Raw genomic sequence first — 72,089 nt, forward strand, 5'->3', positions numbered from 1 at the left:
CCAAGGTCTGGCTAGTACACCGTTGGGTCCTACCATTAGAGAATACGAAAGGATCCCTAAAATAAAGAATACGAAAGGAATCTTTTAAATTCGAATGAATCTATGTGTATTACAATGCCCGTATTTTCCTTGCAAATAGTAATCTCAATGTGGTAATTGAATTATGACGAGTTCTTGAATTAGAGTGAGTTTGTGATATAGTGATCTCAACGTGTATTTCACATTTCATGGTATCCCTAGTAAGTTTTTCATTGCAAATTTAAATTTAAAAGATGAACCGTATGGTGGTGAGAAAACTTTGTATGTATCAAGCATACACCACACACACACACACACGAACACACACGAACACAACAGCAATCCAATAAGTATAGTGCATCTATTTTTCCAAACCATGCATGTATGACACGAATTCAGAAATACTCCTTCTGTTCCTAAATATTAGTCTTTTAGAGATTTCAACAAGTGACTACATACGGAGCAAAATGAGTGAATCTACACTCTAAAATATGTCTATATATATCCGTATGTGGCAGTCCATTTGAAATCTCTAAAAAGACTAATATTTAGGAATGAAGAGAGTAAAATGTAAGACATGCATGGTCCTCAATTCAATATTTAAAATGAACAGGAAACTGAAACATGAATAATAAGTCTAGTATTAAAGTACATGCAAATGTTGTGCTTAGGCGGAGCTATGTAGATTGTCGGGAGTTAACCCCTCGACCATAGATAAAATTGTGAAGCTCTGTTTAGGATTGTTTAGATTATATTTTTCCCCACCCTACCAAACACCGATTGGTTGTGCACCCCCTCCTCCCCGGTCGAATATCATGTGCCCCCACACCTTAGATGCTATATGTTGATACGAGTTGCTTGGAGCTTGTTGATCTGAAATATAGCAACTCACATGATGTCTTAATATTTTTACAGGAAACCTTAATGAGTTTGAGAATTGCACACAATTTGTACAAAAACTACTCAGATGCCCTTGGATCCCATATCCAACAACCTCGAAGCTCGTATCACCGTAGCATCTAAGATGAAGGAGAACATCATATTCTCCTATATGTAAGAATATCATGTGCTACCACACCTTAGAAGCTTTGGTGATACAAGCTCTTCAGAGTCGTTGGATTTGTGACCCAACAACTCCTCGGTGGTTCGAATATTTTTTTGCAGAAAAGCACCCAAAGAGTTCGGCCACTGCTTACAAGCACAAAGACTGCTCATATGCCATTGGATCTCAGATCAAACGACCTCGAAGCTCGTATCACCGTACCATCCAAGCTGCGGAGCACCTGATGTTTTCTCACACGGGAGAATATGAGGTGCTCCTACATCGTAGATTCTATGGTGATACGAGTTCACGGAGATCTGACGGCTCACAGTAGGAGGTTTGAATGTTTTTGCAATATACGCCTGAGAGAGTTTGGGAATTGCGCAGAAAGTACAAGTACTACGCATGTGGCATCTGATCACAGATCATACGACCTAGATGCTCGTATCACCGTAGCGGCTAATTAAGCTACGGGGAGCACCTAATATGAGCAACGGGGAGCCGTTGGATCCAAGATGCAGCGGCACACACGAGGCCTGAATGTTTTATTTGCAAAGAAACCTTGGAGAGTTTGGAAATTGCACATAATTACAAAGACTACTCCCAAGCCATTGGATCTCAGTTCCAACAATGTAAAAACTCGTATCACCATAGCATCTAAGCTGCGGGGTGGATGTGATATTCTATGTCGCTGTCATTTTTGTTCGTAAACTTGCCAAATACGTGTAACTCGTGCCGTTACTTGTCTAACTGCGCAAAGTGTTTATTCAAAAAAACATCTTACACTGAAATATCGGAACAACACACGGGGGTCCCACTTGTCATTGATCAAATTTGAACCTAAAACTAACAAATATGAAAGATGAGAGTCGAGCTGGCAACCTGGACTACAAAGCGTAAGTAGATAGCCTAAAACAATAACGGTTGTTGGCTTTGTCCCATAACTTGATTTTATACAGTATTACGTTGAGTAGAGTAGAGGGACTGCCTCGTCAACACGTGCATGACCATTGACTCACTTACTGGTGGGTCCCAGGTCTGTGATCTCTCTCTCCTCTCCATCGTCTAACCTTTAGACGCACGGGCACACACGAGGAGCGGCGCTAGCTTGCTGTGATGTTATTATAACTAAAAAAATCTTGGAAAATAGAAGAATCGCCTAGAACAAGAGACGTTGTGGCTGGTCGAGACGGAGCTAACCACACCTATCCTCTATGCCACGTTGGCATGATGAAGCTGTGTGGCTAGTGGGGTGTTTTCGACCGACTGGCTGGGTCCCGAGGTCAAACCGTAGGTACTACTACATCTAATACACTATATTTTTACACGCACATTTTTCCTCCGTGCCGAGACGTGGCACACCCTACCGCGCGGTTTCGGGGTCCTCCCTGGTGGTGCACGCATATATTCTTCCTTGCCGAGACGTGGAACGCCCTATCGTGCGTTTTTTGGCTCCTCCTCGGTCGTAGCGCTGAAGCAAGTAAATGAGTCGTCAAATCATGAAACACCACCTTTCCCGTCGAGTACATCAGTGAAGCACGGTGGCTAGCTTGTTGGGCTAGTGCGACCGATTAGCTAGGCTGCTGCCACATTTGTTTTTTCACCCCTTTTTTATCTCCTTGCCGGCAGGTAAATTTAAATATCCACCGCGGTGTTGCTCTAGTCTTTGGGTGCGGCAGGCGCGATAGGATTTTTAATTTTTGATTGACGGGAGCAGGCACGGCAGTAATTAGTCACTATGACTCCGCCTGTAAAACCCACTGCTCCCTGATGTGAGAAGTCATCGACTGGTGTTTTCCCATGGTGAAAACCAAAAGATTCCCCGCTCCTCGGCTGGCTCCCTCCGCCTTCCCGTAGATTGCATTGCCTTTCAGCCGTTTCGCCCCCTTTGCTTCCTCTCCCAATTGCTTCTACCTGGTGCCATGGCGGCGCAGAAGATTGCATGGGCGTTTAGTGACGAAGAGACAAAAAAGCATTTCGTCGATAAAGATGAGTGCTTTCGATCGGCTTGTTGCACTAAAGCTGCGAGGTTCTTTTTTGAAACCCGAAAATAGATGCACGTGGGCTCTTGACTGAGGCAGCATGAGGTTGGAGGCTCATGTACTTTCCTTTTTGACAGAGTAGAATGACGTGGCACATAGGTTTCCTAATATAGAGGGTATGCTCGAGCACTGCATCTTGCGTCTGGGCGCTGCCTATCCAAGTCCATAAATAATTGCAAGAAAAAATTCCTAAGGGGGAATAGGGTGCGTTTTGCAAATCTATGTATCAAAAGAAGAAAATAAGGTCGCATAGTTGAATAGTCACAAAATAAAAAGGCATTATAATAATTTATTATACCTTCTCCAAATGGGCAAGATGCAGCAAGAAGGAAAAAATATGTACAAATGATAAACTTGCGGCAATTAGCATCAATATGTCAAACTTAACAGAGAAAAAGAAACACATATATGTACTGCATGAGATAACTTACTTGGCCACATCGGTGAAGAAAATGTGAGGTAAAAATCCTAACACGTGTAGATATTGAATTCCGATGCTTCTATATTTATCATAAACTTTGCATAGGCATATCAATCGATGCATTGGTGTTGCAGCTCTTACATGATAATTAGTTGGGAAGAACACCTGTATATTGACCTGTTCAATGAAGCAGTTTACAAACTTGTATACTATTATAGAAACTGATCGAAATATGCCCTAGAGGCAATAATAGAGTTGTTATTATTAGATTTCCTTATTCATGATAAGGTTTATTATTCATGCTAGAATTGTATCGAACAGAAACTTAAATACATGTGTGGATATATAAACAAATACTATGTCCCTAGTGAGCCACTTCTAGACTAGCTCGTTGATCAAAAGATGGTTAAGGTTTCCTAACCATAGACATGAGTTGTCATTTGATAACGGGATCTCATCATTAGGACAATGATGTATGGACAAGACCCAACTGTTAGCATAGCATATGATCGTTCAGTTTATTGCTACTGCTTCTTAATGTCAAATACATATTCCTTCGACCATGAGATCATGCAACTCCCGGATACCGGAGGAATACCTTGTGTGTTATCAAACATCATAACGTAACTGGGTGATCATAAAGATGCTCTACAGGTATCTCCGAAGGTGTCTGTTGAGTCGGCATTGATCGAGACTGGGATTTGTCACTTCGTATGACGGAGAGGTATCTCTGGGCCCTCTCGGTAATAAAACATCACAAGAAGCTTGCAAGCAAAGTGACTAAGGAGTTAGTTACATGATGATATATTACGGAATGATATGTCTCCAACATATCTATAATATTTGATTATTCCATGGTATTATATTATCTATCTTGGATGTTTCATATGCCTTTCTATGCTATTTTATATGATTTTTGGGACTAACCTATTAACCTAGAGTCGAGTGCTAGTTTCTGTTTTTCCTTATTTTTGAGTTTCAAAGAAAAGGAATATCAAACGGAGTCCAAATGAGCTGAAAATTTACAGTGATTTTTATGGACCAGAAGAAGCCCCCGAAGCAAAAGAGTTGGGCTAGAAGAGCCACGGGGCCTCCACAAGGGTGGAGGGTGCCCCCCTAGGGTGTGCCCCCTAACTTGTCGTCACCTCGTGGACCCCCTGACTTGTTCCCGATGCCAAAAATTCCTATAAATATAGGAACCCCCAGAAATAAACCTATACCGGGGGTTCCACGCCACAAGCCTCTATAGCCACGAAAAACCAATTGAGATCCCGTTCCGGCACCCCGCCTGTCGGTGGAAACGACACCTATGGGATCACGAGGAATCCCTTCTACGGTTGGCGGGCGCGGGGCTGTGGAAAGAGCGGGTTTGAGGGATCAACACGAGAGATTTATCCAGGTTCGGGCCGCAAGCGATGCGTAATACCCTACTCCTGCTAGCTTGTGTTTATCTGGTGTTCTTGGACTAGCTACAAAGCGTGCCGGGTCCAAAAAGTCTGAATCCTCTCTTAGTACACCGCGAGCCTCCTTTTATAGTCAAAAGGGGCTGCCACAGTGGCACACAGGAGGTGGAAAGTTGTACAGTGGTCGAGTTTATCGCCTGACATCACAGGACAAAACGCATTAAATGCGCTACTTAGGTGTCCTCTTGCTTTATCGGGGGCGGTAACGAAGCCAGTCCCGTCCGTCGCCGCCTCGCCTCGCTCCGACGCGCGTCCAGGCTGACAGGCGCGCAGCGCCATGCTGGCTGACTGGCTGCTGAGTTGGCGCGGTGGCAGAGTCTTCACGAAGATCTACATGCCACCACGCACGTGCTTGCTGAGTTGGCCTGGAAGCTGCACGTCGCCACGTAGGCGCTTGCCTTGTTGGCAGGTTGATCGCTATGTTGGAATGGCGGTGGAGCCTTGGCAGGTGGGGGCCTGGCTGCAGCCCCGCAGATGTCCCTGGCAAGGGCCTTGCCGAGGCCTCGTAGGTGTCCCCGACAAGGTTCTTGCCGGGGGTCTCCGTCTTCTGGTCCTCATCTAGCATCGTATGTTGGTCTTCACAAAGATCTGCATGCCACCATGGAGGTGCCTCCTGAGCCTTGGTTACAATGTGGTTGAGGACGTTGGAACTCTCAGGCTCAAGGGTGGCGGCTCCGCTAGTGTTGGGCAGGTTGCCCCGGCAAGAGGCCGCCCTGGCAAGGACCTTGACGGGGGAGTTTCACCTCGCCCCTCAGCTCTTCATGCTTCTGGTCTTGAGTATGGCTCTGGTAATCTTTGCTTCTTCTGCCCCGCCAAGCATGGCCACGGGCGTGGGGCTGCGACTGCCCACGCACGAGTAAAGGGGTACAAAAAGGGGCCCCTACTTTTGTACACCGACAGGAGCCCCCGGGCCTGGTCCACATATAAGCGTGGGGCGTTATTGGGCCAGGCCCAGAACAGTGCGCGGGCGCGCGCGCGGCAGAGTTTTTACTGTAGTAACTCCCTCGCTCGTTGCGCTTCCCCATGACCCGCGTTGAATGCGTGACGTGGGGGTCGTGCATGGGGCGGTTGCTGCACGCATGCGTCACATCGTGGTAAAGAGGCGGCTCGCGCCTTCCCCATAAAAAGGAAAAACCGCAGGCGCGCTACCATTTACCCTCTGTGCCTTTTTCAATCTCGGAACTGCCGTTCCCCTCTTCTTCCTCGGGCGAAAGATTCAAAGCTCTCGCCTCTGCTCGCCGCCGCTGCGCCCCCATTGCTCTTGATCCTTCGCCCTCTCCCAGCCGCCATGGCACCCAAAACCAGCAAGGGCAAGGGAGCGGCCAAGGACGCCGGGGAGAAGGAGGCGCTGGAGTGCGAGTTGGCGGTGCGGCGGATGTAGCTCGCCTACTTCCCTTCGACGGTCGATGTGGTCCACCTCAGGAACTACTTCTTGCCCCTGTGGGGGAGGAAGACGACGGGGCACTCTGCCTCGCGCGTCGTCCCCGCCGATTTCACCAAGGCCGGCCCAAATCAGTACCCCTTCTTCGTCGATTTCTTCTCCTGCGGGCTCTGCCCCCTTTCTCTGACTTCTTCAACGACGTCATGCACACCTACAGCTTCCATCTTATGGATCTTACGCCGAATGCCCTGACGTGCATGGCTTTCTTTGCCCATCTCTGCGAGGGCTTTGCCGGGGTGCTCCCTAGCACGACGCTCTTTCGCCACTACTTCTCCCCTCGCCTCCAGCCAGGGGGCGCCATCTCCGGCTGCATCACCTGGATCCCGAGGACCCAGGAGAAGGGCATGTATCCGGAGGGTGCCCAGAAGGAGAGGTGGGAGGAGTGGCGGAGCCAGTGGTGCTGGATCGAGGAAAAAGATCCGCAGGAGTTCTGCTGAGTTCGTCAGAGCCCGCCAACCCGCCGCAGGGACTGGAGCGACCTCGATGCCAACGACGAGAAACTCGGTCGCCACCACCAGGATCCATCGCCTCACCACGGTCGGGCTCACCCTCGAGATGATCGGGGCCGACTTCATCCGTTGCCGAATCGCCCCGCTGCACAACAAGGGGAGGCCGGCCTAGGATTTCAGGAACGCGGCCGACATCATGAGGCTCCGCCCTGGCCTGAAGCACAACTTCACGGTGATGGGGCACGCCCATTTCTGTCAAAGGCTCTTTCAGCTCGACTGGACGGCGACGGCAGGGCTGAGAGGACTGGCAGGGCCGCGAATGCCGGCAAGGCCGTCAAGGGGCCCCTGTTTGGGTTGCTGGCGGGAGTGGTCCCGCTGAGAACAACTCTCGCCAGTCCACCATCATCGCCATGATGCCGGACTTCAATGCGCATGGCCTTGACCCGGCCTGGGCCGAGCCGCCAGTGGAGAAAGTGCAGGAATTTTTCGACACTTAGTCAGAGAGCTATGTCCGTGACGAGCCGTTGCTCATCCAGGACACCACCAAGGCGGAGCTGGACTACATCGCCACCAGGGCGGCGGAGGCGGCGCTCGCCAGGGAGGCCGGCAGCGTTGGTGCCGTGGAGGACGAGGCTGACGCGGCCGTGGAGGAGAAGCCCCCCTTGTTGAAGACGCGGGCGACGAGTCGTCCGAAGAGGAGGTCGAGGCAAACGACCCCCCGGCCGTGGGGAGGCAGCGCGTCCTGCGGCGGGCCAGCTCTGGCGAGCCGGTTTGGCCCGGCAGGACCACGCTGTGGCAGCCGGCCCAGGAGCAGCTCGTGTGCCAGACGAGGGCGATGAAGGCCGTGGCAGCGAAGAAGGCGGTGAAGGCCGCGGTGGTGAAGAGGACAGCGACTCCTTCCTCCTCGTACAAGCGGCACCGAACCCCATCCCCTTCTCCTCCTCCTTCAGACAGCACCTTGGAGGCCGAGTTTGACCTCAGATCTTTTAGCCCGGCGAGGAAGGCGAAGCTAGTGGAGGACGAGTAAGTATTTTGCCCCCCACATCATCTCCTGACCTTACTCTTGTGTTATCTTGCTTTGATTTGATGTTATCTTCACAGGGACACGGAGACGCTGGCCCAGAGGGTGGTGAAGAGGGCCAAGGCCTCAACGGGCGACAAGCCCCCGTCGGGTACTTCGCGTACGCCGTTGCTGGTGGAGTGCAGCCCGGAAAACAGCCCCCGACGTAGCCCCCGCTTCAGCCCCCAGTGTGAGTCCATCACTCACTCCTTCACTGATGAGCATTGGGGTGTCAATTCTTGATGCTGACCTTGCTGGGTTTGCAGGAGGAGAACGGCAGCAGGAGGATCCGCCAAGGGCCACTCCCAACACGCCGCCCCGTCAACCACACCGCCCTGAGGGGCGTCCCCGGCAAGGGCATCCACCACCAAGCCCACACATATGGAGGAGGAGGAGGCGAGCTTGGGTGCCGGTGGCTCTGCCCTGGCAACGAATGCTGGCGGGGAGGGCGCCACTTCTTCCCAGCCTGGTGCGGGTAGGTTATTCACTTCTCGTCCCTGTTCTTTTCTCTTCTTTTTAAACCTTGATCGTGGCCCCGGCTCATTCCTCTTCTTGGTATCCAGACCCTTCCTCGGGGGACCGGGAGGACATTGACACCGTCATCGAGGAGGGCGCCAGGGACTCCGAGGCCGAGGCCGACAAGATCACCGCCGAGGAAGCCGCCAAGGCCGCCGCTGAGGATGCCGCCTAGGGGCCTACCGGGGAGGCCGACAAGGCCGCTGCAGAGGAGGGGGTGGTTGACAACCAGCCTTCCTCCTTTGTTGCCTCTGGCTCGGGCAAGTACTTGAAGGTGAGCGACGACCTTTTCGTCCACCTCCCAGGAATGGTGAGCACCAGGGTGCCAACCGAGGGGGAGGTGTTTGACGACTAGGCGCTCGCCTCCGCCGGGCTTCAGGTTGTTGACGAATCGAGCGTCGGCGGTGGCAGTTCCCAAGAGGAGCAGCTTCTTCGGGCCATGAGCGTCAACTTCCAGAAGCTCCAGGCGCTCCACCGTGCCCGCCTGGACTAGGCAAAATCCAGGATGGCGGTGGCGGACAAGGCGGAGGCGGATCTTGAGGAGCGCGTCGCCGAGACGCAGGCCTGGTTCCGCAAGGCCCACGAAGAACTGAAGGTTGCCCAGGATTTGCTGGCTGAGCGTAAACAGGAGCTTATCCTGAAGTAGGCTGACGTCGAGAAGGCCCAGGAGGCGGCAAAGGAACAGGCCGCCAAGGACGAGGCTGCTCGGTACCAGCACCAGGCTCAGCTGAACTCCCAGGAGGAGGACCTTTCTGCCCATGAGGAGGCGCTCGCCGCCACACTCTGCGGCAAGGATGAGGAGGTCGAGAAGCTCGTCGCGCAGCGGACCCAGGAGCTGGAGCAGAGGCACAAGGAGGCACTCAATACTTAAGCCCTGGTCCATGCCGACAAGGTGAAGGAGCTGGAGGTGGAGCGGGATGGGCTGAAGAAACAGGTCTTGGAGCTGACGGAGGAGAAGGACGTGGCCAACGTCGCTTTGGCGGAGGCGCATGCCACAGTCCTCGGCAAGGCCGGGCTACTCTCCAAGGCCAACGACTCCATCAATGACCTGAGGCTGAAGCTGGAGGGCTTGGAGGGGAAGCTTTCGGAGGCCAGGGCCCGCGAGGAGACCCTGAACAAGGACCTGGAGGAGGAGAAATGGCTGCGGGGGGACGGCGCCGCTGAGTACGAGGAGTACGCGAAGGGCATGAACCTCTGGATCAGCCACCTCGTCGTCATCGCAGGGAAGCTCACCGCCCAGCTAGCCGTCATGGGCATGCCGGACGTCAGGCTCTCCGAGGATAGGAACACAAGCCCCAAGACAGGTTAACCTTGTTCTTCGAGCGCATCCTCGATGCCCTGGAACAGCTCTGCTCCAACCGGGTCGCTTATCTGGCCAACGAGTCCTGGAGGCTCTGCCGGGGTGCCCTGACCAAATTGCTCACCAAGGTGGCGTTCTGGAACCCCACCGTAAACTTTGCCGATGCATCGGAGAGCTTGCCGGAGGAAGCGGACCTCGCGGCGCTCAAGGAGCGTATCAAGCCTATCATCGACTGCGTCGTCGGAGTCCAGAGGGTGTGGAGGGCCAGCGCCGGGACTAGGCACCCCGTTTCTCGTCGCCGCTGCGAGTTCAAGACCAAGACAATTTTATCTTAAGTTAGAACCGCGGCGATTACTTGATGTAATATAACTTTGCAGTACTTTAAGATCAAGCATGCTATCTTCCTGTTAGATCTTTCTTTGTATGTTCGCACCCTACGCTTGGTTGGATAAGGCTGCCGATGCGTAAACCCATGCCGGGGTGCTTTGAGGACAGATCCTTAGCAGCCTGTCGGGGGGCTCTTGCTGCCGGGCAAGCCACCTTGCCGCTCCCAGCGCGGTTGCTTGAACTGTCGAGCGGACTCGAAACAGGACAAGAGCGCTGCTAGTAGTGGGTAGGCCACCTTGCCGTTCTCAACGCGGCCGCTTGAACTGTTGAGCGGACTCGAAACAGAGCAAGGGCGTTGCCAATAGAGGAAGGGTCCCATTGCGTGCATGTTTCCCATACAAGGGACGAGATCTTTCGAGGAAGACTGACTTATATAAACGAAATTACTCAAAATTTTGCGCGACTTAGCTTTTCATGGCCCGGATAGCTGTTGCGGCTGCGGATGGCACCAGAGGGCGGCTGAGCCACGCCGCCTTCTCCTCTCGAGCCATCCCCATGAAGAAGTCGATGCGCTGACCATCAAACCGGATTTTCACAGCTTGCGCCCCCTACCTGGCGCGCCAAAGATGTCGGTGGAAACGACACCTATGGGATCACGGGGAATCCCTTCTACGGTCGGCGGGCGCGGGGCTGTGGAAAGAGCGGGTTTGAGGGATCAACACGGGAGATTTATCCAGGTTCGGGTCGCAAGCGATGCGTAAAACCCTACTCCTGCTAGCTTGTGTTTATCTGGTGTTCTTGGACTAGCTACAAAGCGTGTCGGGTCCAAAAAGTCTGAATCCTCTCTCAGTACGCCGCGGGCCTCCTTTTATAGTCAAAAGGGGCTACCACAGTGGCACACAGGAGATGGAAAGTTGTACAGTGGTCGAGTTTATCGCCTGACATCACAGGACAAAACGCATTAAATGCGCTACTTAGGTGTCCTCTTGCTTTATCAGGGGCGGTAACGAAGCCCGTCCCATCCGTCGCTGCTTCGCCTCACTCCGACGCGTGTCCAGGCTGACTAGGCGCGCAGCGCCACGCTGGCTGGCTGGCTGCTGAGTTGGCGCGGTGGCAGAGTCTTCATGAAGATCTGCATGCCACCACGCAGGTGCTTGCTGAGTTGGCCTGGAAGCTCCACGTCACCATGTAGGCGCTTGCCTTGTTGGAGGGTTGATCGTTGTGTTGGAACGGCGGTGGAGCCTTGGCAGGTGGGGGCCTGGCTACGGCCCCGCAGATGTCCCCGGCAAGGGTCTTGCCGTGGCCTCCTAGGTGTCCCCGGCAAGGATCTTGCCGGGGGTCTCCGTCTTCTGGTCCTCATCTAGCATCGTATGTTCTTGGTCTTCACAAAGATCTGCATGCCACCATGGTGGCGCCTCCCGAGCCTTGGTTCCAATGTGGTTGAGGACGTCGGAACTCTCAGGCTCAAGGGTGGCGGCTCCGCTGGTGTTGGGCAAGTTGCCCCGGCAAGGCTCTTGCCGGGGCCGTGAAGGCCGCCCCGGCAAGGACCTTGCCGGGGGAGTTTCACCTCGCCCCTCAGCTCTTCATGCTTCTGGTCTTGAGCACGGCTCTGGTAATCTTTGCTTCTTCTGCCCCGCCAAGCGTGGCCACGGGCGTGGAGCTGCGACTGCCCGCGCACGAGTAAAGGGGTACAAAAAGGGGGCCCTACTTTTGCACACCGACACTGTCGGAGGGGGAAACCATCACCAGTGGCCATCTTCATCATCCCGGCTGTCTCCATGATGAGGAGGGAGTAGTTCACCCTCGGGCTGAGGGTATGTACTAGTAGATATGTGTTTGATCTCTCTCTCTCTCATGTTCTTGATTTGGCACGATCTTGATGTACCGCGAGCTTTGTTATTATATGTTAATCATATGGTGTTTCTCCCCCTCTACCTTCTTGTGATGAATTGAGTCTTGCTCTTTGAGGTTCCTTTATGTTGGATTGAGTATTGGATTTGAGAACATTTGATATATGTCTTGCGATGGGATATCTGTGGTGACAATGGGATGTTCTGTTGATTCACCTGATGTATGTTTTGGCACTCAACTCGCGGATTCCCGAGGTGACATTGGGGTAACCTATGCATAGGGGTTGATGCACGTTTTCGTCCTACATTCTCCGATAGAAACTTTGTAGTGACTTTTGTTGCACGTTGAGGGATTGCCATATGGTCTATGTTATCATTGTTGAGAGAACTTGCACTAGTGAAAGTATGAACCCTAGGCCTTGTTTCCAAGCATTGCAATACCATTTTTGCTCACTTTTGTTACTTGCTACCTTGCTGTTTTTATATTTTCATATTACAAAAACCTATATGTATCATCCATATTGCACTAGTATCACCATCTCTTCGCCGAACTAGTGCACCTATACAATTTACCATTGTATTGGGTGTGTTGGGGACACAAGAGACTCTTTGTTATTTGGTTGCAGGGTTGTTTGAGAGAGACCATCTTCATCCTATGCCTCCCACGGATTGATAAACCTTAGGTCATCCACTTGAGGGAAATTTGCTACTGTCCTACAAAACTCTGCGCTTGGAGGCCCAACACGAGTCTACAAGAAGAAGGTTGCATAGTAGACATCACAGAATGAGTAAAATGACTTGTCGGTAATTAGATTTAACTAGGTATGAAGATACTGACAATCGAATCTCGGGCAAGTAACATACCGACAGACAAAGGGAATTATGTATGTTGTCATAATTGTTCGACCGATAAAGATCTTTGTAGAATATGTAGGGATCAATATGGGCACCCAGGTCCCGCTATTGGTTATTGACCGGAGAGGCGTCTCTGTCTTGTATACATCATTCCCGAACCCGTAGGGTCCGCACGCTTAACGTTCATTGACGATATAGTATTATATGAGTTATGTAAGTTGATGACCGAATATTGTTCGGAGTCCCAGATGAGATCAAGTACATGACGAGGAGCTCCAGAATGGTCCAGAGTTAAATATTGATATATAGGACGATGATATTTGGTCACCGGAAAGGTTTCAGAATGTATCGGGTAGTCATCGGATCACCGGAAGGGGTTCCGGGAGACCCCGGGAGGTTATTGGGCCATATGGGCCAAACAAGGGGAGCACACCAGCCCACAAGGGGATGACGCGCCCCACCTCTAGGCCACCGGCCCTAAGGTAGGAGAGGGGAAGGGCTAGCCCCTCCTGCCTTCCCCTCCTCATGAGAGAACCCCGCGCGCCCAAGAAGGGAGGGGCGTGGCCAACGGCCCCTTGGGTGAGCCCTAGGCTGCCTCCCCTCCCCCACCTATATATATGTGAGGAGGGAGAGGGGCAACAGACACCACGATCCCCAAGTCGTGTGTGGCACCCCTCTCCGTCTAGTTCACCCTCGGTCAAATTTTCGTAGTGCTCGGTGAAGCCCTGTGGAGTTGTTCCATTACCACCGTCACCACACCGTCATGCTGCCGGAACTCATCTACTACTTCACCCATCTTGCTGGATCAAGAAGGTGAGGACGTCATTGAGCTGAACGTGTGTTGAACTCGGAGGTGCCGTACGTTCGGTACTTGATCGGGCTGATTGTGAAGGTGTATGACTACATCAACCACGTTGATAAACGCTTCTGCTTAACGGTCTACGAGGGTACGTAGACACACTCTCCTCTCTAGTAGCTATGCATCTCCATGGGTAGATCTTGCATGTGCATAGATTTTTTTTGTATTCCATGCAACGTTCCCCAACGGTGTCATCATGAGCCAGGTCTATGCGTAGATGATATGCACGAGTAGAACACAAAATAGTTGTGGGCGGTGATGGTCATACTGCTTACCACCAACGTCTTATATTGATTCGGTGGTATTGTGCGATGAAGCAGCCCGGACCAACCTTACATGTCCACGCACATGAGACCAGTTCCACCGACTAACATGCAACTTGTTTTGCATAAAGGTGGATGGCAGGTGTTTGTTTCTCTTACTTTAGTTGGATCGAATTTGGCTACAGCCGGTCCTTGAAGAAGGTTAAAACATCAAACTTGATAATCACCTTCTGGTTTTGCGTAGTTAAGAACGGTTGTTGCTAGTTGCCCGTAGCGGCCATGTAAAACTTGCAACAACAAAGTTGAGGACATCTAACTTGTTTTTTGCAGGGCATGTTGTGATGTGATATAGTCAACATATGATATGTTTTGTAATAAGTTCATGACTTGCATGTTGATGAGTACGACAACTGGTAGGACCCTTAGGGTTGTCTTTAATTATTGTATGACCTGCGTGTCAATCATTAAGCACCATGTAATTGCTTTTACTTTATCGCTATGCGTTAGCAATAGTTGTAGAAGCAATAGTTGGCGAGACGACCCCGACGCTACGGTGGAGAGCAAGGTGTCGAGCCGGTGATGATGGAGATCATGACGATGCTTTGGAGATGGAGATCAAAAGCACAAGATGATGGTGGCCATATCATGTCACATATTTTGATTGCACGTGATGTTTATCCTTTATGCATCTTATTTTGCTTAGAACGATGATAGCATTATAAGATGATCCCTTCACTTAATTTCAAGATAAAAGTGTTCTCCCTGAGTATGCACCGTTGCCAAAGTTCATCGTTTCGAAGCACCTCGTGATAATCAGGTGTGATAAACTCTACGTTCACATACAACGGGTGTAAGATAGTTTTGCACATGCAGAATACTTGGGTTAAACTTGACGAGCCTAGCATATACAGACATGGTCTCGGAACACTGGAGAAGGTCGAACGTGAGTCATATAGTAGATATGATCAACATAGAGATGTTCACCATTGATGACTACCCCATCTCACGTGATGATCGGACATGGGTTAGTTGATTTGGATCATGTATCACTTAGATAACTTGAGGGATGTTAATTTAAGTGGGAGTTCATTAGTAATTTGATTAATTCAACTTAATTTATCATGAACTTAGTCTTAATAGTTTTTGCATATCTATGTTGTAGATCAATGGCCCGTGCTACCTTTCCCTTGAATTTTAATGTGTTCCTAGAGAAAGCTAAGTTGAAAGATGATGGTAGCAACTACACGGACTGGGTCCGTAACTTGAGGATTATCCTCATTGCTGCGCAGAAGAATTATGTCCTTGATGCACCGCTAGGTGACAAACCCGCTCCCGCTAATCTAGACATTGTGAACGCCTGGCAGACGCGGAATGATGACTACTCAGTAGTTCAGTGTGCCATGCTTTACGTCTTAGAAACGGGGCTCCAAAAGCGTTTTGAACACCATGGAGCATATGAGATGTTCCAAGAGCTGAAAATGATATTTCAAGCAAATGTCCGGGTTGAGAGAAATGAAGTGTCCAACAAGTTCTATAGTTGTAAGATGGAGGAGAATAGTTCTGTCAGTGAACACATACTCAGAATGTCTGGGTACCATAACCACTTGACTCGGCTGGGAATTGAGCTCCCAGATGAGCGTGTTATTGATAGAATTCTTCAATCACTGCCACCAAGCTATAAAGGCTTCATGATGAACTATAATATGCAAGGGATGATGAAAACGATTCCCGAGCTCTTCGCGATGCTGAAACCGGTGGAGGTAGGAATCAAGAAGGAGCATCAATTGTTGATGGTTAACAAGACCACCAGTTTTAAGAAAAAGGGCAAGGGAAAGAAATGGAACTTCAAGAAGAATGACAAGCAAGTTGCCGCTCCCGTGGAGAAGCCTAAAATTGGACCCAAGCCTGAGACTGGGTGCTTCTACTGCAAGGGTAATGGTCACTGGAAGCGGAACTGCCCCAAATATTTGTGGATAAGAAGGATGGCAAAGTGAACAAAGGTATATTTGATATACATGTTATTTTTGTGTTCCTTACTAATGCTTGTAGCAACGCCTGGGTATTTAATACTGGTTCGGCTGCTCATATTTGTAACTCAAAACAGGAGCTGCGGAATAAACGAAGATTGGCTAAGGACGAGGTGACGATGCGCGTCGGGAATGGTTCCAATGTCGATGTGATCTTCATCAGCATGCTACCTCTACATCTACCTTCAGGATTAGTTTTAGACCTCGATAATTGTTATTTGGTGCCAGCGTTGAGCATGAACATTATATATGGATCTTGTTTATTGTGAGACGGTTATTCATTTAAGTCAGAGAATAATGGTTGTTCTATTTATATGAGTAATATCTTTTATGGTCATGCACCTTTGATGAATGGTCTATTCTTGTTGAATCTCAATCGTAGTGATACATATATTCATAATATTGATGCCAAAAGATGCAAAGTTGGTGATGATAGTGCAACATACTTGTGGCACTGCCGTTTAGGTTATATTGGTGTAAAGCCCATGAAGAAACTCCATGCGGATGTACTTTTGGAATCACTTGATTATGAATCATTTGATAGTTGCGAACCATGCCTCATGGGTAAGATGACTAAAACTCCGTTCTCCAGAACAATGGAGCGAGCTAATGACTTATTGGAAATAATACATACCGATGTATGCGGTTTGATGAGTGTTGAGGCATGCGGCGTGTATCGTTATTTTCTGACCTTCACAGATGATTTGAATAGGTATGGTTATATCTATTTGATGGAACACAGGTCTAAAACATTTGAAAAGTTCAAACAATTTCGAGTGAAGTGGAGAATCATCGTAACAAGAAATTAAACTTTCTATGATCTGATCGTGGAGACGAATATTTGAGTTACGAGTTTGGCCTTCATTTAAAACAATGTGGAATTGTTTCACAACTCACGCCACCTGGAACACCACAGCGTAACGGTGTGTCCGAACGTCGTAACCGTACTTTATTAGATATGGTGCGTTCTATGATGTCTCTTACCGATTTGCCTTTATCGTTTTGGGGTTATGCATTAGAGACAACCGCAATCACGTTAAATAGGGCACCATCTAAATCCGTTGAGACGACACCGTATGGACTGTGGTTTGGCAAGAAACCTAAGCTGTCATTTCTTAAAGTTTGGGGATGCGATGCTTATGTCAAAAGGCTTCAGCCTGATAAGGTCGAACCCAAAGCGGAGAAGTGCGTCTTCATAGGATACCCGAAAAAAACTATTGGGTATACCTTCTACCATAGATCTGAAGGCAAAATCGTTGTTGCTAAGAATGGGTCCTTTCTAGAGAAAAAGTTTCTCTCGAAAGAAGTCAGTGGGAGGAAAGTAGAACTTGATGAGGTAGTTGTACCTTCTCTCGTGTTGGAAAGTAGCACATCAGAGAAAATTGTTCCCCTGATGTCTACACCAACCAGAGAGGAAGCAAATGATAATGATCATGAAACTTCAGATCAAGTTACTACTTAACTTCGTAGGTCAACCAGAACATGTTCCTCACCAGAGTGGTACGGTAATCCTGTCTTGGAAGTCATGTTGTTGGACAACGGCGATCCTACGAACTATGAAGAAGCTATGATGAGCCCAGATTCCGACAAATGGCTTGAGACCATGAAATCTGAGATAGGATCCATGTATGAGAATAAAGTGTGAAATTTGGTGGACTTGCCCGATGATCGGCAAGCCATTGAGAATAACTGGATCTTCAAGAAGAAGACAGACGCTGATGGTAATATCATTGTCTACAAAGCTTGACTTGTCGCAAAAGGTTTTCGACAAGTTCAAGGGGTTGACTACGATGAGACTTTCTCACCCGTAACGATGCTGAAGTCCGTCTGAATCATGTTAGCAATTGTTGCATTTTATGATTATGAAATTTGGCAAATGGACATCAAAACTGCTTTCCTTAATGGGTTTCTTAAAGAAGAGTTGTATATGATGCAACCAGAAGTTTTTGTCGATCCTAAAGGTGCTAACAAAGTGTGCAAGCTCCAGCGATCCATCTATGGACTGGTGCAAGCATCTCGGAGTTGGAATAAATGCTTTGATGAGGTGATCAAAGCATTTGGTTTTATACTGACTTATGGTGAAGCCTGTATTTACAAAAAAAAGTGAGTGGGAGCTCTGTGGAATTTCTAATATTATATGTGGATGACATATTGCTGATTGGAAATGATATAGAATTTCTCGATAGCATAAAAGAATTTTTGAATAAGAATGTTTCAATGAAAGACCTTGGTGAAGCTGCTTACATATTGGGTATCAAGGATCTATAGGGATAGATTGAGACGCTTAATAGGAATTTCACAAAGCACATATCTTTACAAAGTTCTGAAGAAGTTCAAGATGGACTAATCAAAGAAAGGGTTCTTGCCTATGTTGCAAGGTGTGAAATTGAGTAAGACTCAAAGCCCGACCACGACAGAAGATAGAGAGAGAATGAAAGGCATTCCCTATGCCTCAGCCATAGGTTCTATAATGTATGCCATGTTGTACGTGTACCAGACCTGATGTGTGCCTTGCCATAAGTTTGGCAGGGAGGTACCAAAGTAATCCAGGAGTGGATCAGTGGACAGCGGTCAAGAATATTCTGCGGTACCTGAAAAGAACCAAGGATATGTTTCTCGTTTATGGAGGTGACGAGGAGCTCGTCGTAAAGGGTTACGTCGATGCTAGCTTCAACACAGATCCAGATAACTCTAAGTCACAAACTGCATAGGTGTTTATATTAAATGGTGGAGTTGTCAGCTGGTGCAGTTCTAAGCAGAGCGTCGTGGCGGGATCTACGTGTGAAGCTGATACGTCTCCAACGTATCTATAATTTTTTATTGTTCCATGCTGTTTTAGTATCAATCTTGGATGTTTTATAATCATTTATAGTCATTTTATATCATTTTTTGGTACTAACCTATTGACATAGTGCCCAGTGCCAGTTGTTGTTTTTTCCATGTTTTTTACATCGCAGAAAATCAATATCAAACGGAGTCCAAATGCCACGAAACTCCATGGAGATTTTTTATGAACCAGAAGGAAGCTATTGGGCCCTGGTTGCACCTGGGGGGAGTCCCGAGGAGGGGACAACCCACCAGGGCGCGCCAGGAGGCCCAGACGCGCCCTGGTGGGTTGTGCCCACCCCAGGTGCCCCCCGGACCGCCTCTTTGCTCTATAAATACCCAAATATTCTAGAAACCCTAGGGGAGTTGACGAAATATTCATCCAGCCGCCGCAGAGTCCAGAACCACCAGATCCAATCTAGACACCATCTCGGATGGGGTTCACCACCTCCATTGGTGCCTCTCCGATGATGCGTGAGTAGTTCTTTGTAGACCTTCGGGTCCGTAGTTAGTAGCTAGATGGCTTCATCTCTCTCTCTGAATTCTCAATACAATGGTCTCTTGGAGATCCATATGATGTAACTCTTTTGTGGTGTGTTTGTTAGGTTCTGATGAACTTCGAGTTTATGATCAGTTATATCTTTTTATATCCATGAAAGTTATTTGAGTTTCTTTGATCTCTTATATGCACGATCTCTTATAGCCTCGTATTTCTTCTCCGATATTTGGGTTTTGTTTGGCCAACTTGATCTATTTATCTTGCAATGGGAAGAGGTGCTTTGTAGTGGGTTCAATCTTATGATGCTTGATCCCAGTGACAGAAAGGGAAACGACACGTATGTATCGTTGCTACTAAGGATAAAACGATGGGGTCTATCTCTACATAGATAGATCTTGTCTACATCATGTCATCATTCTTATTGCATTACTCCATTTTTCCAAGAACTTAATACACTAGATGCATGCTGGATAGCGGTCGATGTGTGGAGTAATAGTAGTAGATGTAGGCAGGAGTCGGTCTACTAATCTTGGACGTGATGCCTATATAATAATCATTGCCTGGATATCTACATGAGTATTTGAAGTTCTATCAATTTCCCGACAGTAATTTGTTTACCCACCGTTTGCTATTTTTCTCGAGAGAAGCCACTAGTGAAACCTACGGCCCCGGGTCTCTTTCTTATATATTTGCCTTTGCGATCTACTTTTTCCTAGCATTTTTATTCAGATCTATTAAACCAAAAATAGAAAAATACCTTGCTGCGTTTTATTTCTATTTATTTTATTTGGCGTTGGATCTATCAATCTACTACAGTTTATTCCCGTCTGCACGCCATTTCTGGCACCGTTACCCGAAAGGGATTGACAACCCCTTTAACACGTCGGGTTGCGAGTGGTTGTTATTTGTGTGCAGGGGCTGATTAGGTTGTGTTGCTTGGTTCTCCTACTGGTTCGATAACCTTGGTTTCATATCTGGGGGAAATACCTACCGCCGCTGTGCTGCATCATCCCTTCCTCTTTGGGGAAATACCGACGTAGCTTCAAGCGACATCAGAAGCGGAGTACATAGCTGCTTCGGAAGCAGTGCATGAAGGAGTTCGTATCCGATCTAGGGGTAATACCCAGTGCATCGGGTCCAATGACAATCTTTTGTGACAGCACTGGAGCAATTGCCTTAGCGAAGGAATACAAGTTTCACAAGAGAACCAAACACATCAAGCGACGCTTCAACTCCATTCACGAATATGTTGAGGATGGAGACATAGAAATTTGTAAAGTGCATATGGATATGAATGTAGCAGACCCGTTAACTGAGCCTCTTCCACGAGCAAAACATGATCAACGCCAAGACTCCATGGGTGTTACATTCATTACAATGTAATCCAGATTATTGACTATAGTGCAAGTGGGAGACTGATGGAAATATGCCCTAGAGGCGATAATAAAGTTGTTATTATTATATTTCCTTATTCATTATAAAGGTTTATTATTCATGCTAGGATTGTATGGAGCAGAAACTTAAATACATGTGTGGATACATAAACAAATATGTGTCCCTAGTGAGCCTCTACTAGACTAGCTCATTGATCTAAAGATGGTTAAGGTTTCCTAACCATAGACATGAGTTTTCATTTTAACGGGATATCATCATTAGGAGAATGATGTGATGGACAAGACCCAACCGTTAGCATAGCATATGATCGTTCAATTTATTGCTATTGCTTTCTTAATGTCAAATACATATTCCTTCGACCATGAGATCATGCAACTCCCGGATACCGGAGGAATATCTTGTGTGCTATCAAACGTCACAACATAACCGGGTGATCATAAAGATGCTCTAACGGTATCTCCGAAGGTGTGTGTTGAGTTGGCATTGATCGAGACTGGGATTTGCCACTCCGTATGACGGAGAGGTATCTCTGGGCCCTCTCGGTAATACAACATCACAAGAAGCTCGCAAGCAAAGTGACTAAGGAGTTAGTTACAAGATTATGTATTACGGAACAAGTAAAGAGACTTGTCGGTAACGAGATTGAACTAGGTATGAAGATACCGACGATCGAATCTCGGGCAAGTAACATATCGACAGACAAAGGGAATTACGTATGTTGTCATAAAGGTTTGAACGATAAAGATCTTCGTGGAATATGTAGGAATCAATATGGGCATCCAGGTCCTGCTATTGGTTATTGAACGGAGAGGCATCTCGGTCATGTCTACATCATCCTCGAACCCGTAGGGTCTGCACGCTTAACGTTCGTTGACGATGTAGTATTATATGAGTTATGTGAGTTTATGACCAAATGTTGTTCGGAGTCCTAGATTAGATCACGGACATGACGAGGAGCTCCAGAATGGTCTGGAGGTAAAGATTGATATATAGGACAATGCTATTTGGTCACCGGAAAGGTTTCAGAATGTACCGGGTAGTCATCGGATCACCGGAAGGGGTTCCGGGAGGCCCCGGGAGGTTATTGGGCCATATGGGCCAAACGAGGGGAGCACACCAGCCACAAGGGGTTGGCGCGCCCCACCTATAGGCCGCTGGCCCTAACGGAGGAATGGGGGGAGGGCTAGCCCCTCCCTCCTTCCCCTCCTCATGAGAGAAAGGAAAGGGGGGCACACCCTCCTGCCTCCCCCCTCCCCCCCGCGCGCGCCCAAGAAGGAAGGGGCGGCCAAGGGCAGGAGCCCAAGGCGGCCGCCGGCCCCTTGGGGGAGCCCTAGGCTGCCTCCCCACCTCCCCCACCTATATATATGTGAGGAGGGAGAGGGGCAACAGACACCATGATCCCCAGGCCGTGTGCGGCGCCCCTCTCCCTCTAGTTCATCCTCGGTCATTTTTTTGTAGTGCTCGGCGAAGCCCTGCGGAGATAGTTGCATCACCACCATCACCACACCGTCGTGCTGCCAGAACTCATCTACTACTTCACCCGTCTTGTTGGATCAAGAAGGCGAGGACGTCATCGAGCTAAACGTGTGCTGAACGCGGAGGTGTCGTACATTCGGTATTTGATCGAGCGGATCGTGAAGGTGTATGACTATATCAACCACGTTGATAAACGCTTTCGCTTAACGGTCTATGAGGGTACGTAGACACACTCCCCTGTCTCGTAGCTATGCATTTCCATACATAGATCTTGCGTCTGCGTAGATTTTTTTTTTGTTTTCCATGTAACGTTCCCCAACAGAAACATTATAGTTCTAAATTAAGAGGAAATGACTTCTATACACCAAGATTCTTCCAGGCCCAAAATTAACTCCATGCCATGGTTGAGGCCCTGCCCAGCATCTTATCAATGCATTTCTTCCAGGATGAAAAGGAAATACATTGAAAATTAAATGGCATGGTCATCCGATGGACTCCTTCGAGGCAAAAAAAAATCCCCTCCACGCCATGGTTGATGCCGTGCCAGGCGGATGCGTTTCTTTTAGGAGGAAAAGAAAGCCAACTTTGGAATAGAAATTCATCAATTGGTTCTACTGGAACCGGCCGGAACCGATCTCCCAGCGGCACCGTAGTTACCTTATTCGGAACGGAGACAGGTACGGGAAGGGAGAACCAGGGTACGCATGGCACTAAACCGGTAAGCTAACATAACCTAGAGAATCCAAGAGAGCTACAGAGGCGAGCAACACCGACGATCAAGCCGGAGGAGCGCCCTGAAGCAGAGATCGGCTCCCAGACGCCGTAGCCACTGAGAAAACTGGTGTTATTTTCGGGGAGAGAGAGTCGATCGTTTTGTGATTTTTCCCCTAGGGAGAGAGAGGCGCTGTGGATTACGATTGGAACTGAAAACGGAGAGACAAAGGCTCGAAAGATAATGCCTCAGGAATTTTGTTTGTAGCAAAAGATTAATTGAAGAGATTAGCAGTGATCTAAACATTTTTATATTTCTTTAAGGAGGGAGTATGTAATAAGGTGGAACCACGTGTAAGGCTACCAACGGAACCGTGCATGAAGGGGCCTCACATGCCCTCATCGTCAGTTACAAAGTACTCCCTTCGTCCCATAATATAAAAACGTTTCTTACACTATACGGAGGGAGTAGTTTTCTTTTCTGTAGATTGTCCAGCTGTCTTGACATGGGAATCAAAAAAAATCCACCACCGTGGATGTAGGTCACACCGATTGGCTGCTCATTGCAAACTGAATAATGACGTGTCATGGTGCTGATGTGGACAGTGTGCATGTTAAAAGAATTGATAGTAGTGGAGATGAACTTCTTAAGAATGTATAAAAAATAGACATCAATAACATATATTAGGAAAAAATTTAATCATGTATTTTAATGTTTTTACACATGTATAAAAAATATGTTTGAAATGTGTACAAATAATGTAAAATGCCTATAAATATTAGGCATAAAACATATACATGAGAAAAAATGTTCATTATGTAAAAGATGTTAAACATGTATACAAAAGTGTTCCTTATGTATACAAAAAATGTACAATGTAGATGTAAAAAAAGCAAACATCAAAACTATATATTTGGCGAAAATATTAACCATGTATCCGAAAAATATTCAACATGTATAAAAAAATTAAACTTATACAATAAACATGTATAAAATTGTACATGTTCTAAAGAGATAAAAAATAAACAAAGAAAGACAAAGTAAAACAATGTAAATCAAGAAAGAAACAAAGAAAGCCAAGAAAGAAAAAGTGAAAATGAAAGAAAACCAATGTAAAAAGTGTTAAAACAGTGTAACTGACAAAGAAACAAATAAAACCAAGAACCATTGAAAACCAAAAAAGGAACAAAGAAACTGGAGAACAAGAAAAGAAAATCAGTGCAAAAATGAAAACAATGAAACGTAGAGATAAAAAGTGAAAATAGAAGATCGATGAAAACCAAGAAAGAAACAAAGAAAATAAAGAAAAACAAATAAAAAGGCAAAAAAATGAAGACTGACAAAGAAACAAAGAAAACAGATAAGAAAAATAAAGAAGCGGAAAACCAGAAAAAACAAAAGGCAAAGGAAAATGAATAAATAACCTAAAGGAAACTGGGCCAAAGTAGTACAGCGGCCGATACCTCGACCAAGTGAGCGCGCCAACGAGAGAACAAATGGACCGACCCAGTTATAACGCACGGGAGAAAATCCCTGAGGTTATAAACAAGAAATAACAGTTTCTCAAAAAGAAAATGAGAAATAACATTTAGAGTGCTTATTCGTGTAATATTAACACTCGCTTGAAATCTTATCGATAACTGAGATACCCGTCGACTGAGAGAGCAATTAATTGAGAAGTGCTCTTTCTAGAGCCTTCCCAAGGGTCACTTGGGGTGGGCTGAGAGCACGTCACGTGTCGCGCTCTGGGCACTCCCCTTATTTTTTTATTTTTTCGCACGTTTTTTTTCTTTTTATTTGGATTTTCGGCTTTTAGATTTTTCACTGATCTTTCTTAGCTTTTCGGAAAAAAATTGATTTTTTGTTGGAAAAATACCTGTTTTTTGCTTCTGCGAGGGGCACTGCCCTGCCTCTGGAAATGAAAAGCAAAACGTGTTTTCTTTCTTTTTCCTTTCATAAGAGGTACGGTTTTGCTTCCATGAGAGGTACGGCCGTGTCTCTCGGAAATTAAAAAACACATTTTCTTTTTTTTTCCTTCCGTGAGAGGTGTGGTTTTACTTCCGCGAGAGGAATGGTTTTGCTTCGGCGAGAGGTACGACCGTGCCTCTCGAAATTGGAAAAAATACGTGTTTTTTCTTTTCTTTTGTGAGAGTCATGGTTTTGCTTCGCGAGAAGCATGGCCGTGTCTCTTGGAAACAAGAAAAAAACGCATTTTCTTTTTTTTTCTGTGAGGGGCATGGTTTTGCTTCCGCGAAAGCCACGACAAAACGGTTCTAAATTTGAACACACGGTTTAAGAAATAAAACATTTTCAATAAACAGATTTATAAAAAAAATCACATGTTGCAACAAGTGGCACATATGCAACGTGCCACTTATCGCAGCCTTTGAAAAAGAAATGCTCCTCAATTAGTGATCCGGGCCGACCAAACAGGAAAAAGAAGTCTTGCGTCGTCGCTTGATCCTGTCAGCCCATATATAATACTCCTACTCCCTCTGTCCCATAATATAAGAGCATTTTTAACGCTAGTGGAGTGTCAAAAACGTTCTTATATTTTAGGACAGAGGAAGTACTATTTTACCGTTTCCATATGTCACGGATCCGTCAATTACATAATGTCAGACTTCACACTGTCATACACGTGCTTACGTATTAAACCCAATAAGAGTCGCGGTATGAACGCCTCCTCGCACGCTCCACCTGTCCCGATTTTACTGTGCCGACTTTTTTTAACCGGAAAAAGTGGAAACGAAGGGAGCTAGCTCGCATGAGACAAATTACCCAGCTGTCACGCCCAATATGCGACCCTATCCGAGAGGAACTCGAAGGTCCCACTAAGGATAGACGCGCATATTGAAACGCTTTTGCAAGGTGGATATCATTACATCAACATTACATAATAGATGATGATACATACAAGGCATACAAATGTCGCACGAATACATCAATACAACATACGTAAGATCAACATCCCACTACGGATGAAACACAAACAGAAGCTTAAACGACATCCACCCTGCTAGCCCAGGCTGCCGACCTGGAAGCTATCCCCTGATCGAAGAAGAAGCAGAAGAAGAACTCCAAAACAAGTAACATCGCTCTCGCGTCATGATCATCGCAAACCTGTACCTACAACTGTTGTTGTAGTAATCTGTGAGCCACGAGGACTCAGCAATCCCATTACCATGGGTATCAAGACTACCAAGCTTAATGGGTAAGGAAGGGGTAAAGTGGTGAGGTTGCAGCAGCGACTAAGCAAGTATGGTGGCTAACATACGCAAATAAGAGCGAGAAGAGGAGCAACAGAACGGTCGCGAAACTAGCAATGATCAAGAAGTGATCCTAAACTCCTACTTACGTCAAACATAACCCAAAAACCGTGTTCACTTCCCGGACTCCGCCGAAAAGAGACCATCACGGTTACACACGCGGTTGATGCGTTTTAGTGAAGTCAAGTGTCAAGTTCTCTACAACCGGACATTAACAAATTCCCATCTGCCACATAACCGCGGGCACGGCTCTCGAAAGTTTATACCCTGCAGGGGTGTCCCAACTTAGCCCATTATAAGCTCTCACGGTCAACGAAGGATATTCCTTCTCCCGGGAAGACCAGATCAGTCTTGGAATCCCGGTTTACAAGACATTTCGACAATGGTAAAATAAGACCAGCAAAGCTGCCCGATGTGTCGACAATCCCGATAGGAGTCGCACGTATCTCGTTCTCAGGACACACCGGATAAGCGAAGCGTACAGGTACCGACGTAACCCAAGTTGCCAAGGGATGGTCCCGCACGGTGCTCTAGTTTGGACCAACACTCCGAGGAGCACTGGCCCCGGGGGGGGGGGGTAAAATAAGATGACCCTCGGGAGCGCGACTCCCAAGGGAAAAAAGGTTGGGCCTTGCTGGAGGAGTTTTATTCAAAGTGAACTGTCAAGGGGTCCCCATAACAACCCAACCACGTTAGGAACGCAAGATCAAGGAACATAACACCAATATGACGGAAACTAGGGCGGCAAGAGTGGAACAAAACACCAGGCATAAGGCCGAGCCTTCCACCCTTTACCAAGTATATAGGTGCATTAATTAAATAAAAGATATTGTGATATCCCAACATAAACATAATCCAACATGGAGCAATCTTCAACTTCACCTGCAACTAGCAACGCTATAAGAGGGGCTGAGCAAAAGCGGTAACATAGCCAAATAACGGTTTGCTAGGAATGGTGACAAAGGTTAGAGGTTCATGGCAATTTGGGAGGCTTGAAGAGCAAGTGATAGGTAGCGCAGCAAAGCGATAGAACGAAGCAACTAGCATAGCAATGATAGTAATGAGATCCAAGGTAACGGTCATCTTGCCTGAAATCCCGCAAGGAAAAAGAATGAGTCCATGAAGAAGATGAAGCCACGAAGACGAACGAATCCTCACGCTCGCAACGACACGGGAACTATCGAGAAGAAGCACACAACATAGTAAACACACCACACATGAACAAGGCATGATGCTCAACCAAGTATGATGCATGACAAGGCTATATGAAGCTACTCATGGCAAGAGATGATGCATACAAGAGCAACACATCAAAACAAGTTTAAATGAGGCCGGAAACAACCTATAACAATTCCGGTAAGTCCTCATATGCAAATTTTGAAATTGGTCCAGATCTGAATAAACCTTATGTTCAAGTTGTTAAACAGCAAGTTAAAATACACCAAGATGATCTACACAAAATTCTAGTCAAGTTACATATAAAGTTCATTAGCTTCGGAGCTACGGCCTAGAAGATATGAGCAAAACAAGTTAAACATGGCATTGATGCAAAATGCGTTCAAACATCAAGCAAACACACTCAAGGCATGGATCCAACAAGGTAATATGAAACTACATGCAAAACTAAGCAAGTTTCATATAGAGCGTGCTCACAACGGAGCAACGGGGCAACACATACACTCCAAACAACATATAGCAACAATCTGTCCAAAACAGCAACTAGGCATCTTGCTAGCATCAAAACAATATGCTACAGTATCTTAACATGAAAACAAATGACATGGGCATGATGTACAGGTAAAGCATTACAAAACATGAACACTGAACTATCTTCAGAAATCACTAGAACATGCTCAAAAGGACATGGTAAGATTGCAAACAATAACAGTTCACAGATTTAGCAGAAAATCACTGGACATGGCAGAAATAACATTAGGTTGCAAAGTTTAGAGCTATCAAACAACATGCTACAGGACCATATCATAGAAAACAAAGGCATGGCATGAATCTACTAATTGCATAGAACAAAAGTCCCTTACTGAACATGAGCTAAAAAGGCACAGAAGATATGATGGCACCCAGGTAAACATAGCAAGTTTTATTAGCAGCTATCAGACTTAGAAGAAAACAGAGCATGTCAGAAATAACGATAAGTAGGCATATTGGTGAGCTTGAACCACTCACTACAGAGCATTATATGGCATGACAAGGTAACCAGCAGTAATAAGGCATAATTATGAAGCTAAGCATGGCAATAGCATAGTCATAGGATGCATGGACCACTAATAACACCCATGGCAAAATTGATTAACATGTAAACAATCTGTCAGGAACATTTTAAAGCAAAAGTAGAGCAAGATTAAGACATGCTAGAGCACTCCATAATTGCAACCATGGGCATGGATAGATAGATCATAACATGTATAATAAAACATTCTTAGTGAACATCTCCATATTATGCATAGAACTCATGGTGGCAGCAGGTTTACATAGCAACAAAATATAACAGATTCAGACTTGGCAGAAATGACTAAGTCACAGAAATCAGCAACATCATGGAGGCTACTTTGCATGCTTGTGCTAGTCAACACATAGATCCTAAAAATACAATACTAGCACCACTGTAAAGATGGCGTGATGTAGAACAAAACACATGTAGACATCAAGCTCATAGGATGCACACACAAAATGCAATGAAAAAGACAAATCACCAAGTTCTGATAACAGACAGCAGATAACATCATATAGCACTCTTGCAACGATGATTAGGGCATCAACATGGACTCAAACAAGCATGGCACAATGGAACAAAATAAAGAGCATCCCAAGACGAACCTTTCGATATATCATGCACGCAAAATGGAGCTATGGTCATGGAGATATGGCAGGCCAAAGTATGCAAGATGCAACAGTTTCCAGGGACTTGCAGAAATTTCGAAAAAAACAGGGTGAGCGTAATATAGCTAAGTAGCGCACGGGCGAAGGGTAGCCGGGCTTCTCACCAGCGTGGCCTTGGGCCGGAGAGAGGCGGAGTTGGGCCGGGGCTGGGCCGGACGCGGGGCCCACGCGGGGGGGGGGGGGCGCAGAGGCGCGTCGTCCTCCTCCCCGATCCCACTGGATCGAGGGAAGGCAGAGGGCGGCGACGGCAACCGTCGACGGGATGGCGACCGGCGACAGGCAGAGGACCGGCGGGCGACGGGAACGGGCGGCGCGGGCGGATCTGGCCCTGGGACGGCCGGATCCGGGTGGAGGGCGGAGCAGGGAGGCCGGGGACGGCGACTCCAGGCGGCGGGCGACGAGGAGAAGAACTCCGGTGGCGGGGTCAGCAACTCCGGCGGCTCGGAGGGGATGCAGGCCCGGCGGCGCGCGGGAACGGGCGACGGCGGCGCGGGGGCTCGGGGCGAGCGGGCAGCGGTGGAGAAGGCCGGCGGGGTTGGACGGCGGCGAGGCGTTGGGGCACGGGGGCGGGGCGCCCGGGACCTCGCGGGCTGCGGCGGCGCGGTTTCGGGCCGGGCGGGCCAGATCCGGGCCCCAACGGGCCTGGCGGCGGTGGGAGGCGACTGGGGGACGCGTGGCAGCCCCTGAGTGGCTGCGGGCGTCGGCTGGGTGTCGGATAGCCACTCAGGGCGCGCCAAGTGGCACGGGTGAGGTGGCTGGCGCCAGATTTGGAGGGGGAAGGCGGCGGCGCGGAAATGGAAGAGGGTGGCGGCGGCGCTGGATCCGAGGGGGAGGGGTTAGGGGTAGGATTAGACTAGGGTTGCCCATTTTTGGAAGGGAGGGGTCTATATATAGGGAAGGCTAGGGTTTAGGGGGGGTTTGGAGCGTCTTGGAGCCTCCGATCGCCATCGGACGGCTCCGGTTCGGAGGGGGGGTTAGGCTGGGCCTAGAAGGGGTTAGTGGGCTGTGAAGAGAGGGTTTGGGCTGAGGGGAGAGAAGAGAAGTGCAGCCCGGCGGCAGTTTCGGATACCGAAACGTCCGACGAAGGTACCGGCAGCGGTACCGCTATATGTTTAACGGTTGGGCTATCAAACGAGCTCCGAATGCGACGGAACTTGGCAGGCGGCCTACCTACACTATAATAAGACCGCACGCCAACTTTCATCCCATTCCGAGAACATTTTTATGCCACTTATAAAATAATATTTCGGAGGTGCCGGGGCGCGTGCGAGTGAGTCTGTGCTCAGAACGGACAACGGAGAGAACTGGGAGGACCTTGACGGATGCAAGTTTTGAAAAACATGCAGAAGAAATACAGACGATGACATGGCAAAATGCAACACGCCAGCAAATGACAAGGCAAGGACGGCGAATAACTGGCAGACACCTGGCGCATCAGATCCGGGGCGTTACAACACTCCTCCACTAACAAGAGATCTCATCCCAAGATCTTAGGACCGAGACGGAAGGAAAAAAAGGAATGAGGTGAAATAAGAACACAAGAGGAAAAATAAAGAATCGAGAGCACTCGAGAAGAAGAGAGGAACGGCGAGAATGACGAGAATGAAATGCTCACGAAATCAGATAGACTTGAAACCACTCCGGTTAGAACGAGATAAGAAAAGAATAAGACTAAAAGGATTTAGGCAGCACTTCGGCTGAAACAAGGAAAGAATAGAACATGAACTTGAGAAATGAAACGATACTTGACTTGAGGAACAACACAAAACCTCCGGAATACTTGAAATAGTTGAATGAAAGGAACGAAGAAGAAATGATATCATCTACCACAACTGAGTTTGAAAGCATCCTTAGGAGGAAGGATTGAACGAAGTTGTTGAGAAAATCAACAACGAAAAGAATAAGCTTGTTGTGGTCTTATGGGTACATCTCAAAATCAAGAGGTGATAACCAACCACAAACGGAAAAGATTGAAAAGCTGAGAGGAACGAGGAAATGCAAAACTCCACTTCAGAAGAATATGGAGAATTAATTGCACTTTGAGAAGCAAGAAGAAGATACTTGAGCTACGCCTACAAGAATCTTGATGAACACTTGAAGAATGAATTAAATCATGACGAACCACCGTGATGAACTCCGGTAAAAAAAGGACGACGAGATAAAATTGAAGGATGAAAGGGATAAGATTAAATCCTTGCGACGATTTGGATGGAGGTTCACGACGAAATCGGCGAGAAGCTTAGAATTCCGGAAAAGAAAAGATGAAAACACTTTGAACCGAGAAAGTGATAAGATGAACAATCTCCGAAAAGAAGAGATAAAACCATTTGAAGAAAGAAGAATAAGGATTACGTTATGCTTATCCTTCACCAATTAAATTGATGAGAAACAATGGATTTGCATACTACTTATTCTCGTTGGAAAGATTAAGGGGATATAGCGCAAAACTTGAGAAAGTCTTCGTGAACCACCGGTAGGATTTGGAAAGAACGAATGAAATGATATGATAACAACAAAAAGAATCTTGAACGAGCCACCGTAGGAATAGAAACGAATAACGAAAAGAGAATGAATCACCGGAAAGAATTAGGATTTGCGTGCGAGTGTGTCTGTGCTCAAAACGGACAACGGAGAGAACTGGGAGAACCCGGACGGATGCAAGTTTGGAAAAACATGCAGAAGAAATGCAGATGATGACATGGCAAAATGCAACACGCCAGCAAATGACAAGACAAGGACGGCGAATAACTCGCAGACAACACCTGGCGCATCGGATCCGGGGCGTTACACGAGCCCCCGTTCCCCATTCGCCGCCCCCTCCTCCCCGATTCCTCTCCCTCCCCCTCTTCCTCGTCTGCTGCCGCCACCACTCACCGGAGCCCTCCCCCACCGCCGCCGCCGCCGCTGCCGCCACCGCCAGCGCCACCACCAGCGCCCTGGCCAACAGCCTACAACCCACCCCCCTCTCCTGCTTATCTTATCCCCACCACTGGCAAGCTCCCCCCCTTCACCTCGCCCCAGATCGAATGCCATGGACAAGGTGCTCTCTCCATCTCTTTTGTGTTCGATTTGGAGTTGGTTCTCTGTTCGTGAAGCTCCCTCTCTTCTCTGCTACAGGAGAGCATCTCTCTCTGATCATGAAGCAGCCCCAACCCTAGCCCTTCTTTGGCCATGGCGGCTGAGTAGGCAGGAGGTACGAACCCCTCCTCCCCTCCCAAAACCAGCTCCTGGGTGTGTTCTTCATCACCTTATGTGATCTGTGCCTCTGCGTGTCGAGCCATGGTGAATTTTTCTATGTGTGCTGGACATTGAGCCATGGCATTTTCTAGGGTTTTATCTACTGTCATGCTACATCTGTTTGTGCTTGGAGAGCTGTAAGGTTTTATCTACTGTGAGGATTATCGTCTTATTTATCTAATTCACACTTTGTTTTTTAGATATATTTGTTACATCCGTTTTCAAGCATGTGACTATGATCCAATTTGTGCAAGAGCTCCTCGACTTACATGATGCATCACGCCCGCTAACAGACATGTACCGTGCAAAGTAAAAAAAACGGTTATGTAGACTACAATGTTATTAGCTGCAGGTAGTTGACTAATTTCTTTCATACCCATTATATATGTAGATAAAGAAAGCACTGCGTGGTGTTCGTGTTGAAGCAAACCACCAGAAAGACCAAATCAGAAAATAGAAGATAACAGGAATTACTCCTGTCCACATTGAGCCAGCGGAAGTAATAATCTTTTTCGTATGATGTTATATATTTGAGCATTAGTCTCTATGTTCTAGAACAGCAAATTAGCCCATTGTATTTCTGGAAAGATGTGGCTTATAGACTTGAGGCCTTTGTTGCTTGTTTGTTCATGTTGGTGTGTGAGAAATTGGGTAGATGAATAGCTTTGCATACAACATTCTACCTGAGGCCCATGCATTTGATATCTGTAGGTGGTTACTTTCTCTCTCTAATGTTGTTTTACTTCTGTTATTTTGTTGTTGTTAGATTTCCTGTTGATGAGAGAGGAACAATAATGCCAGTCGTTCAGTACTTCAAGGACATATACAACTGCAATCTGCAGTATACTACTTGGCCCTGCCTGCAGTCTGGAAGTGATTATCGGCCTGTATATTTGCCTATGGAGGTACTGTATCTATCCATGAATGCTTCCTCATGTTTTAATTAGATAGCATTTGTCCAGTGTTTCCTACAAATTGGTTGTAGGCATGCAAGCTTGTTGAAGGGCAAAGGTACTCTAAGAAGTTGAATTATAAACAGGTCACCAACATACTTAGAGCTACCTGTCAACGTCCCCAGCAGAGGGAGCAAAGCATTCATGAGGCACCTGTATTTAGATGCTGTGAATACTGATAGTAAATTATTTTTTCTTATAGTCTGGATCATCTGCTGCACATTTGTTAATTTTTTTGATGACCAGATTTCGCTAGGCAATTTCATGAGTGGGTGCCTGCACAAATTGCTCGAGTATTTTCAGCCACATCAATGTCCAGCACCTCTTGTAACAATATGGACGGCCACTACTTCTTCGGCTCAAGCGTAATTTCTCGTGTTCACTCTTCTCATTTGTTGATGATATAGAAATTTGTTGCTATCTTTCACACCTTCCTACCTACATATTTCGAATCATGAACTAGCACTATGTGTGTTTGCATATACATACACACAACACACTTGAAATGCTGCGTCGATAATCCTTTTAATTTGATTTGTAGATTCTGATATGAACAAACTAGAATTCGAACTTTAATATGAAGTTGCCGACAATGGCCCCCATTTGGTTTGGAGCACTAATTGCCTGCTACTGGTAGTGCACTATTTCATTGCTTTAGATGTGGCCCTTTATTAAATTTAGTTTGTAAAATATCATAATCAGACGTGCTTTATTAAGAAAATACTACTGAGATATGGCTACCTTACACTGTCTAATCAAAATAAATCTAGGTTCTTACAGCAGTATACTTTTGGCTTCTTTAGTTTGGACAAGCTAGCCATATCTGCTTGACTACCATGACTTCTGGTCTCAGTTATGACGATCATATTATCTTGGTTCGCATAGTAGTACATGATTTTGCTTGTCATTTAGGATCGACCCCTTCGCCGACGATGAATCGACGTCCGGAGCTCTACAGAAACTACCAGCATGACAGGTAACCTGATCCATCCCTGCTCTAATTCAAACACGGCCACTGAATCGAATTCGTTACTCCTGCCCTAAGTCCGCCGTGCGCTGTGGATTTGTATTTAATGCTGGTTTTGGATGGTGAATGCAGTTGCAAATACGAGGAGCAGTGCAGGTTCGTGCACGCCAACTCTAACCAACAGTGAACCCAACCAATTCAGGTTTTGGTACCGGGAGCAGGCAACAGCCGCAACATATTGTTTGGTTAGGTATTACTATTAACCATGGAAAGCTAAAAAATTGTCGGCACATCATCTACTCTATAAGATTCCCTCGCAAGAAAATACTTTATAAGATGCTAAATCTATTAATCACACTTGAAATCCTTGGTTTCAGAGGCATGCTAATCAATCAATTGAGCAACAACTGAATTCTGGAGGTAGTGCTGGATTATGGAAACTATTTTATGATTTCATAATTTTTCTTTTCCATCATCTTTCAGTTCTTACCCATTGCTCTGCTTTTGTATTCTGCTATCCTCTGTTGTAGTTTTGTGAGTTTATCTGTTGTTAATCCACCAACAGAAGGAATGCAACAGAAATGTGCATGTTAATGCTTACTAGATACATGATTTCTTTCTTCCGTAGACGATCCAAATATGGGCATGTATACTTCAAGACTTAATTCTAACCAGGCGCTAAGGAAATCCGCTCTGAACTAAGAAGGAAGAACAGAAGCAACAGCGTACATCACGAAGATAGGCACAGATAAATGGATGCATTCCAATCCTTCTGATCCAAATATAGAAAAGCATCCTATTAGATTGGTCACCACAGGGTGAGTATTATCTAACTTCTCTCCACTGTAAGTATAACATAAATGTAGGAATGATTGAACTTACGGATTTAGAGTGTGATGCTAATTAAATTACACGCACAACCAAATTATTTATTTTTACTTTCATAATAGTAAGATATGACTTCTGAAGACTTTGTGGTATGTTCTTGCGTGATTTTTTTTTCATAAATGGGTCTTCAATTTTGTTTTCAAACCTTTACATGCCATCAATAGTTGTGGAGATATCTATGCGTTTGGTGCTAAATCGTCATTTGGTGTGGCGATCATGACCAATGGTAATGTTTTAATAGGCTGGAAACCTCCATCATTCGTCTAGCTACAAATTTCAAACTAATGTCATATATGCGAGTGTCAGCATCGTGGAAACACTGAGACCTATTCTGTGAGAAATATGAAATATGTTTTGGAAAACATGTGTCATAAGTTAATCATGGGAAAAAATAAATCAAAAGATATCTTCTATTCACGTTTTATTTGTTTTGCTTATATACCTAACAATCAGTGGCATTTCTTTTTCTATTTTTTTGCTTCCATAAATTTGATGGGAAGTAGCCAATGTATAGTGTTGCTTCACTTACTATGCTATAAGCCTTTTTTTGGGCATTAACTCTGCTGCCAAAGGCATATGTAAGCCTTAGATATATGCACTATAGAAGAAATGTGGAATGTTCTGTTAAAGCGTCACAACATCAATAAGAATCTTGCACGCTGTTTAGATGGTCGATGGAGAGATCAAGCAGACTTTTCCCACTAACTTTTTGTCGTCCGTGTCCAGTTTGACGCAGGCTGCCTCCGAACAGCATGTTGCTTATGTACAAATCTTGGAAAAAACTAATTCTGGAAGCATCCTTTGAATATCAGTACAAACCGGTGCAATTTTTTAGATTGATGTTTCCTATTGCTCATCAATATAGGTTGCTTTGCCTCTGTCTATGGTGTTTTTTTTTCTGGATGGAATCATCACCAAAAAATTCAAAGCAGGTGATTCTTCCCTTCAGAATTTATTCATTCCCCCCTTAGCTTCCTGAAGAACCATCATGTATCTTATCCTAATAGTTTGTGTATATATGTTAAGAAATGCAATTCAAGGGACTCGACCAGTAAAATGGAGTTTTGATTGGGTAATTTAATTATAGCCTTGATTACCATTGTCAATTTTGTCGTGCAACAACTAACAAGGTATTGGCTTGCATACATGCAATTTTTAGCAAACATTATTCTTAGGAGGTCTCTATACTTATCATTTAACTGCAACAAAGAATTCAAGCGGCGCTGATACAATTGCTGATCACTTGATCTGATGCTTTGCAGAGTAACCACTGAGAATATGAAAGAGAGCTTGCAATTCCATTCGTCAATGTGCAGTGGCAGGGAACAAATTTACATTTTGTAGGTACGTTCTGGTTCATACTTTCATAATTTGTCATTGCTTTCCACTTTGTTTATGCAGATGTCTGTTCGAGCAATGCATTAGGATATTTCATGCCCACATAATCACAAAATAATTTCTTTAAGATTTCATTTTCCATTGCTTGTTTGGTATTAATATGATAACTGACATAGACACACAACAAGCTAACAATGACATCAAGTTGTCGGCAGCGGCGACATCAACGGATGGAGGGTACGCCTGCTGCAGTGGACTTTGTCATCTCATCAACATCCTCGCCCGTGACAGTACACGGAAGCTTTCTCTTGCTGTTGAAATCTCTGAAGAATTTTATGGAAGGTTTATTTGTCTCCTTCCACTCCAAATTTCAATTTGACATTTTATGAATCTAACTCAAAACCACTTGTTTGTAGATTGCATCAAGGGGGATATATTGGTTTTGAGGCACCAGCACTTTTTTGCTTAGGAGTAGTTTTGCTGCTTTGTTGATAAGCATACTGAAGGTATTATTTCTTTTTCATGACGAGGGCGGCGGCGGGGGTTGCTGCAGCTCCAGCGTGGCCCTGGAGCTCATGGTGTGCCTCATACTGTACCTCAACTACCTGTACGTCTGATGGAGCAAAAGGGACGGTGTGCATCGAACGGGCCGGGTCGATGAGGAAGAGGACCGGCAGAGGGGGCTCGACAAGGTGTCACATTCAAAAGGCGCGGACGCATGGTTGCGACAGCAAGGTCGGGGAGGAGTGTGCAGTCTACCTGGGTGCCATGCAAGATGGATACGGCACGGTGGTCGGGCCGACATGGAGCATTCTCATTATTATGGAAAATGATGGATAGCAAAATCCACAAGATCACCAGCCGAGGGGGGAGGGTGGCTTGACAAGGCGGTGCTGGCAGCTATGCCCATGCCAGTGTTCAGATTCAAGGGGGTCGCGCGATGGCGCAAAGATTGGTAGCCACTGCATATGTGTTGCTTCATCATCATGCCTTGGAAGCATGGGTGGCTTCCGCTGCTTGATGGTTAGCCATCCAGTACACAATTATTTTTTGTTAGCTTGTTTCAATTGGAAGCAATAATTTTTTGCTATGACTTCTAGATTGTAATCCTTCTTGACTTTTGAATCAGTGATAAGTGTAATCCTACTTGACTTTGCATCAGTGATAAATGATTCAATGAGTTTGTAATTAAATTCATAGTTGGTGATATCTGGCATGTGTACACATAAAAACATGGAAGGGGTGCGCCCTACCTGGCACCGCTCAGCTCCCGCTCAGGAGGCGCACCAGGGTGCGCCCCAACCACTAGTACATCTTCTAGCAGTGACCGAACCACTAACCCCACGAAGCTACTAAGGCGGGCAGATTAGTACGCAAGACCCACTGGGTGCTCCAATCAAGCACGAGGCAAGAGCCGTGCCTATCGGCTTCAGCCGCACCGCATCTTCGACCCAGATCTCTGTTCCGGCCTTAAATATTCAAGTAATGTTAAACATCTGACATCAAATTTTAAACATGGTAAATCAAGTATTTTTGACAAATTTAGTTTGCAGGCACGGCAAATTCCAGGCAAAACGATGAGCCAAAATAAATTTATCATGCTTGTCAACTAGACTCGTCATCTTCGATAAATATAAATTGTCAAAAACATTTGATTTGCTATGGTAAAAAATGGGACCCCAGATTTGTAGTTGAGTCCTAAATATTTGGATTGAACGGTCCAAACATTTTGAGACCTTCAACGCGGATCCTTAGTTTAGTTTGAATGAGTGTGTTTGGACGTTCATCATGTTCATCTGACAGACCAGACTGAGAGCATCTCCAACAGCCACGTTAAACAAGCGCCGCGTCGTAAATTTGGCCATTTTAGCGCGCGCGCAACCGGTAGAGTGGCTCCAGCGGGCGCGCAATAACCGCGCGCGCGGCATATGGAGTTGGGCGCGTGGTCCGAATCGCCAACTCGCGCTGTGTATTTGGGCGCCAGCTTCCGCACGCGGCACACACGAGCGCTCGCGCCGCACTCTCTCCTCCCCGCCACCTTCGCCCCGCGCGCGCCGGCGCCGGCGAACTAGACCCGATGGACGCACGCGCCGGCACCCCGCTCATCCCATCCTATAGCCGCGACCCCTCCACCGCCGCCGCCGCCGCAAACCCTAGCGCGGGGAGCGTTGGCCTCGCCTCCGCCGGAGCTCCTCCGAGCATCGGCCTTGCGCGCGGCCTCTTCATGCCGCCGCGGATGACCTCGGCGGCGGGTGGCGTCGCGCCAGCGCCGCTGAGGGAGTCCTGGATTAAGGGGTCCTCGGGCGTCCGACCTGTTGGACATGGGCCGGACTGATGGGCCATGAAGATACAAGACAGAAGACTCTCTCCCGTGTCCGGATGGGACTCTCCTTGACGTGGATGGCAAGCTTGGCGTTCGGATATGAAGATTCCTTTCTCTGTAACCGACTTTGTACAACTCTAGTCCCCTCCGGTGTCTATATAAACCGGAGGGTTTAGTCCGTAGAGGCAATCATAATCATACATGCTAGACTTCTAGGGTTTTAGCCATTACGATCTCGTGGTACATCAACTCTTATAATACTCATATTCATCACGATCTATCAAGCAGGAAGTAGGGTATTACCTCCATAGAGAGGGCCCGAACCTGGGTAAACATCGTGTCCCATGTCTCCTGTTACCATCGACCTTAGACGCACAGTTCGGGACCCCCTACCCGAGATCCGCCGGTTTTGACACCGACATTGGTGCTTGCATTGAGAGTTCCGCTGCGTCGTCACCAGAAGGTTCGATGGCTCCATCAATCATCTACAACAATGCTGCCCTGGGGGAGGTTTTCCTCCCCGGCCAGATCTTTTTGTTCGGCGGCTTCGCACTGCGGGCCAACTCGCTTGGCCATCTAGAGCATATCGACAGCTACTCCCTAGGCCACCAGATTAGTTTTGGAAATCTAGACTATGTCGCTGATATCCGAGGAGACTTGATCTTCCAAGGATTCGCGCCCCCAACCTCCGCTCTGGCCTTAGATCCGGAGCGTGTCGCCAGATCCGAAGACGAGCTCCCTGAGCTCGTCGGACCATCTGCGGCCACTAAACCCAGTACGGGAGAGTCGGAGGAAGTAGTGTCACCGGCATCCATCGCGAACCCGGACTCTTCCCCGAATACTGGCTCCGAATCCTCAGGACCGGCATCGTGTGAGTTTGGCCTGGGGGTCTCCCTCCCGCCGTACTCCACGGACTCTCTTCTCTCTGATCAAACCTCGCCTTTAAGCGAGGCTTTGGACTTAATGCGAACCCTGATCATTATAGAGGAGCAACGTCCGAACTATGCCCAGCCCGGGATAGGGGCTGAGAACATGGAATTTTACGACCCACCCAACACCCACTTTATAGCCACTGTCGAGGACTTAACCGACATGCTCGATTACGGCTCCGAAGACATCGATGATATGGGCGATGATGCCGGAGAAGAGCAGGCCCAAAACCCGTTGTTCACCGGACGATGGACGGCCACTTCTTCGTATGACGTGTACATGGTGGATACACTCAAAGAGAATAGCGGCGACGACAAGGAAGATCCAGTCGAAGATAAACCTCCTGAGATACAGCCAAAGCGCCGACGTTAGCGGCGCCGCTCTAAATCATGTCGTGGAAAAGACAGCAATACCGTCACAGGAGAAAACAATACTCTGGATGATGCCGAGGACAATGAAGACCCCGTTGAGCCAACTTCCGAATAGGACGAACGGGAAGATGGGCGAGTAAGCCCTGATGAGCAGGCCGTAAACGAAGACTTAGAGGACAGTAATTATCTTCCGCTCTCCGAGGATGATGTGAGCCTCGGCAATGATGATTTCATCGTGCCTGAGGAACCTCTCAAGCAGGAGCGCTTTAAGAGCCGGCTAATAGCCACTGCAAGGAGCCTGAAAAAGAAGCAACAGCAGCTTCAAGCTGATCAAGACCTGCTCAACGGTAGATGGACTAATGTCCTGGCATGCGAGGAATACGGCCTCGAGCGCCCAACCAAAAGTTACCCAAAGCACAAATTGCTACCTCAATTCGATGACGAGGCGCTGGAGCCCGTACCATCAGCGCACAACGCGGCTAACCGACCACCACATGGCCGGACAAAGCGGCAACTCAAGCCGACCATCAGCTCGTACTACCTCGCCCGTAAAGGCAGAGATAAAACAGCTCGGGGATATACATATGACCTGCGGCAGGACCTGGATAGTAGAGCAGGACAGACCAGATCGAACTATGGATCGCAGGGTGTGTCCCTACACGCGACGACGGCTACCTAGCCGGACGTGACAAGCATAATCACGCCCGGGCCGAAAACCGCAGACGCACTCCATCCGAGCTACGTCGCGACGTGGCCCAATATAGAGGCGCCGCACACCCCCTTTGCTTCACTGATGAAGTAATGGAGCACGAATTCTCAAAAGGGTTTAAACCGGTGAAAATCGAATCATATGATGGGACAACGGACCCCGCGGTGTGGATCGAAGATTTCCTTCTCCATATTCATATGGCCCGCGGTGATGATCTTCATGCCATCAAATACCTCCCACTAAAACTCAAGGGACTAGCTCGGCACTGGTTGAACAACCTGCCTGAAAAATCCATTGGCAGCTGGGAGGACCTGGAAGACGCCTTCCGCGGTAACTTCCAAGGTACATATGTCCGGCCACCAGACGCCGATGACCTAAGTCACATCATCCAGGAGCCCGGAGAGTCAGCCAGGAAGCTCTGGACTAGGTTCTTAATTAAGAAGAACCATATTGTCGATTGTTCGGACGCCGAAGCCCTCCTAGCCTTCAAACACAGTGTCTGGGATGAGTGGCTCGCCCGCCACCTCGGTCAAGAAAAACCAAAATCCATGGCAGCCCTTACCGCTCTGATGACCCGCTTTTGCGCGGGAGAAGACAGCTGGCTCGCTCGTAGAAGCAACATCACCAGTGATCCTGACACTTTCGAAGTTCGAGACGGCAACGGCAAGCCACGACGCAATAAACACAAGCGTCGAAATAATAATGAAGGTACGCAAGACATGACGGTCAACGCCGGATTCAGCGGCTCCAAACCCGGTCAACGGAAAAAGCCATTCAAGGCAAATAGAGACGGACCATCCAATTTAGACAAGATACTGGATCGGCCCTGCCAGATTCATGGCACCCCCGATAAACCAGCCAATCATACCAACAGAAGCTGTTGGGTCTTTAAACAAGCCGGCAAGCTTAATGCCGAACACAAGGGGAAGGGGCCGCCCAGTGACAGCGATGACGAAGAGGCTCGCCAACCGAACACCGGGGGTCATAAGCAATTTCCCCCCGAAGTAAAAACAGTAAACATGGTATATGTGACGCACATCCCTACAGGGGAACGCAAGCGCGCACTACGGGACAGCTACGCCATAGAGTCGGTCGCCCCAAAATTTAACCAATGGGCGGCCTGCCCGATCACTTTTGATCGCAAGGACCACCCAGCCAGTATCCGTCACGAAGGTTCGGCAGCTCTGGTCCTCGACCCAATTATCGATGGGTTCCATCTCACGAAAGTCCTTATGGACGGCGGCAGTAGCCTCAATTTACTCTACCAAGACACTATCCGCAAAATGGGCATTGATCCTTCAAGAATCAAGCCCACCACAAGTACCTTCAAGGGAGCAGTACCCGGCGTAGAAGCTCACTGCACGGGCTCAATCACATTGGAAGTTGTCTTCGGTTCGCCGAACAACTTTCAAAGCGAGGGCTTGACCTTCGATATTGTCCCGTTCCGCAGTAGCTACCATGCACTGCTCGGGCGTACCGCTTTTGCTTGTTTTAATGCGGTCCCACACTACGCCTATGTAAAGCTTAAGATCCCCGGTCCACGCGGCGTCATCCCGATAAACGGAAATACGGAACGCTCCCTCCGTACAGAGGAGCATACTACGGCTACTGCAGCCGAAGTACAAAGCGGCCTCATCAAGCCGCGTATCTCAATGGCCATCAAGCCGCCGGTCTCTATTAAACATGACCGATCAATCTCAGAGCTGGATTAGCAGTTCGGCCTCCGTCGTTCGCCTCATATACCCGCGAAGTTTGTACCGCCCATACATAATTATGCACTTAAAATACCCTGGTCATCGGCGGAGGCACAATACGGACAGGCCTACAATGCGGTTCGCACTCGCATAGCCTTTTCCCCTTTTTCTAACTATTTTTTATCTTTTACCACAGGTGACTCAAAGCCTGGTCATCTTACGGACACTTTCTAAGTTCGGCTTCGTATAGATAACCAAAGGCTATTCCTGCCAAGGAGTCCTTTCGTCGAGGCAAGGCAGCGTAGACGTGCGACAGGAGGTCCAAATGATTTTTTGTAGACCACACTCTTTATTTCAAACCTGTAAAGTGCCTTTTTCCTCAGCCTCCGGCCCCCGGCATGTTAAATAGCCCGGGTAGCGGCGTTATAATCTGTAAGATCGCGTTTGACGTGTCAATCAGATTCCAGTGAGCATAGTCCATATTCAGTATTTGCTTTTTCTAAAAACTGAATTTTCTTCTTCGGTTGTTTCATGCACGCACCTCGGCACAAATTGCCAGGGGCTCGATATGGCAACATATGAGTTGCCGACAAGTCCGAACAGCTTTATAGCACACTTCGGCGTCACGAGTTTGGCCTTATATGCATCAGCTCCGAATCATGTCTTTGGTCAATAGTTGGGTTGTCCGGCTCCTGTGCTTACTACCTTACGTTCCGTCCTATCGGCTAAGGTAGTAAAGGGAGAACTACTGCGATTGCGTTTCCGGTTCATCTGGTCAAGCGCCTTAGTAGAGAAAGCCGAAAACTGACTGTCATGATGCGGCGAGAGGTGGTCAACTACTTGATGACTTATCAGAATCTTTCACGATTCCCTCCGTATTACACGAAGGACCATTCTTCTGGTCACCTATGTAACGCACCGTATTCGGATAACCGCGTACATACCAGGGGCTATATCGTAGACCACCGTCAAACTCCTATGACTAAGTGAAAGTGTTAAAGCCCTATCGTCTGATTGCCTAGTTCGCCGCATTGACACCTCCTTCACGGACCAAGACGTTGGGTCAAGAGTGATCAAGTGCTTTTCCGAACACCTCCGTATTATATGCGAGGGGGCCGAAGCCGACGGCTGGTAAACTTTCAGATTATACAAAAAACGGCCGCACAGGAGGAACCAAAACTTTTAGGCAAAAGTATAAAAAACATAGCCTTCATATATCATAATATTGTTTTTACAATTTCGGTACATTCCCTCGAATATCATATCCTTCGAGCACTGACCCTCTATCAAGCGGGCACCCTCTAGGACATCTTCAAAATAATGCTCCGGCGTGTGATGGTCCTTGCACCCGGGTGGGCTCTTTGCTGCAATATCGGTGGCCTTCATCTTCGCCCTGTACGTCTTGACGCGGGCAAGGGCCATCCGTGCACCTTCAATGCACGTTGACCGCTTAACAGTGTCGATATGCGGCACCGCATCAACAAGTTGCTGCACCAAAACTATTTGGGATTGGCGCAGTCGGCCACAGCTGGACCACGACGTCCTTCATGGCAGATCCGGATATCTTGTGGAGCTCGACCCATTGGGCCATCTGTTCGTTCAGCAACAGCGGACGCTTTGGCATGCTGAATTGCGACTAGAAAAGCTTCTCCGTTGCATGACATTCTTGCGCTTGGTAAAACTGCACCGCATCGGAGACACTCTTCGGCAAATCCAAGAATGCGTCTGGAGAACTCCACATTTGATTAAGCAGGGCATACTTCGGATCGCCGAATTTAGTCTGTAATAAGAAGGGCTTACGGGCCGCTATCTCCCTAGCTTGCCGGATCTCCTCCCGAGCCGCTCTAGACTCGGACCGTGCTTCTCTCGCCTCTTGTAAGGCCTTGTCGAGATTGGCCGTTTTGGCTTTGTTATCCTTATCGAGGAATCGCATCGGACAGTGGCATCCTTTAGCTCGCGCGCCATGGTAGTTATTCTTTTCTCGCACTGGTGCCGAGCAGCCTGTTCGGCCTTTAACTCAGCAGCTGCCTTCTCGGTAGCCGCACTACTCATCCTGGCTTGCTCCTTGGCCCGAGCGAGTTCAGCTCGAAGGGACTCAACCGCGGCAGCACTATCTACATTTATGCATATCTTAGTATATAATTCTCCTCTTCGTGCTCATGTTATTATACATACATATACTGACTGCCCCAAAGCATACCTTGTGCCTCGTCGAGCCGCCTGTTAATAAGCGTGATGTCGTCATCCGCCACTTCAAGTTTCTACTTCAGGTCTGCAACTTCTGTAGCTTGGGCAATCGCCATGAATGTAACAGCATGTGTTCAAATTAATCAGGTTATTTCCTGGGCATATCTTTTTTGATCCTCTGATCGCCTCCCTTTGGACGCCAACCAGAGTCTCAGGGGCTACTATCTATACACAGGTGCATTTTGCACGTAGAGTGCGATTGAAGATATTTCATTGCATACCTCGAAGCCTCTTAGCAGGAACGTGAAGGCTTCATTTAATCCGCTTCTTGCAGATAGAATCCTCTCAACTACCGTACCCATTAAGGTACGATGTTCCTCTGAGACGGACGCATGTTGCAACATGTCCATCAATGTATCCGACACCTCCGGATTCCTGGAAGCAGCTGCGGGAGTATGGACTCCCTTTGAAGGGATATGTTTACTCGACCCTAGAGTCGTCTCCGGCTGTAAAGAGGATAGTCCAGGGCCTTTATTGTTGGTCCCCGTAGGGGCTGCACACCCCGGACCTTGGGCGACCGAAGTTTCACCTTCGGGCGTTGTCTTCATTGTCCCCCGCACCACTTGTTGATCGGGAAAGATCCTCTGGGATGACACCTCAAAGTCATCTGATCTACTGGGCGAGGAGGCCTATGGAGGCGTCTCGCTTTCCATCATCTCCGGAAGCAGATCCCCTGAGGAGGAGGACTGTTGAGGAAGACTGCGCGCCGGACTGCAAATATATATTAGATGTTACCCTTGTAACATGAAAGGAACGGGATATGTTTAGGACACCCTTGTTCACTTACGATTCGGCTAAAGGCTTGTCCTTACGAAGGAACTGCGCAACAACGTCGTTTTCCGAACCCGAACCGCCTGAGAGGGACATCTTCCCTCGCTTGGAGCCTTCACCTCCAAATCTTCGGAGGCGCTCCTTTTCTTCCCATGGGGAGAAGGGATGTCAGCTTCTCCTTCTCTTTCATCTTCAGAAGAGGGAGTTCCAATCTCCCCGAACATAGTGTCCGGTGTACCTTTAGAGTGGAGGCCACTTCTGGCCTTCTTGCTCTCCTCCTTGTCCTCCTTCGCCGGCACTTGATACGGCGCCGGAGCCAGCATCCTTGTTAACACAGGATCGGCCGAGTCTTCGGGAAGAGGGGCCGAACACCTAATTCGTTCCGCCTTCTTTATCCAACCCTGTTCAAAGATTGTTTTCTCAGTGAAGGAAATATGCCCTAGAGGCAATAATAAAGTATTATTTATTTCCTTATATCATGATAAATGTTTATTATTCATGCTAGAATTGTATTAACTGAAAACATAATACATGTGTGAATACATAGACAAACAGAGTGTCACTAGTATGCCTCTACTTGACTATCTCGTTAATCAAAGATGGTTATGTTTCCTAGCCATAGACATGAGTTGTCATTTGATTAACGAGATCACCTCATTAGGAGAATGACGTGATTGACTTGACCCATTCCGTTAGCTTAGCACTCGATCGTTTAGTATGTTGCTATTGCTTTCTTCATGACTTATACATGTTCCTATGACTATGAGATTATGCAACTCCCGTTTACCGGAGGAACACTTTGTGTGCTACCAAACGTCACAACGTAAATGGGTGATTATAAAGGTGCTCTACAGGTGTCTCCAAAGGTACTTGTTGGGTTGGCGTATTTCGAGATTAGGATTTGTCACTCCAATTGTCGGAGAGGTATCTCTGGGCCCACTCGGTAATGCACATCACTATAAGCCTTGCAAGCATTGTGACTAATGAGTTAGTTGCGAGATGATGTGTTACGGAACGAGTAAAGAGACTTGCCGGTAACGAGATTGAACTAGGTATCGAGATACCGACGATCAAATCTCGGGCAAGTAACATACCGATGACAAAGGGAACAACGTATGTTGTTATGCGGTCTGACCGATAAAGATCTTCGTAGAATACGTGGGATCCAGTGGGCATCCAGGTCCCGCTATTGGTTATTGACCGGAGACGTGTCTCGGTCATGTCTACATAGTTCTCGAACCCGTAGGGTCCGCACGCTTAACGTTACGATGACAGTTTTATTGAGTTTTGATGTACCGAAGGAGTTCGGAGTCCCGGATGAGATCGGGGATATGACGAGGAGTCTCGAAATGGTCGAGACGTAAAAATCGATATATTGGACGACTATATTCGGACTTCGGAAAGGTTCCGAGTGATTCGGGTATTTTTCGGAGTACCGGAGAGTTACGAGAATTCGTATTGGGCCTTAATGGGCCATATGGGAAAGGAGAGAAAGGCCTCAAAAGGTGACCGCACCCCTCCCCATGGTCTGGTCCGAATTGGACTAGGGAAGGGGGGCGCACCCTTCCTTCTTTCTCCTTCCCCTTCCCTTCTCCTACTCCCACAAGGAAAGGAGGAGTCCTACTCCCGGTGGGAGTAGGACTCCCCCCTATGGCGCGCCTCTCCCCTTGGCCGGCTACCTCCCCCTTGCTCCTTTATATACGGGGGCAAGGGGGCACCCCAGAGAGACAACAATTGATCCTTGAGATCTCTTAGCCGTGTGCGGTGCCCCCTTCCACCATATTACACCTCGATAATACCGTTGCGGAGCTTAGGCGAAGCCCTGCGTCGGTGGAACATCATCATCGTCACCACGCCGTCGTGCTGACGAAACTCTCCCTCAACACTCGGCTGGATCGGAGTTCGAGGGACGTCATCGAGCTGAACGTGTGTAGAACTCGGAGGTGCCGTGCGTTCGGTACTTGATCGGTCGGATCATGAAGACGTACGACTACATCAACCGCGTTGTGATAACGCTTCCGCTGTCGGTCTACGAGGGTACGTGGACAACACTCTCCCCTCTCGTTGCTATGCATTACCATGATCTTGCGTGTGCGTAGGAATTTTTTTGAAATTACTACGTTCCCCAACAGTGGCATCCGAGCCTGGTTTTATGCGTTGATGCTATGCACGAGTAGAACACAAGTGAGTTGTGGGCGATATAAGTCATACTGCTTACCAGCATGTCATACTTTGGTTCAGCGGTATTGTGAGATGAAGCGGCCCGGACCGACATTACGCGTACGCTTACGCGAGACTGGTTTCACCGTTGCGAGCACTCGTTGCTTAAAGGTGACCGGCGGGTGTCTGTCTCTCTCACTTTAGTTGAACCGAGTGTGGCTACGCCCGGTCCTTGCGAAGGTTAAAATAGCACCAACTTGACAAACTATCGTTGTGGTTTTGATGCGTAGGTAAGAACGGTTCTTGCTAAGCCCGTAGCAGCCACGTAAAATATGCAACAACAAAGTAGAGGACGTCTAACTTGTTTTTGCAGGGCATGTTGTGATGTGATATGGTCAAGACATGATGTGATATAATGTGTTGTATGAGATGATCATGTTTTGTAACCGAGTTATCGGCAACTGGCAGGAGCCATATGGTTGTCGCTTTATTGTATGAGATGCAATCGCCATGTAATAGTTTTACTTTATCACTAAGCGGTAGCGATAGTCGTAAAAGCAATAAGTTGGCGAGACGACAACGATGCTACGATGGAGATCAAGGTGTCGCGCCGGTGACGATGGTGATCATGACGGTGCTTCGGAGATGGAGATCACAAGCACGGTGCTTCGGAGATGGAGATCACAAGCATAAGATGATGATGGCCATATCATATCACTTATATTGATTGCATGTGATGTTAATCCTTTATGCATCTTATCTTGCTTTGTTTGACGGTAGCATTATAAGATGATCCTTCACTAAATTATCAAAGTATAAGTGTTTTCCCTGAGTATGCGCCGTTGCGAAAGTTCTTCGTGCTGAGACACCACGTGATGATCGGGTGTGATAGGCTCTACGTTCAAATACAACGGGTGCAAAACAGTTGCACACGCGGAATACTCAGGTTAAACTTGACGAGCCTAGCATATAACAGATATGGCCTCGGAACACGGAGACCGAAAGGTCGAGCGTGAATCATATAGTAGATATGATCAACATAGTGATGTTCACCATTGAAACTACTCCATCTCACGTGATGATCGGACATGGTTTAGTTGATATGGATCACGTGATCACTTAGAGGATTAGAGGGATGTCTATCTAAGTGGGAGTTCTTAAGTAATATGATTAATTGAACTTAAATTTATCATGAACTTAGTCCTGATAGTATTTTGTAAATTATGTTGTAGATCAATAGCTCGCGTTGTTGCTTCCCTGTGTTTATTTTTGATATGTTCCTAGAGAAAAATTATGTTGAAAGATGTTAGTAGCAAAGATGCGGATTGGATCCGTGATCTGAGGATTATCCTCATTGCTGCACAGAAAAATTATGTCCTTGATGCACCGCTAGGTGACAGACCTATTGCAGGAGCAGATGCAGACGTTATGAACGTTTGGCTAGCTCAATATGATGACTACTTGATAGTTTAGTGCACCATGCTTAACGGCTTAGAATCGGGACTTCAAAGACGTTTTGAACGTCATGGACCATATGAGATGTTCCAGGAGTTGAAGTTAATATTTCAAGCAAATACCCGAGTTGAGAGATATGAAATCTCCAACAAGTTCTATAGCAAAAAGATGGAGGAGAATCGCTCAACTAGTGAGCATGTGCTCAGATTGTCTGGGTACTACAATCGCTTGAATCAAGTGGGAGTTTATCTTCCAGATAAAATAGTGATTGACAGAATTCTCTAGTCACCGTCACCAAGTTAGTAGAACTTCGTGATGAACTATGGTATGCAAGGGATGACGAAAGTAATTCCCGAGCTCTTCGTGATGCTGAAATCGACGGTAGAAATCAAGAAAAACATCAAGTGTTGATGGTTGACGAGACCACTTCAACTGTTGATGGTTGATGAGACCACTAGTTTCAAGAAAAGGGCAAAGGGAAGAAGGGGAACTTCAAAAAGAACGGCAAGCAAGTTGCTGCTCAAGTGAAGAAGCCTAAGTCTGGTCCTAAGCCTGAGACTAAGTGCTTCTACTGCAAAGGGACTGGTCACTGGAAGCGGAACTACCCCAACTATTTGGTGGATAAGAAGGATGGCAAAGTGAACAAAGGTATATTTGATATACAGATTATTGATGTGTACTTTACTAGTGTTTATAGCAACCCCTCGGTAATTGATACTGGTTCTGTTGCTAAGAGTAGTAACTCGAAACGGGAGTTGCAAAATAAACAGAGACTAGTAAAAGTGAACAAAGGTATATTTGATATACAGATTATTGATGTGTACTTTACTAGTGTTTATAGCAACCCCTCGGTAATTGATACTGGTTCAGTTGCTAAAGAGTAGTAACTCGAAAACGGGAGTTGCAGAATAAACAGAGACTAGTAAAAGGCGAGGTGACGATGTGTGTTGGAAGTAGTTCCAAGATTGATATGATCATCATCGCACACTCCCTGTACTTTCGGGATTAGTGTTGAAACTAAATAAGTGTCATTTGATGTTTGCGTTGAGCATGAATATGATTTGATCATGTTTATTGCAATACGATTTTTCATTTAAGTTAGAGAACAATTGTTGTTCTGTTTACATGAATAAAACCTTTATGGTCATACACACCAACGAAAAATGGTTTGTTGGATCTCGATCGTAGTGATACACATATTCATAATATTAAAGCCAAAAGATGCAAAGTTAATAATGATAGTGCAACTTATTTGTGGTACTGCCGTTTAGGTCATATTGGTGTAAAGCGCATGAAGAAACTCCATACTGATGGGATTTTGGAATCACTTGATTATGAATCACTTGATGCTTGCGAACCGTGCCTCATGGGCAAGATGACTGAAACGCCGTTCTCCGGAACTATGGAGAGAGCAACAGATTTGTTGGAAATCATACATACAGATGTATGTGGTCCGATGAATATTGAGGCTCGTAGCAGGTATCATTATTTTCTGACCTTCACAGATGATTTGAGCAGATATGGGTATATCTACTTGATGAAACACAAAGTCTGAAACATTTGAAAAGTTCAAATAATTTCAGAGTGAAGTGGAGAATCATCGTAACAAGAAAATAAAAGTTTCTACGATATGATCGCATAGGTAAAATATTTGAGTTACGAGTTTGGCCTTCAGTTAAAACAATGTGAAATAGTTTCACTACTCACACCACCTGGAACACCACAGTGTAATGGTGTGTCCGAACGTCATAACCGTACTTTATTGGATATAGTGCAATCTATGATGTCTCTTACCAATTTACCACTATCGTTTTGGGGTTATGCATTAGAGACGGCTGCATTCACATTAAATAGGGCACCATCAAAATCCGTTGAGACGACGCCTTATGAACCGTGGTTTGGCAAGAAACCAAAGTTGTCGTTTCTTAAAGTTTGGGGCTGCGATGCTTATGTGAAGAAACTTCAACCTGATAAGCTCGAACCCAAATCGGAGAAATGTGTCTTCATAGGATACCCAAAGGAGACTGTTGTGTATACCTTCTATCACAAATCCGAAGGCAAAACTTTTGTTGCTAAATTCGGAAATTTTCTAGAGAAGGAGTTTCTCTCGAAAGAAGTGAGTGGGAGGAAAGTAGAACTTGATGAGGTAACTATACCTGCTCCCTTATTGGAAAGTAGTTCATCACAGAAACCAATTTTTGAGACACCTACACCAATTAGTGAGGAAGTTAATGATGATGATCATGAAACTTCAGATCAAGTTATTATTGAACCTCGTAGATCAACCAGAGTAAGATCCGCACCAGAGTGGTACGGTAATCCTGTTCTGAAAGTTATGTTACTAGACCATGACAAACCTACGAACTATGAAGAAGCGATGGTGAGCCCAGATTCCGCAAAATGGCTTGAGGCCATGAAATCTGAGATGAGATCCATGTATGAGAACAAAGTATGGACTTTGATTGACTTGCCCAATGGTCGGCGAGCCATTGAGATTAAATGGATCTTCAAGAGGAAGACGGACGCTGATAGTAGTGTCACTATCTACAAAGCTAGAATTGTCGCAAAAAGGTTTTCGACAAGTTCAAGATGTTGACTACGATGAGAGTTTCTCACTCGTATCTATGCTTAAGTCTGTCCGAATCATGTTAGCAATTGCCGCACTTTATGAAATCTGGCAAAGGGATAAACAAAACTGCATTCCTTAATGGATTTATTAAATAAGAGTTGTATATGATGCAACCCGAAGGTTTTGTCAATCCTAAAAGTGCTAACAAAATATGCAAGCTCCAGCGATCCATCTATGGACTGGTGCAAGCATCTCAGAGTTGGAATATACGCTTTGATAAGTTGATCAAAGGATATAGTTTTATACAGACTTGCGATGAAGCCTGTATTTACAAGAAAGTGAGTGGGAGCACTACAGCATTTCTGATAAGTATATGTGAATGACATATTGTTGATCGGAAATAATGTAGAATTATTCTGCAAAGCATAAAGGAGTGTTTGAAAGGAGTTTTTCAAAGAAAGACCTCGGTGAAGCTGCTTACATATTGAGCATCAAGATCTATAGAGATAGATCAAGACGCTTGATAAGTTTTTTCAATGAGTACATACCTTAACAAGATTTTGAAGTAGTTCAAAATAGAACAGTCAAAGAAAGAGTTCTTGCCTGTGTTACAAGGTGTGAAATTGAGTAAGACTCAAAGCCCGACCACGGCAGAAGATAGAAAGAGAATGAAAGTCATTCCCTATGCCTTGGCCATAGGTTCTATAAAGTATGCCATGCTGTGTACCAGATCTATTGTATACCCTACACTGATTTTGGCAAGGGAGTACAATAGTGATCTAGGAGTAGATCACTGGACAGCGGTCAAAATTATGCTTAGTGGAATAAGGATATGTTTCTCGATTATGGAAGTGACAAAAGGTTCGTCGTAAAGGGTTACGTCGATGCAAGTTTTGACACTAAATCTAGATGACTCTAAGTCTCGGTCTAGATACATATTGAAAGTGGGAGCAATTAGCTAGAGTAGCTCCGTTCAGAGCATTGTAGACATAGAAATTTGCAAAATACTTACGGATCTGAATGTGACAGACCCGTTGACTAAAATTATCTCACAATCAAAACATGATCACATCTTAGTACTCTTTGGGTGTTAATCACATAGCGATGTGAACTAGATTATTGACTCTAGTAAACCCTTTGAGTGTTGGTCACATAGAGATGTGAACTATGGGTGTTAATCACATGGTGATGTGAATTATTGATGTTAAATCACATGGCGATGTGAACTAGATTATTGACTCTAGTGCAAGTGGGAGACTGAAGGAAATATGCCCTAGAGGCAATAATAAAGTATTATTTATTTCCTTATATCATCATAAATGTTTATTATTCATGCTAGAATTGTATTAACCGGAAACATAATACATGTGTGAATACATAGACAAACAGAGTGTCACTAGTATGCCTCTACTTGACTATCTCGTTAATCAAAGATGGTTATGTTTCCTAGCCATAGACATGAGTTGTCATTTGATTAACGAGATCACCTCATTAGGAGAATGACGTGATTGACTTGACCCATTCCGTTAGCTTAGCACTCGATCGTTTAGTATGTTGCTATTGCTTTCTTCATGACTTATACATGTTCCTATGACTATGAGATTATGCAACTCCCGTTTACCGGAGGAACACTTTGTGTGCTACCAAACGTCACAACGTAAATGGGTGATTATAAAGGTGCTCTACAGGTGTCTCCAAAGGTACTTGTTGGGTTGGCGTATTTCGAGATTAGGATTTGTCACTCCAATTGTTGGAGAGGTATCTCTGGGCCCACTCGGTAATGCACATCACTATAAGCCTTGCAAGCATTGTGACTAATGAGTTAGTTGCGAGATGATGTGTTACGGAACGAGTAAAGAGACTTGCCGGTAACGAGATTGAACTAGGTATCGAGATACCGACGATCAAATCTCGGGCAAGTAACATACCGATGACAAAGGGAACAACGTATGTTGTTATGCGGTCTGACCGATAAAGATCTTCGTAGAATACGTGGGATCCAGTGGGCATCCAGGTCCCGCTATTGGTTATTGACCGGAGACGTGTCTCGGTCATGTCTACATAGTTCTCGAACCCGTAGGGTCCGCACGCTTAACGTTACGATGACAGTTTTATTGAGTTTTGATGTACCGAAGGAGTTCGGAGTCCCGGATGAGATCGGGGATATGACGAGGAGTCTCGAAATGGTCGAGACGTAAAAATCGATATATTGGACGACTATATTCGGACTTCGGAAAGGTTCCGAGTGATTCGGGTATTTTTCGGAGTGCCGGAGAGTTACGGGAATTCGTATTGGGCCTTAATGGGCCATACGGGAAAGGAGAGAAAGGCCTCAAAAGGTGGCCGCACCCCTCCCCATGGTCTGGTCCGAATTGGACTAGGGAAGGGGGGCGCACCCTTCCTTCTTTCTCCTTCCCCCTTCCCTTCTCCTACTCCCACAAGGAAAGGAGGAGTCCTACTCCCGGTGGGAGTAGGACTCCCCCCTATGGCGCGCCTCTCCCCTTGGCTGGCTGCCTCCCCCTTGCTCCTTTATATACGGGGGCAGGGGGCACCCTAGAGAGACAACAATTGATCCTTGAGATCTCTTAGCCGTGTGCGGTGCCCCCTTCCACCATATTACACCTCGATAATACCGTTGCGGAGTTTAGGCGAAGCCCTGCGTCGGTGGAACATCATCATCGTCACCACGCCGTCGTGCTGACGAAACTCTCCCTCAACACTCGGCTGGATCGGAGTTCGAGGGACGTCATCGAGCTGAATGTGTGTAGAACTCGGAGGTGCCGTGCGTTCGGTACTTGATCGGTCGGATCGTGAAGACGTACGACTACATCAACCGCGTTGTGATAACGCTTCCGCTGTCGGTCTACGAGGGTACGTGGACAACACTCTCCCCTCTCGTTGCTATGCATCACCATGATCTTGCGTGTGCGTAGGAATTTTTTTGAAATTACTACGTTCCCCAACACTCAGTACATTATTGTTACGGGATATTTAACAGGGATGTGTTCGGGAGTCGAGTGCTTACCGTGGTATCCGGATGGTTGCAGTCGAGGCCGATGTCTTCGATGGTATCCGGCCACTGTTTTCGTGTCCCGAAGAATAACTTCCACATTCCTCTGTGCGTCGTGCCGAAGAAGTGCTGAAGGGTCTGTGGTCCTTCCGGATTGAACTCCCACATGCGAAGGGGCCGTCCCTGGCACAGCAGGACCCGGCGGACCAGCATTACCTGGATTACATTGACCAGGCCGGTTTCCTTTTCGAGGAGGCTCCGGATGCGGCTTTGTAGCGTCCACATTTCATCAATTGATCCCCAGTCCAGCCCCTTATTAATCCATGATGCGAGCCGTAGTGGAGGGCCAGATCGGAACGCAGGTGTAGCTCCCACTTGGTTCCACGGGGTTCAGTGATGTAAAACCACTCCCGCTGCCATAGGTCAGAAGTTTCCATGAAAGAACCTTTTGGCCAAGGATTATTGGTGAGCTTGCTCACCGTAGCACCTCCACACGCTGCTTGCTTCCCCTCGATTACCTTCGGCTTCACATTAAAGGTCTTGAGCCATAAGCCGAAGTGTGGGGGAATGCGGAGAAAGGCTCGCACATGACAATGAATGCTGAGATATGAAGAAAGGAGTCCGGAGCTAGATCATGGAAGTCTAGCCCATAATAGAACATGAGTCCGCGAACGAAGGGGTGGAGAGCGAACCCTAGCCCCCGGAGGAAGTGGGAGATGAATACGAACCTCTCGCGGGATCTGGGAGTAGGAATAACCTGCCCTTTAGTAGGGAGCCTGTGGAGGATTTCCGCAGTCAGGTATCTTGCCGCCCGAAGCTTCGCGATATCCTCCTCTGTGACAGAGGAGGCCACCCACCGGCCTTGAGGGCTGGGTCCGGACATGGCTGAAAGGCACAGAGCAATTAAGTTGAAACATGGGTGCTGGAACTTGAGGTTGGAAAGGTTGAGGAAGAGGTAGGCGTAGAGGAGAAAGACGGGTCCGTGCCCCTTTATAAAGGCGATGAATATCAAACGTCTCCTCATAGGCCTTAAAGCCTGCCTATTTTCAAGGGATCATGCCAACAGAACGGTTGGGTTACCCACGCCCGTATTGATGAGAATCCCGCAATAAGGGGACACGATCTCTGATTTGACAAGACGTGCCAATAAAACCGCATCTCGAAATATGGAGCGGGAGGCTAAAAATGGTTCAAAAAAATGACCGGGCAGGGACATGATGTCACGCTACAAAAGTTGTCAGCTGATTGGACTCGTGAAATATTATACTCTCCACGGTTATGTGTAGTACTTGTTTTGCAGAGCCGGACACGTTCGAAGGATACTTTGGAGTAATCGGAGGAGGAACCCGCCTTGCAATGCCGAAGACAATCTGCGCGCCGGACACCTCGTCATTGAAGCCTGGTTCAGGGGCTACTGAGGGAGTCGTGGATTAAGGGGTCCTCGGGCGTCCGACATGTTGGACATGGGCCGGACCGATGGGCCATGAAGATACAAGACAAAAGACTCTCTCCCGTGTCCGGATGGGACTCTCCTTGGCGTGGATTGTGCCTTTGCTACTTTCATTTTCAATTCTCGCGGTGGTTCGTTCAAGATTTCTCTTCCCTCGTTATCATATCAATTCATTCATTGTTTCGAAATCCTACCGGTGGTTCGATGAAGACCTTCCCAAGTTTGCATTATATCTATCTTAATCCTTTCTATGAGAATATATGAGAATAAGTAGTATGCCAAATCCGTTGCTTGTCATCAATCTAAATTGGTGAAGGATACGCGTAATGTAATTCTTATTCTTGTTTCCTCCAAGTGATTAATTCCTTCTTCCGGAGTTCGTTCATGATATCAAATTCTCAGTTCCAATTTGTTCATTTCCCTTTCTGGAGCTCCAAGTTATTTCAATTATATCATTTCAAACCTTCATCTAATCATTGCAAGGCTTCACCTTGTCTTGTCAACTTCTCTTTCTTTTTATCATCCTTTTATTACCGGAGTTCTTCATGGAGGCTCTACATGGTGGTTCATCAAGGATTCTTTTCATTCTTCAATTGTTCTTCAAGATTTCTCTCGAAGTTATGATCCGTCAAGCTATACTCTAAAATAAACATGGTGCTCAACACATGTGTTGTTTTGAGGAGTTCAAGCATTCTTCATCTTGCATTCCGAAGTGCAATTCTTTCTACCTCATTTTGAGATGGTGTTATGTCCTTCTTGACAATTTCCATTCATGTTCCATGATTCACTTGTTGTTAAGAATGAGGTATTTTAAATCCATCAATCTCTTCGTTGGATTTATCTTGTGTCATGTTTCACCTAAAGCTTTCCCTAAGGATTTTTGCTATTTATGGTGCTCATAAATGACCCAAGTTCTTCATTTATCCTCCCGGCGAAATAAGTTTCTCGTCTCCTTGTTCATATCAATCCAATCTATTGTTTTCCGTTAGTGGCAGAATTTCACCTCAAGTTTTTGAGATGTTTTCCTTAAGCCCACAACAAGCTTGTTCTTTCGTTGTTGATTTTTCCAACAACTCCATTCAATACTACTTCTTAAGGATGCTCTTTACAATTCATTTATGGTAGGAGATGTTGGTTTCATTCTTCGATCTTTTCACTCCAACTATCTAACTATCATGCATTGTTTCCGGAGGCCTTGTGATGTTGCTCTCTTCGACCAATCATCTTGTTTTGTCAAGATCATGTAATTTTTCCTTTCTTATCCGTTTAACCGGAGTGTCGTGTTTTCATTCGAGTTCTCTCATCTTATCAAGTTTTGTCTCCTTCCTCAACCGGGGTGCTGTCTGAAATCTTTCTTACCCCTTGTGCCATTCTTTCATTAGTTCCGGGGGCAATGTGTTGTTAATTTCATCGGGTATCCTCTCATCTTGTCAAGATCATGTTCAATTCCTTCCATTTACAGTCAGAGTGCTGCCCAAATTATATCATTCTTATTCCTTCTCTATCTTGTTTTAACCTGAGTGTTGTCGTAATTGATATTTATCGTTCCTTATACATCTCGTTTCAACCGGAGTGCTTGCATGTACTTCTTGTCCATCGTAACCATTTTTTGTTTGCTTTTCAACCTACAAGGTTCTCATAATGTTCCTTATTCCTCTTTGCCAACAGAGGGTTTGCAATCTTGTTTGTCTCCGTTGTACTCTTTCTTTCAAGTGTCCAACCTCTCAAGGTTCGTGGTTTCACTCGTTTGTCGAAGAAGCAACTTTGTTTTACCTCTTCCCTTTTCGTTTTCTCTCCGGTGCAATCCTAGATCTCGGGACGAGATCCTCTCATAGTGGTGGAGTGTTGTAACGCCCCGAGACCGACGCTTCAGACGCCTTCCATATTTTCGTTGTCGCCGTGTGTTTATTATGTTTGTTGCATTGTCATAATTGTTTTGCATATTTATTTCTCCTAGATTGTTGCCATGATCATGATGAGTGCCATTGTCATATTTTGCTTATTGCATCTGGTTCATCATTGGTTATATTGCATTGCACCATCCTTGTTGTTTCCATGGTCATCTCACTTTGTTATATGCTATATGTTTTGATATGCTTCTTGTCGTTTATTGCATCATGACCATCATCTGGGTTGCATTCTTCATGTTGATGTGTTTGTTGTCCTCTCCATCTTCTCTTCCTCCTCCTATGGTCGTTTGCATCTTCTTCTTTTCTTCAAGGCCCTTCTCCAAGTGCAAACCATTACACTTCTTCCTTTCTTCAAATTTCACCCATTGATGCAAGCGTCATATTTTCTGCCCCAAATAATGTTCATTCTTTTCCTATAAATTCTCAACCATGCCTACAGCTTGTCTGCCAATTTTGAGATCTTTTGGAATTGATTTGGTCGGAATCAAAATTGCCTCAAGTTTGAATTAAATTCAAACTTGAGATAGTTTTCTTTCTCTAAAAATGCCCAAAGCAATTTATTCAAAGTCTACATAAATCCAGGAGTCCAAGGATATTCTTATATCTGTCTCACACCTCTCCATTACCCCTGTGTATTTCTTTTTCTCTTTTTTTCGGTGTGAAGAAAAGAAAGAAGAGGGCAGTGGCCTCCCAGCAGTGTACTTTGGGCCTCCCAACTCCAGCCGACCCAGCCCAGTGTCCCAAACGGCCACCTGCTCCGTTTCCCCTCCGTCTCCCTCGCTTCAGACACAGAGCGCTCGCGCCGTGAGCTCACGGACGTCGAGGCCAGCACGTCCCGCGCCCCCATAAAGCCCCAGCCGAGCGCCCTAGGGTTTCCTCTCCCCTCTCCTCGCCGCCGCCACCCAGTAGGTCCTAGCCACACCACCATAGCCGTCGCCCCCTTCCACGGGAGAGCTTCTGAAGCACTCCCATGGCTCCGCCGCAGCCATAGCCCTCCTTCGTCGTTGTCTTCGCTCCGGGTCGGCTCGCCGATGGCGTCTTCTTCGACTACAAGCAGTCCAGGAGCCAGATGGGGACAAGGGTGACGCGATCGTCTTCTTCCACGACGTCCTCGGCTTCCTCTACTTCGTCTTTTGCTCGGATCAGGGAAACGCCAAGTTCAGCGAGCCCCCTCATCGTCTCCCTCGAGCCCTCTGTGAGCAGCCGCGCCTCCCCGTCTTCTTTCCTCGTTGTTACCATCGCTATAGTACTCGATCCATGCTGCCCAAGTTCGTCCGCCATGGACGGCCTCGAGTTCGTGCTCGTGTTTATGCGGTTGCTCTGCTCGTGGATCCACACACGCACCCACGTACCGCGCCACCTGCAGCTCGCGCAGTTGCACCACACGCCCCTGTAGCATCTACCCGCCTGTTCTCGCACGCCCACGGCTTGCCCTGCTTCTCACCCCGTGCCGCCAAGCTGTTGCCGTCGCTTGCCGAGCCGTGCCGTGCCCGGGTCGAGTGCGAGCTCGAGCTCGAGCAACCCCACGCGCACACCTCCCGTAGCTGCTCCACATGCACGAGCGCACCCACACTGCATTCCCGCAGGCCCGCTGCTGCTCTGCATCGCGGGTCGTTGCCTCCTAGCTTCTGCCGCACACCATGCCAGAGGCAAGCACATGCTCATCCTCGAGGTCCCGCATCACCTAGCCTTTGCACGCACACGTTCAGGCACCCCGCACCCTCGCAAGTATCCCGCACCTCCGCCGGTGCTCCTCTGCTTCGACGGTCGCCGTCTCGCTCGCCGGCATCATCACCCAGTTCCTCTGTGATCCACGAAGAAGAAGGCCTGGCCTTTGATTTGGTTCAAGTTCATACACGCCCTTGTGTTGCACCAACAAGTAGCAGTATCGCACTGGTCAGCGCTCTGCTCCTCTATCCAGGAGGTCGTGGGTTCGAGTCCCAGGCGCGCGCCCCTCGTTTTGCTCTGTTCTTTTATTTCTTTTGCACACACCACAGTCACATGGGCCGAATCCTCATCTGGGCCGCTGCGCCGTAATGCATCGGGCCCGTGCTTACTTTTTCCCAGTCTGTGTATTTTAGCATTTTCCAATGCATTCTTATTTACAGAAAACCCCCTGTTCTTCATGCATTTAATATCTCATAAACCGTGCATCAGATTAAAATACTTCATCCATGTTAAAATTGTTTAAAATGCTGTTTGATTAAATTTGCTCAAATAACATGCTAAATGCTTTAATTCATAACTAAATAACCGTAGCTCGGATTTAAATAAACTTTATATGTAAATGGGGTAGAAAAATGCATAGATTAACATGGTGCACTTCATTTTTCTGTTTAACAATATTAAAATTGCGTTTATGGCAGAACAGTACCAAATCTAAAATATGCACATGAGGTCTTTCCGGAATTATTGTTTGTTGTTCCGGCCTCATTTAAATTGCCTAAAATAGGTAGTTTCCATATGCTTCACCTCTTGCCATGGTTAATAACATTTAATATTGTTGGGTCCATAACCGAGAGAACTAAATAATTGATGTGGTGTTTCGTCAATATGCAACTCGTTGCATATTGAGCTCCACTTAACTTGTAGTTTCGTTTGTGCACTTTGCCATGCCATGCCTCTTTAAACCGGACATGCATCAAACTTGATTGTGCATCATGCCATGTTTATGTGATGGTTGTTTACTATGGGTGCTTCTCTTCTCGCTCTTATTTGCGTATGTTAGCCACCATATATGCTTAGTGCCTGCTGCAGCTTCACCTCATTACACCATCCTTTCCTATAAGCTTAAATAGTCTTGATCTCGCGGGTGTGAGATTGCTGAGTCCTCGTGACTCACAGATACTTTCAAAACAGTTGCAGGTGCCGACGATGCCAGTGCAGGTGACGCAACCGAGCTCAAGTGGGAGCTCAATGAAGATCTTGTTCGTTGTGTTGTTTCTTATCATGTTGATCAGTAGTGGAGCCCAGTTAGGTTGATCGGGGATCTAGCAGTTGGGTTATCTTCTTTTCTTTTGGTTTTGACCGTAGTCGGTCTATGTGTGTACTCTGAATGATGTATGTTTTATTTATGTATTGTGTGAAGTGGCGATTGTAAGCCAACTCTTTATTCCATTCTTGTTCATTACATGGGATTGTGTGAAGATGACCCTTCTTGCGACAAACCACAATGCGGTTATGCCTCTAAGTCGTGTCTCGACACGTGGGAGATATAGCCGCATCGTGGGCGTTACATGCCGGCAGCTGGAATTCTGGGCTGGAAAAGGAGCAAATATTAGAGACCTATTCTGCACAACTCCAAAAGTCCTGAAACTCCACGGAAGTTAATTTTTGGAATTAATAAAAAATACTAAGCAAAGAAAGTACCGGAGGGGGGCCACCCACCATCCACGAGGGTGGGGTCGCGCCCTACCCACCTGGGCGTGCCCCCTGCCTCGTGGGGCCCCTGGCAGTCCTCCAGTGCCCATCTTCTTCTATATGAAGTCTTTTACCGTGGAAAAAATCATAAGCAAGCTTTCGGGATGAAACTCCGCCGCCACGAGGCGGAACCTTGGCAGAACCAATCTAGGGCTCCGACGGAGCTGTTCTGCCGGGGAAACATCCCTCCGGGAGGGGGAAATCATCGCCATCGTCATCACCAACGATCCTCTCATCGGGAGGGGGTCAATCTCCTTCAACATCTTCACCAGCACCATCTCCTCTCAAAGCCTAGTTCATCTCTTGTATCCAATCTTTGTCCCAAAGCCTCAGATTGGTACCTGCGGGTTGCTAGTAGTGTTGATTACTCCTTGTATTGATGCTAGTTGGTTTATTTGGTGGAAGATCATATGTTCAGATCCTTAATGCATATTAATACCCCTCTGATTATGAACATGAATATGATTTGTGAGTAGTTACGTTTGTTCCTGAGGACATGGGAGAAGTCTTGCTATAAGTAGTCATGTGAATTTGGTATTCGTTCGATATTTTGATGAGATGTATGTTGTCTTTCCTCTAGTGGTGTTATGTGAACGTCGACTACATGACACTTCACCATTGTTTGGGCCTAGAGGAAGGCATTGGAAAGTAATAAGTAGATGATGGGCTGCTAGAGTGACAGAAGCTTAAACCCTAGTTTATGAGTTGCTTCGTAAGGGGCTGATTTGGATCCATATGTTTCATGCTATGGTTAGGTTTACCTTAATACTTCTTTTGTAGTTGCAGATGCTTGCAATAGGGGTTAATCTGCATGTCTCCCGAACCCGTAGGGTCTACACACTTAAGGTTCGGTGACGCTAGGGTTGTAGAGATATGTGTATGCGGAAACCCGAAAGTTGTTCGGAGTCCCGGATGAGATCCCGGACGTTACGAGAGGTTCCGGAATGGTCCGGAGGTGAAGAATTATATATAGAAAGTCAAGTTTCGGCCACCGGGAAAGTTTCGGGGGTTACCGGTATTGTACCGGGACCACCGGAAGGGTCCCGGGGGTCCACCGGGTGGGGCCACCTATCCCGGAGGGCCCCGTGGGCTGAAGTGGGAAGGGAACCAGCCCCTAGTGGGCTGGGCGCCCCCCCATGGGCCTCCCCCCATGCGCCTAGGGTTGCAAACCCTAGGGTGGGGGGGGGGGCTTCCCACTTGCCTTGGGGGGCAAGCACCCCCCTTGGCCGCCGCCCCCCATCCTAGATGGGTTTGGCCGGCGCCCCCCCCCTCCCAAGGGGGCCTATATAAAGGGGGGAGGGAGGGCAGTAACATCACAGCCTTGGGCGCCTCCCTCCTCCCCTGCTACACCTCTCTCTCTCGTAGAAGCTCGGCGAAGCCCTGCCGGCATCCCGCTACATCCACCACCACGCCGTCGTGCTGCTGGATCTCCATCAACCTCTCCTTCCCCCTTGCTGGATCAAGAAGGAGGAGATGTCGCTGCACCGTACGTGTGTTGAACGCGGAGGTGCCGTCCGTTCGGCACTCGGTCATCGGTGATTTGGATCACGGCGAGTACGACTCCGTCATCCACGTTCATTGGAACGCTTCCGCTCGCGATCTACAAGGGTATGTAGATGCACTCCTTTCCCCTCGTTGCTAGTATACTCCATAGATGCATCTTGGTGAGTGTAGGAAAATTTTAAAATTATGCTACGATTCCGAACAGTGGCATCATGAGCCAGGCCTATGGGTAGTTACTATGCACGAGTAGAACACAAAGCAGTTGTGGGCATTGAGTTTGCCAATTCTTCTTGCCGCTACTAGTCTTTTCTTGTTTCGGCGGTATTGTAGGATGAAGCGGCCCGGACCGACCTTACACGTACGCTTACGTGAGACAGGTTCCACCGGCTGACATGCACTAGTTGCATAAGGTGGCTAGCGGGTGTCTGTCTCTCCTACTTTAGTCGGAACGGATTCGATGAAAAGGGTCCTTATGAAGGGTAAATAGAAATTGGCAAATCACGTTGTGGTCATACGTAGGTAAGAAACGTTCTTGCTAGAAACCTACAAACCACGTAAAAACTTGCAACAACAATTAGAGGACGTCTAACTTGTTTTTGCAGCAAGTGCTATGTGATGTGATATGGCCAGAAGATGTGATGAATGATATATGTGATGTATGAGATTGATCATATTCTTGTAATAGGAATCACGACTTGCATGTCGATGAGTATGACAACCGGCAGGAGCCATAGGAGTTGTCTTTATTATTTTGCATGACCTGCGTGTCATTGAATAACGCCATGTAAATTACTTTACTTTGTTGCTAAACGCGTTAGCCATAGAAGTAGAAGTAATCGTTGGCGTGACGACTTCATGAAGACACAATGATGGAGATCATGATGATGGAGATCATGGTGTCATGCCGGTGACGAAGATGATCATGGTGCCCGGAAGATGGAGATCAAAGGAGCATAATGATATTGGCCATATCATGTCACTATTTGATTGCATGTGATGTTTATCATGTTTTTGCATCTTATTTGCTTAGAACGACGGTAGTAAGTAAGATGATCCCTTATAATAATTTCAAGAAAGTGTTCACCCTAACTGTGCACCGTTGCGAAGGTTCGTTGTTTCGAAGCACCACGTGATGATCGGGTGTCATAGATTCTAACGTTCGAATACAACGGGTGTTGACGAGCCTAGCATGTACAGACATGGCCTCGGAACACACGCAATACACTTAGGTTGACTTGACGAGCCTAGCATGTACAGACATGGCCTCGGAACACGGAGGACCGAAAGGTCGAGCATGAGTCGTATAGAAGATACGATCAACATGGAGATGTTCACCGATCTTGACTAGTCCGTCTCACGTGATGATCGGACACGGCCTAGTTAAATTCGGATCATGTATCACTTAGATGACTAGAGGGATGTCTATCTGAGTGGGAGTTCATTAAATAATTTGATTATATGAACTTAATTATCATGAACTTAGTCTAAAATCTTTACACTATGTCTTGTAGATCAAATGGCCAACGTTGTCCTCAATTTCAACGCGTTCCTAGAGAAAACCAAGCTGAAAGATGATGGCAGCAACTATACGGACTGGGTCCGGAACCTGAGGATCATCCTCATAGTAGCCAAGAAAGATTATGTCTTAGAAGCACCGCTAGGTGATGCACCAATCCCACAGAACCAAGACGTTATGAACGCTTGGCAGCAGCGTGCTGATGATTACTCCCTCGTTCAGTGCGGCATGCTTTACAGCCTAGAACCGGGTCTTCAAAAGCGTTTTGAGAAACATGGAGCATATGAGATGTTCGAGGAGCTGAAATTAGTTTTCCAAGCTCATGCCCGGGTCGAGAGATATGAAGTCTCCGACAAGTTCTTCAGCTGTAAAATGGAGGAAAATAGTTCTGTAAGTGAGCACATGCTCAGAATGTCTGGGTTGCACAACCGCTTGACTCAGCTGGGAGTTAATCTCCCGGATGATGCGGTCATTGACAGAATCCTTCAGTCGCTTCCACCAAGCTTCAAGAGCTTTGTGATGAACTACAATATGCAGGGGATGGAAAAGACCATTCCTGAGGTATATTCAATGCTGAAATCAGCGGAGGTGGAAATCAGAAAAGAACATCAAGTGTTGATGGTGAATAAAACCACTAAGTTCAAGAAGGGCAAGGGTAAGAAGAACTTCAAGAAGGACGGCAAGGGAGTTGCCGCGCCCGGTAAGCCAGTTACTGGGAAGAAGTCAAAGAATGGACCCAAGCCTGAAACTGAGTGCTTTTATTGCAAGGGAAGTGGTCACTGGAAGCGGAACTGCCCCAAATACTTAGCGGAAAAGAAGGCCGGCAACACCAAAGGTATATGTGATATACATGTAATTGATGTGTACCTTACCAGTACTCGTAGTAGCTCCTGGGTATTTGATACCGGTGCGGTTGCTCATATTTGTAACTCAAAACAGGAACTACGGAATAAACGGAGACTGGCGAAGGACGAGGTGACGTTGCGCGTCGGGAATGGTTCCAAGGTCGATGTGATCGCCGTCGGCACGCTACCTCTGCATCTACCCACGGGATTAGTTTTGAACCTCAATAATTGTTATTTAGTGCCAGCTTTGAGCATGAACATTGTATCTGGATCTCGTTTAATTCGAGATGGCTACTCATTTAAATCCGAGAATAATGGTTGTTCTATTTATTTGAGAGATATGTTTTATGGTCATGCCCCGCTGGTCAATGGTTTATTCTTGATGAATCTCGAACGTGATGTTACACATGTTCATAGTGTGAATACCAAAAGATGTAAAGTTGATAACGATAGTCCCACATATCTGTGGCACTGCCGCCTTGGTCACATTGGTGTCAAGCGCATGAAGAAGCTCCATGCAGATGGACTTTTGGAGTCTCTTGATTACGAATCATTTGACACGTGCGAACCATGCCTCATGGGTAAGATGACCAAGACTCTGTTCTCCGGAACAATGGAGCGAGCAACCAACTTATTGGAAATCATACATACCGATGTGTGCGGTCCAATGAGTGTTGAGGCTCGCGGAGGATATTGTTATGTTCTTACTCTCACTGATGATTTAAGTAGATATGGGTATGTCTACCTAATGAAACACAAGTCTGAAACCTTTGAAAAGTTCAAGGAATTTCAGAGTGAAGTTGAGAATCAACGTGACAGGAAAATAAAATTCTTACGATCAGATCATGGTGGAGAATATTTAAGTCACGAATTTGGTACACACTTAAGGAAATGTGGAATAGTTTCACAACTCACGCCGCCTGGAACACCTCAGAGAAATGGTGTGTCCGAACGTCGTAATCGCACTCTATTGGATATGGTGCGATCTATGATGTCTCTTACCGATTTACCGCTCTCATTTTGGGGCTATGCTTTAGAGATTGCCGCATTCACTTTAAATAGGGCTCCGTCGAAATCCGTTGAGACGACACCATATGAATTATGGTTTGGGAAGAAACCTAAGCTGTCGTTTCTAAAAGTTTGGGGATGCGATGCTTATGTCAAGAAACTTCAACCTGAAAAGCTCGAACCCAAGTCGGAAAAATGCATCTTCATAGGATACCCCAAGGAAACTATTGGGTATACCTTCTACCTCAGATCCGAAGGCAAGATCTTCGTTGCCAAGAACGGGTCCTTTCTGGAGAAGGAGTTTCTCTCGAAAGAATTGAGTGGGAGGAAAGTGGAACTTGATGAGGTGATAGTCACCCCTTCCGAACCGGAAAGTAGCGCAGCGCGGGAAAATGTTCCTGTGGTGCCTACACCGACTGGAGAGGAAGTTAATGATGATGATCATGAAGCTTCGGATCAAGTTGCCACTGAACTTCGTAGGTCCACAAGGACACGTTCCGCACCAGAGTGGTACGGCAACCCTGTCCTGGAAATCATGTTGTTAGACAACGGTGAACCTTCGAACTATGAAGAAGCGATGGCGGGCCCGGATTCCGACAAATGGCTAGAAGCCATGAAATCCGAGATAGGATCCATGTATGAAAACGAAGTATGGACTTTGACTGACTTGCCCGATGATCGGCGAGCCATAGAAAATAAATGGATCTTTAAGAAGAAGACGGACGCGGATGGTAATGTGACCATCTACAAAGCTCGACTTGTCGCTAAGGGTTATCGACAAGTTCAAGGGGTTGACTACGATGAGACTTTCTCACCCGTAGCGAAGCTGAAGTCCGTCCGAATCATGTTAGCAATTGCCGCATACTATGATTATGAGATATGGCAGATGGACGTCAAAACGGCATTCCTTAACGGCTTCCTTAAGGAAGAGTTGTATATGATGCAGCTGGAAGGTTTTGTCGATCGTAAGAATTCTAACAAAGTATGCAAGCTCCAGCGCTCAATCTATGGGCTGGTGCAAGCATCTCGGAGTTGGAACATTCGCTTTGATGAGATGATCAAAGCGTTTGGGTTTACACAGACTTATGGAGAAGCCTGTGTTTACAAGAAAGTGAGTGGGAGCTCTGTAGCATTTCTCATATTATATGTGGATGACATACTATTGATGGGAAATGATATAGAATTCTTGGAAAGTATAAAGGCCTATTTGAATAAGTGTTTTTCAATGAAGGATCTTGGAGAAGCTGCTTATATATTAGGCATCAAGATCTATAGAGATAGATCGAGACGCCTCATTGGTCTTTCACAGAGTACATACCTTGACAAGATATTGAAGAAGTTCAATATGGATCAGTCCAAGAAGGGGTTCTTGCCTGTATCGCAAGGTGTGCAATTGAGCACGGTTCAATGCCCGACCACGGTAGAAGATATAGAAAAGATGAGTGTCATCCCCTATGCCTCGGCCATAGGGTCTATTATGTATGCCATGCTGTGTACCAGACCTGATGTAAACCTTGCCGTAAGTTTGGTAGGAAGGTACCAAAGTAATCCCGGCATGGAACACTGGACAGCGGTCAAAAATATCCTAAAGTACCTGAAAAGGACTAAGGATATGTTTCTCGTTTATGGAGGTGACGAAGAGCTCGTCATAAAGGGTTACGTCGACGCTAGCTTCGACATAGATCTGGATGACTCGAAGTCACAAACCGGATACGTGTATATTTTGAATGGAGGAGCAGTAAGCTGGTGCAGTTGCAAGCAAAGCGTCGTGGCGGGATCTACATGTGAAGCGTAGTACATGGCAGCCTCGGAGGCAGCACAGGAAGCAGTCTGGATGAAGGAGTTCATTACCGACCTAGGGGTGATTCCCAATGCGTCGGGCCCGATGACTCTCTTCTGTGACAACACTGGAGCTATTGCTCTTGCGAAGGAGCCCAGGTTTCACAGGAAGACCAGGCATATCAAGCGTCGCTTCAACTCCGTGAAAGTGTTCAAAATGGAGACATAGATATTTGTAAAGTACATACGGACCTGAATGTAGCAGATCCGTTGACTAAACCTCTCCCTAGAGCAAAACATGATCAACACCAGAACGCAATGGGTGTTCGATTCATCACAATGTAACTAGATTATTGACTCTACTGCAAGTGGGAGACTGTTGGAAATATGCCCTAGAGGCAATAATAAATGGTTATTATTATATTTCTATGTTCATGATAATTGTCTATTGTTCATGTTGTAATTGTATTGTCCAGAAATCGTAATACATGTGTGAATACATAGACCACAACGTGTCCCTAGTAAGCCTCTAGTTGACTAGCTCGTTGATCAACAGATAGTCATGGTTTCCTGACTATGGACATTGGATGTCATTGATAACGGGATCACATCATTAGGAGAATGATGTGATGGACAAGACCCAATCCTAAGCATAGCATAAAAGATCGTGTAGTTTCGTTTGCTAGAGCTTTTCCAATGTCAAGTATCTTTTCCTTAGACCATGAGATCGTGCAACTCCCGGATACCGTAGGAGTGCTTTGGGTGTGCCAAACGTCACAACGTAACTGGGTGACTATAAAGGTGCACTACGGGTATCTCCGAAAGTGTCTGTTGGGTTGGCACGGATCGAGACTGGGATTTGTCACTCCGTGTGACGGAGAGGTATCTCTGGGCCCACTCGGTAATGCATCATCATAATGAGCTCTATGTGACTAAGGCGTTAGTCACGGGATCATGCATTGCGGTACGAGTAAAGAGACTTGCCGGTAACGAGATTGAACAAGGTATTGGGATACCAACGATCGAATCTCGGGCAAGTAACATACCGATTGACAAAGGGAATTGCATACGGGATTGATTGAATCCTCGACACCGTGGTTTATCCGATGAGATCATCATGGAACATGTAGGAGACAACATGGGTATCCAGATCCCGCTGTTGGTTATTGACCGGAGAGGCGTCTCGGTCATGTCTGCATGTCTCCCGAACCCGTAGGGTCTACACACTTAAGGTTCGGTGACGCTAGGGTTGTAGAGATATGTGTATGCGGAAACCCGAAAGTTGTTCGGAGTCCCGGATGAGATCCCGGACGTCACGAGAGGTTCCGGAATGGTCCGGAGGTGAAGAATTATATATAGGAAGTCAAGTTTCGGCCACCGGGAAAGTTTCGGGGGTTACCGGTATTGTACCGGGACCACCGGAAGGGTCCCGGGGGTCCACCGGGTGGGGCCACCTATCCCGGAGGGCCCCGTGGGCTGAAGTGGGAAGGGAACCAGCCCCTAGTGGGCTGGGCGCCCCCCCATGGGCCTCCCCCCATGCGCCTAGGGTTGCAAACCCTAGGGTGGGGGGGGGGCTTCCCACTTGCCTTGGGGGGCAAGGCACCCCCCTTGGCCGCCGCCCCCCATCCTAGATGGGTTTGGCCGGCGCCCCCCCCTTCCAAGGGGGCCTATATAAAGGGGGGGAGGGAGGGCAGTAACATCACAGCCTTGGGCGCCTCCCTCCTCCCCTGCTACACCTCTCTCTCTCTCGTAGAAGCTCGGCGAAGCCCTGCCGGCATCCCGCTACATCCACCACCACGCCGTCGTGCTGCTGGATCTCCATCAACCTCTCCTTCCCCCTTGTTGGATCAAGAAGGAGGAGACGTCGCTGCACCGTACGTGTGTTGAACGCGGAGGTTCCGTCCGTTCGGCACTCGGTCATCGGTGATTTGGATCACGGCGAGTACGACTCCGCCATCCACGTTCATTGGAACGCTTCCGCTCGCGATCTACAAGGGTATGTAGATGCACTCCTTTCCCCTCGTTGCTAGTATACTCCATAGATGCATCTTGGTGAGCGTAGGAAAATTTTAAAATTATGCTACGATTCCCAACATTACCTCCATAGAGAGGGCCCGAACCTGGGTAAACATCGTGTCCCCTGTCTCCTGTTACCATCGACCTTAGTCGCACAGTTCGGGACCCCCTACCCGAATCAGCCGGTTTTGACACCGACGGCCGCCCCGTGCCCCCCCCCTCGAAGCTCCCCAATGCGGTGCGGCCGAAGAAGGGCAAGACATCTGCGAAGAAGAACAAGGCGGCGGACGGCTCCGGCACCTCGAAGGCGAGGAGGAAGAAGCATGCAGGGCATGTGACGGGCGCGGCGGCTACCGAAGCGCCGGCGAGCTCACTCGTTGAGCCGACGGCCGGCGCGCACAACGTGTTCAATGATATGCCCCAAAGGTAGAATTTTTTTCCAATTTTTCTTTTCTTGTTATTTTTTGAATGCATTCATATAGATAGCTTATTTGCATTGTTCTATATATTTTGTAGTCTCAACGATGATGCATACATGTCAACTATGGGTGTTGGCTCCAACAATTCACATTGGTCTCAAACCAATGACATGCACTTTGATGACCATGAGTTCGAGGTGGACGAGGATGGTGAGGGTATTGTCGACGCATCGAAAGGAAGAGCGGGCAATTACACCAACGCCGAAGACATCTTACTATGCAATACTTGGTTGCAAGTGTCGAGGGATCCATCCGTTGGAGGTGATCAAAGTAGAGATGCTTATTGGAACCGGATGAAGGAACACTTTGATGTTCGCAATGTGAGTGGAATTGACTGCTCCGAGCGATCTCTTCGGTCCCGGTGGTCGACAATCAACAAGGATTGTCAAAAGTGGGCGGCCGCACAAAAGGCGGTTGACAAGTTGAACCCAAGTGACACCAATGAGGACGATAGAGTAAGTGCCATTTCATCCATGTCCATCATACTTGTTGTTGGTGTTTGAAGTGCTAACTTTTTTGTTTTCATGTAGTTCAACATTGCACAACACTTGTTCAAAGGAGAGGACAAGAGGACCAAGAAGGGGAAGATCAAGAAAGGAAGACCATTTACCTTGGCTCATTGCTATGACGTGTTGAAGGATGATGAGAAATGGAAGAAGCGTGATGATTTGGATGATTTGGATTTGAGCAACAAACACAAGCGAACAATTGAGTTGGATGATGATGAGGAGGAGGATGGTGCATCAAGTGATGACGGTAAGAGACGCCCCACACCCAACTCGATTTCATACTCGAAGCCAAAACGACCGGATGGGTGCAAGAAAGACGCAAAAGAAAAGAAGAAGAGGAAAGGAGATGATGAGCTCAAAAATTCAATGGAAGCTATTGTGAAGGCAAGAAAAGAAGCCGAGGTGAGGAAAATGGCAAGGAACCAAGATGACGCGGCCTAGGAGAGGAGGTTGGCGGCCGAGGAGAGGAGGGTGGCGGCCGAGGAGAGGAAGGTGGCTTTGGAGGAGAGGAAGGTGAGCAATGAGGAGCGAACTAGATTGTTGGAATGGGAGAAGCACTTGTTCTTCTTGGACACATCTATCCTCAATGAGGCGCAAAAGGAGTATGTCAATCTTTCCCGTGAAGAAGTCTTGATCCAAAAAAGAGCCATGATTCGCACAATGGGTGGCGGTGGCCTTGGCGCCATGGGAGGCATGGGTGGCTTCGAAGCTACCGTGGGTGGCTTAGGTGCCATGGGTGGCTTTGGAGCTACCATGGAGACCATGGGAGGCATGGGTGGCTTTGGAGCACCCCCGGTGCCATGGCCGCCATGGGAGGCATGAGTTTTGCTTCTCTCACGGGAGGCATGGGTGCACCTCCGGCCACCATGGGCGGAATGTCTTCCGGTGTGCCTCACACACCTTCCCATGAAGATGTCGTTGAAGATCTTGCCAACACCGTCCGAGCTTCACGTGATGCGGTGCGCGACAATGATGAGGAGGAGGAAAAATCTGTTGGGGAACATAGTAATTTCAAAAAAATTCC

At 47.0% G+C, this 72,089-nt stretch overlaps 2 long non-coding RNA genes across 48 annotated transcripts; both read left to right on the top strand.

Moving 5' to 3' along the window:
* Window positions 1-31,759: 31,759 nt before the first annotated feature.
* LOC109771436 (uncharacterized) lies at window positions 31,760-37,584 on the top strand. 47 transcript variants are annotated; one of them, XR_012204669.1, is made up of 14 exons: window positions 31,760-32,048; window positions 32,126-32,201; window positions 32,637-32,744; window positions 33,012-33,150; window positions 33,231-33,563; window positions 34,111-34,174; window positions 34,298-34,415; window positions 34,543-34,585; window positions 34,794-34,983; window positions 35,919-35,985; window positions 36,080-36,183; window positions 36,316-36,397; window positions 36,607-36,733; window positions 36,808-37,584. It is a non-coding gene; the product is annotated as an uncharacterized lncRNA (long non-coding RNA). The 47 variants fall into 47 exon arrangements; XR_012204659.1 differs by lacking the exon at window positions 34,543-34,585 and adding an exon at window positions 35,780-35,816; XR_012204684.1 differs by lacking the exon at window positions 36,080-36,183 and adding an exon at window positions 32,446-32,554 and having other exon boundaries at window positions 31,781-32,048; window positions 33,445-33,563.
* Window positions 37,585-58,797: 21,213 nt separating this feature from the next.
* Window positions 58,798-61,122, top strand: LOC141020962 (uncharacterized). The gene is made up of 2 exons (XR_012180959.1): window positions 58,798-59,185; window positions 60,850-61,122. It is a non-coding gene; the product is annotated as an uncharacterized lncRNA (long non-coding RNA).
* The last annotated feature ends 10,967 nt before the right edge of the window (window positions 61,123-72,089 follow it).

The sequence above is a fragment of the Aegilops tauschii genome, chromosome 3 (genome assembly GCF_002575655.3).
Source record: "Aegilops tauschii subsp. strangulata cultivar AL8/78 chromosome 3, Aet v6.0, whole genome shotgun sequence".
NCBI classification, from domain to species: Eukaryota; Viridiplantae; Streptophyta; class Magnoliopsida; order Poales; family Poaceae; genus Aegilops; species Aegilops tauschii.